Here is a 72,089-nt window from a genome sequence, read left to right as displayed (position 1 = left end):
ATCTTGGGTAAGACGCCTAGTCAACAAAAAATCTACATCATAACATTCATTTAGTTCTTTAAAAAGCAATTTTAATGAACTTATATTTTCTCGCCAGCCTGTAATACATGGCTGTTGTTTTCCTGATTTATTGTATATTTTTAATTTATACAAAAACTTATCAGCTTTATTCAAAAATTCCCAATGGCACGAATCTTTAGAAAGAGGCCTTCTCAAAACTTTTGGTTCACTTTGGGTAATACTATTAAATGTATCAAAAAGATCATCAAAAATTTTAATAAAATTTGCTGTATGTATTGAATCACTGCTCATTTTATTTAATCCAACAAGTGTCATAATTCCTGAACTCACAGTATGACTTAAAGTCTGTGTTGCTAAACAAACACGCATGGGAGAAAAAGGAGGAAGTTCCAAATGAATTTTATTCAGTTTTGGAGCCAACCTTGGCTTTTTATCTTTATCTAAATTATAGAATGTAACTATATGTTGCCAAGAATATTTTTCTTGATCACAAGAAAAATTATATTTTTTTAAATTGTTTCTCACTGACTTTATCAAATGTGGAGTGTCATGGAAAAAATAAATATTTTCTTCTTCAAATGTTATAAATGGTTTTAAACGAGTAACTCCAAATAATTTTCGCATAGAAATATTATTGGTACCTTGGTCACAAATTACAACTTTTGGTTTGATTTCTACTTCATTTAATTTTTTTATTGTTGACGCCATTATATCTTTAAGTCTATGACCTGACACTGGTCCATTTGAAAAAAAGTGTCCAATTACCTGTTTCCAAGGCATTATTAAACTTTTTATCATGACTACCAGAGCTTGATTACAAAACTTATTATTTTTTAAATCCACTAAACCATCATTTCCAAAATCTTCAAACCCATGAAACTTATCATTTTGAGAATTATAGGATATAAATGATTTAATTGACATTTCATCTATTATTATAGAAACCAGTTTGTGTTTGGGCTCAGCATCAATAAATTTGGTTTTTAGTATCTCAAGTACATTTTCATTTAAGCCACAAGATACATCTAATAGTTGAAGCCATTTTCTTAATGATCTGATGGTTGGAAGACAAAGGAATTTTCTCATAAATGTGTAAGCTTTTGGAGAGTTATAGTAGAGACTGAGTGCAAATGATTTTTCCATTTCTTTAAACCTCCAACCTTTTCTTTTAAGATGACTAAGTCTCAGTTGCATTTGTACAATTGAATTACTTTTAAATTTAGTTAATATTTGTTCTCTATTCCCACTGCTATATTTTTTAACTTTATTTCGAAGTATGGAAATTGTTTGTTTTTGTTTATAAATTAATTGCTGACATTTTCTTAATTTCAATTTCATAGATTTTAAGTTTTTTGAACAAGATTCTTGTTTATGATTGTGATGTACAGGTAATTTATAATTATAGCCTATAGAATAACCAAAACATAGTAAGTGGGCGATTTAATAATATAAATTTTCCTATGACAAAGAACATGTAACAATGATACAATATTAAACCATGCATTCATACAATTGAGTTTTATTAATTATCTAGCACATAAACATATTGTATTTTAATCACATTTGAATTATTTATTATTTTTCATGCATTAAATAGGTATATCAATAACAATACATACAATATTAATAATATTATCTACGTTGTGTACATGAATATATTTAATTTTTTAATTTTTTTTAAGCTTCAATAACAAACATTTTTAGACTAAATTTGATCAATGGTTAAACAAGAAAAAGAATGTATATACATTACATTTAGGTATGGGTTTTACAACATTATTATTATTATTTACAATGGATTGCTTGTGTTTATATTAAGGAAAAATGTACCGACAATCGGGCGACAAACATGTTATAAGAAAAATTTATTTCCAAATTATTGTACAATACAAAAAAAACACATTAAGCATATTACCTATATCAACATTATAAAACACAGTTATAAATAAAGACCAAATTTACAACTTGTTTCTGTGGGATTAAGAATACACAATTCAAATTTGTCATGGCAAGAAGAATCCGGTAGGTGTCCAATTATAAAATTAATACTTTTACAGTTATAAATACACAGAACAAAATAAGCTAATCTCACAAATCAATAAAAACTTACATTCTTTGAAATCATTTTCAGTAATTGTAGGTAGTGGTCGAAAAGATTTTTTTAAATCTTTACATTCTACAAAAAGTTTTCTTGAACATGATGATTGACTTAATTTTTTTGGTATAACTGAGCTGAATATATCTTTTAAAAAATACTTTGTTAGTATAATTATAATATTAATAAACAAATGTATTAAATTATACCTACTACCTTTATTATTACTTAATGTTTGTATTATTTCTGGACTTAAAACTTTAGGTAATGATGGCATTATCGATGGCATGGATAGATTATGTAATAAGCTAAAAGTTATTAGAAAATATAATTTTAATAAGAATTTTTTGTTATTAATTAGTAATTAGTACATTGTCATATGGCAGCTAGTGTAATAATTTATTTAATTTTAATATTTTTGTGTAAACTCAAATAATAATCACTTACGTTTTATTCCCAATGCCTTTCCAAATAATATAATCAGATTCATGAAAATGATCTGAACAAATTGTCCTATTTTTGTTCAAAAATGTTGGACCTTTTTTATTTAAAACATCTGTAATGCATTCATTTTGGCACCAATCAGCCCATTTTCGACACCTATATTATGTTTTAATTAATTACAAAAATATTGATTAATTTGACTAATATCCAATTTGTCTACCTATGATATTAACATACATTTTTTCATTAGAAGGAAATCTGTGGAATACCAAATGTGGGAAATCCTTTCCATTATTTCGACAGTACTTGACGGAACACAACTTTTTTGACGTCATTTGAAAAATATATATTTATTATTTAATAATATATACCTAATACACTAACAGAATGCAAGTTAGCAAAAAAAATGATGACTGGTGTATCTACTATCTAGAACCTATCTACTGAGCTGAGACAGAAACCTGAACGACACATTTTTTAAGAGGATGATAACATAATATGCTTTAAGCTTTAGCAATTGTAGCAAGGTGTGTTGTGGTATATATTTAAACTAGATTTAAAGATAATCTGGATGACGGGGCATTAGGTGACAGGTGTCAATTAATGTAAATTAATATAAACTATTATTATTTAGGCGGGAAATACTATTTTACTTTAAGGCGCAAATATAGGCAATAATACTGAAATTGAGGGCTTCTTTGGTCTCCATTGATTAGGTTTGAGTTTCCCGTATTATCATTTACAGTATTTGCTGGTAGTACAGATACTGCTGGCGGAGTTGCGTGTCGTTAATCGCTATCGGATCGTTATCGTAAAACCATTGTTGGGATTTTACAATTACAATTTACTTGATAATAATTTGTATTATATCAATATATCTATACTAATGCCTACTAAATAACTAATAATATAAGCATTTTCACAAAATTTTATGGTGTTTAGGAAATGCCAACACAAATATTCAGTGAAAATTTCATTTATCTACGGTTATTTTTGTTAGAGTTACACTAAAAACCAAAATTGATTTTTTCGAAAACTGGTTTTGCGTAAAAATTCCCGTTTTTCTTTAATTTTTTGTTTGTTTTTCCCGTCGCTTTTGAAAACTGTTGGGAAATACTAATTTTGACCTCCCGAATGCACTAACTAGATTCACTTTCCTATCAGAAACGGTATTATTATTGAAAATCGGAGTACTTTTACTGCAAGAAACCGTGATGACAGACACAAAAAAAAACACATCATTGTAAAATCAATTCATTCATCAAATCGTTTACGGAGTACTGTTTCAAATGACTTTATTTAATTTCTCATAATTAACTCGTACTTAAAAGTGCTAACAAACCGAAAAAATGAAAAAGTTTTTCCTACAAAACATAGAAAAGAGATTGACAAATTCAAATTAGTATTCAAAATTAAAATTGGAAATCTAGAAGTACGTTAATTTTTCGCCAGCTTATAGGTCTTAATGCATGAAAAATCCTATCGTTTAGAGCCGCCATTGATATCTACACGGCGGACCATTGTAGAAATTATATACTTATAGTTTCCAAATATTATAAAGATAAGATTAAGATATTAAGCGGTCGTACTATCAACATTTTGACGATTTATACTTTTGATAAAAACTTACCTATATTATATAAAAATTATATTAATGTACAAAAACACAATACATTTTTGGAGAGTAAGAGAAGTCGCCTCCTCGTGGTACCCTCTGGGTATAAATAGCGTTATAAAACTAATTAACACAAAAAAATAAATTTAAATATGACAAATGTATTATTATGTTGGATACTAAGATAGTTAGATATAAATAATTTCAAGTAAGTGTTTCCCAAAGTGTGTACTATAAAAATTTGGTCGGAAAGTGCTATTAAATATTCTTGGGCGAAAAGGGAAAGTAGTTTTAAAATATTTGGGCAAAAAGAGACGTATGCAAAAAGCGAAGGGGTCTTGCCCGTAAATTCCGCCCGAAAAAATATACAGGTACAAAAATAGTTCCGCCCGGAAAAATAAATATTTTTTAACTAAGCGTTCCGTGACTGTAACCTAACCGTACTTTTCGCGAAGCGGCGCGTGTTATAACTTATAGTATTGGGAAGTCACAAAATGTTCGAACATGAACAAAAAATAAATAGTATGGAAGTGATATTTTGACTCGTATTTATTATTACAATTATTACTATTTTAACAATTTTTAACAATTTTATATGCTATACAATATTTACGACTTAAAATAGTATGTGCTAATTATTGATGATGATTTTATTTTGACTCGTGTTTATTATTATAATTTTTACTATTTTACGATTTTTAATACTTTTATATATATTGTGCTAATTATTGATTATGATTAAATTTGACTATAATATTATGATTGTCATATTTACTTTTATAATTATTACTATTCTTACGATTATACATGATTTATGTTGTAATTAATGACTTAATATGTGAAATATATATTTATTTAAATACCCACTTCTAAATTATAATGTTTAATCTATGTTATGTCAGTAATAATATGATTATTTATTAAGGTAACCTTTAAGGTTCCTAAGACACATTAAGAAATTTGTTTATTAACAGTAATACATTTTTTCGGGAGGAATTTAGATGTACCTTATTTTACCTGTAGTTCATTTTGGGCGGAATTTACCATTTTCGGGCGAAATTTACATGCGCCCCATTTCAATGCAACAAATAAAAATAACAATTAATTAATAATACTTTAGGTTTGCAAGTATTTTTTAAATTATGTCCAAATTACTTATGGCCAGGGCTCGTAAGTTCATGCATTTGCATGTTTTTTTTGCTACACAGAAAAATATGCTAACTGAGATACAAATCCGTTTCATAACAATAGTAATAATAATATGAAGTTTAAAAGTGCATGTTTTTGCATATTTTGGGTGTAAAGGCATATTTGGCATTTAATCGTTTTTAGAGTTTATACTGTTTATAGCGCATATTATTTCATAAAATAAATTGTTTAGAAAAATATTTGAAATGTTTCTTGTTTCTTATTTACTTTCCCGTTTACTGAATGATAGTGTTTTGATTTATTTTTATTTTCGTGTGACTACTTACTTTTCTAGTATTTCCCTATTTAGATTTTATGCGTTTTACTTAGTACCGCGGAAACAATTTTATAGCTACTACTACCATCCTCCGCCGTGTTTAGTCCCTCGTCGAAACGATACCTGTACAGTGTACAAGCATGTACACTTGTACAATGTTTCTTACCAATCCGCATCTACAATTTTGTACACTGGTACAGTATAGTTTTCTTGCACACGCCAGTCGCCTATGAGTTGTTTTACTGTACGAGTCGTGAAAATGTCAAATAACTAATATTTCATTCCAAATATTTTCATTGTAGGTGCAGGATAATGGTGTACCAAAATTAAACAAAAAATGACTACCTAATTAAAATTAATAAAGATGACGAATCCATATGATTATCAGATTATATGAACTTCACAAGTATTCATTTTATTCATTTTGATTGTTAAATATATAAAAATTAAAAGGAATAAAATACTTTTAAAATTAATGGATATATTCTTATTATTTTAAAAGTTGCTCATAAATATTTTACATAATGCATATTTTGAGTGCATAATTTAAAAATATAAGGGCATTTAAATGCATATTTTGCCAATTTTTAGTACATGAATGCATGCTTATTTGTACTTTTTTAGTGCATGAACTTACGAACCCTGCTTATGGCACATAGCTATATTGAATTTTGGTATCAAAATGTGATATAAATAACTAATAAGATAGATTGCGAGCGCAGCGATCGACTTTTTAATACGCATGGCTAAATAATAAGGATCGATCGCATTTTACGTAATTATGGGCTGCACAGTGCACAAGTACTATTATATGAAAGATAATATAGAAAGGAATCTCAGATGGTAGTGATTTTTAGATCTATTTAGCCATGGCATTAATAATTTTGTATTGTTTTGTTAATCGATAAATCGAAGTGATAATATTATGCACTGCCCGTGGCGGTCAATGGCCATGGCACCTGCGAATCAAAGTTGTGATCACACCTATATATTTAGCCATGGTACATTGGTACCTAATATATGGTTGGTTGAAGTTTCTACACAGTGGTCTACTGGCCTCTCGTGAGTGAAGCAGAACCACGCTAACAAAAATCCTAGGTACACGACTGTAGTCTGTAACAACTGTTAACAAACTAACTATATGTATTACAAATTCTAAGCGGAACGATATGCTAACCTGGTTTTACAATTTTGTTGTTTTATTTTGTCCGTCATAACCTTTTTAACGGAGTGTTTCTATGTGTAATCAAAAATATGGGTAGATATGCTTTGTAACTTGTAAGTAATTATATTTTTTGATTCTTATCTTCTATGGACCTATATTACAAGTATGTACTGTAGGTAATTTGTAGGTATAGGCTAGTTTAAGACTACAAACTTACAAACAAGTTGTATTACATTAGTTTGACCATTTGAGTAGGTACCTATATCGTGTTTTTATTGTATTACATTATTTTTACTACTACTTACGTATTTTGTATATTATGTACATTAATGTGGTATGAATACAATTTAAATATCAAAACTATATCTCATTTATCTGATTTAAGTAGATATAACTTGTATTATGAATTACCTATAATATTAAACAAATTAGATTTGTATTATTCATAAAATCCCGGAAAGCTAGTTTTTCACTATGATAATTTTTATTTTCCATTTTCTACTCTTTCTTCGCAAAGCATTAAAATATTATGATCTTTTTAAAAACTAGTATAAGTTATCAATATAAATATAAATATATTTAATACATTTTTCTGAAAATGATTGTAAACTTAATTTGTAACACTATTTTCGAAGAAAAAACATTAGCGCAACGTTTCCAGAATATAAGAGACGCATGCAGTCTAAAAAAATAATTAGAAAATGAACCTAATTAAAATCTGATAAATACAATGTACTATTTAAAGTAATTTAGTTTTGACCTGAAACCCCGGCCTTTTTTATAGAAACAGAACAAACGATATCATTACACACAACAATACAACTTAAACCGATTTACTGATAAGTCCTAAGTAATGTGGTCCGTTATTGAAAAGAGCACCTAACTTTAAGTAATATATTTTTGAAAAAAATCTATGGACCAGATTAACCAACGTTCACCGATTAAGCTCATCATCAGAACGCTTAACCGTGTTAAATTCGGATATTTAATTATAGATTCTCTAGTATCAAGGATAACTTTTAAAAGACGACGAACATCAACACGTGATTTTCAGAAGCTACCAAGTCTTAAACTTAAATAGTAAATTATGCTCAATTTGTCACGACTCGTGAGAAATTAGCTAAAAAGCTGACAAAGAAGTAGATTCACGAACTCTGCATACAATTGATTTGACAATGTCATCTGTAAAATTTGTGTAATAACTGATTCCGAATAATCAGTATAACTTTAATTTTTTAGACATATACTCAATACTGAACATAATATTTTTAGCGTTCAGCTAAAACTGGAAACCCGTGTTAAATCCAATAGTAAGGCGCAAGGGCAAATGGTATCGCTTACCTTATAGTATGGCAAGACATCAGCCACGCCAAAATGTCCTAGATCCTATTAATTATTATGCTGAAGCAGTTTCTATAACACGTGCTACAATATAATATTATATAGGTATTATATTCAATAAATAAAAATTTGCCTTATTATTTTTTTTTCAATTTATATGTATAATTTATAAATACTTTTTATTATATTAATGTATTATAGACATTTCACATGTATAGTATAGGACATAGGGCATAGGTACCCGTACCTAGAGATACTTACAAGTACTATAACTATACATTATAATATATTATAATAGTAATTATAATCATAACGGTTTACTCCGTAATTGCAGCCGTAATAATGAAAATCATCTATTTGGTCAACAACTAGGCCTACATTATTTTGAGTCGTGACTAGCATATGAGCAACCCACAAGTAAATCTTTAAATCCTTCTTCATAAACACAAACTTCATAAACTATTAATTCGTACAAAATCCAGCCTAATTCAAATAGAAAGCATCATATATCGTTTTATTTGAAAATATATTAAGTTAGCATAATATATATAAAATATACGTATTCATTTGCCTAGTATGGAGTCATAGAAGTATAGGTAGGTAAACTATGTTCATAAACTCATAAATCGTTATAAGATAAATACTCAACAATAAAAAAATATTAATCGATACTGAATACACAAATTGTAGATGGGAAACATATTGTGTTAAACAGGTTGGTACTTATATAATAATTAAATACAAGACGTACATGTACCTACATTCAAGTCATGAATAATATTATATTACCTTCTGCAGATATATATTATTTTATTATTTATTTAATATTTTATTTTCGTCATATTTTTTGTTCGAACTGAGAATGTTTGTAAAGCCACATCGGACATCGCATTACACTTTGAAAATTTAAGACAAAAATAATAATATTACTATTTTCTATTTGAGCTTTCAATAATTCCGGTTTGTATAAAAAATATATTTTTTTGTCATGACGCTATTATTCACACAACCTATTATACCTCTAAGTTAAAATATTATTACTTAATACTATTTTAGTATACCTATTTGTACAAACATGATTTTACCATTAAATCGCTTACACCGGCGTATTTAAATAACATAATAACCACGCTCGTGTATAAATGCATATTGTGTCGAAACATAACTGCCGCATCTGACATGAGATGGTATAACAAAATATTTGAAGCATTAAATATACAATAATCTTCGGCCATGAACTAGTNTAAAACGAACCAAAATTAAGGAAAAATTGATATTTTTACGTAACAGCGGTTTTCGAATAATTCGATTTTGTCTTTTGGCATAACTCTACAAAAATAACCGCAGATACATGAAATATTCACCTAATGGTTATATTGGCATTATACCTGTACACAAAAATATTTTAAACTATTTATAGGCATAAGAAAATTTAGATTGTTATTAGTTTTTTTATAATTATTGTCGATAAAAAATGTATCTCTCGGCCAAAATACTTGGAAATTTAATTCAAGATTCCTCATCGATCCCCTCAGAATCTAAAAGTAACTGAATTTTAACTAAGATACTTTTATTATCTAGTTAAATTGTTAACTTTTACAAGTTAAAAAAAAGAAGAGTAACTTTTATCTTAAAACTTAACTTTAAGATTTTCTATATTAATACTTAACTTAAAGAGGTAAAAAAATAGTTGAATTGCCCAGCCTTGCTTTTTCTAGTATATAAGTATACTATTGTCTTCCATATACACAATACCCAACGACATTCATACTTATTTTAAGACATTATATAGTTTATTGTTTATACCACTAGCTTATTAACACTATTCAGTATTCTACTATACGTATTAAATAATATTGGATGTAATATAATTTTTGGAAAAAATTAGAATAATAAAACACTTGTATTTGTATAGTTACATAAATATATTATAAAGTACTTAATACTTATACAGAGTTTACTTAGAAATAGAGGCTGACACATCGCTGCCGTTCAGAATTGTTTTTCGTATGCATACTTTGATATATCATAGAATCACAATTTGACACATCCATTACAGTGACTTACCAGTTACCAAGGACTCAGTTCGAGGTACACTTGAGACTTGAAACAGAAAAATGAATTTCCCGGTTTTTACATTTTTATTATTAAAAAATTTGATCGAATTTACATTGCAAAGTCACTTATCCGTGTAACGGTACACCACCAACTAAAACAGTCCTTTTCAGGACTACACAATAACAACCAATCACAGCACGCCATATTAGAAATCACGGTAACCAGAGCTTTACTACTAAATATGAGTGATTTCAAAGTGGTTAACGACTTAACAAAATACAGCCATGGATAGGGGGGATTAGGACACATCTAATGAAACCCTCCCCATGGCTGTAACCAAAAAACCCAATGAATAAATCACAAATCCGTACCGACAGAAAACACAAGCATTACGGCGGCACACACGCTGGTTTACTAGTCGGTACGGCGCACGGGTTATATACCGGTCGTTTTCCGACCACAATCATCTTCAGTCTTCAATCAACATTACCTCTTCTACCAGAACACACCAGTATCTCAGTACGAAGAAAAGAAGACAAGAAGGCCATCGAAGCGAACGACGATTAACTGCAACCGGCGGCTGGAAGCCACATCGACGGAGACGCCGAACGATCATTCCTCGTACGGACTGTGCGCACCCCACACGGGCACCGCCACATTCTCACCGTACGGAACGAAACCGCAGTCAGTAACTGCCAGAAGGAGCAGCGACGGAGAGCGACGAGCATCCGTAGTCTAACGGCAGCACCGACGACCGGAGCCAGACCAGGGAGACGACGCGGACCAATACCGCTGCCGGCGAGCCAGACCAAGACACCGGACGAGCCGACAACGGAACATGCAGTTACGTCCCCGACCTCCCTCGGCCGCTTTTGAGAGCCTGCCTACCCGGGTCTGATTCACCGTAGCAGTCGCTTCATAGCTAGACACTACCCGTGGTCGACCTCCCATCCCTCGCTATATGCCATACAACCATTCTTACAGCCCATATTGTAAATAGGACGGAGCTTATTGCCCGTCGTGACGAAACGCCCTACCGGCAGCTCGCTATTCAGCCCGGCTGTCGTGACGTCGTGTTAGCGAATCGACCCCCCCCCCCCCCACTACCATATTAACTGTACATATATATTTACATAGAAATAAACAGAAGAAGTGATACCGATAACTTAAGTGTTATTATTTCACTCCTCACGAAACAAGCCAGAAGGCTACTGTTTCATCCGTAAAATGATTTGCCTATATTGACTATATTGAGGTGTGATAACTCAAAATGCATTATCACGGCATTATAATATTAATCAATATTATTCACACATTTTCAGGACACGTGACTTTCGGTTCCGTCATACTAGAAATTCAAAACTATAACTATAATATATTTTTTTGTTATAGTATTATGTATTTATAGTATAGTTTAGTTTACATCTACAATTGTACTAATAACATAATAATTCATTATAATATTATGTACTCTTTTGTAATTTAAATATCTATTTGAATATGGATAGTTTATTGGAATTATTATTGATTTATTGAAGTTAATAATTACTCTCGAGAATTTGCATGCATGGAATGAATCGTGGTTTCAATGAACATAATTAAAGAAGAATTAACCCTGACATATAAATGGCATTAAGGTATCGTAATACAAATTTCATTTATATTACCTACCTACGTAACATATTATTTTGGTTTATTATATTTATTTGTATAATATATATGTTTAAAGTGTTGAAACAATATTTTAAAAATAGTTTCTACATTACTTGAGAGTGAGTTGTTTTCGGATTTACCTATTCAATATAAAATGTAAATTAAAAAATTTCAATTGTTTTTCATAAATACAACTTATACAAGCTTACAAACATGGGACAAGTGCGATGCATAAATTATTATACTCCTCAAGACCACATCACAGGTTAGGTTATATAGTGAATTAAGGATTAAATTCAAGATATATGTATAATATAGTTGTAGACTTGAGGTATTATTTTATATTCAGGAATGTTACGGCTTGCACCTGCTTGCATTGCCTATTATAATAATCTGTATTCGGAAAAATAAATAAATTAAAAACGAAGATCGAAGAGGGTTTCAGTCAGGTACCTACTACCTGTAAAATATACACTTGCCACATTATATATTTATAAATAGTTACGTTCATCTTCGTGTCCTGTCATTTTTTCGGGTAGGTACCTGTTTACATACGTAGGTTTTTATCGATTATATTTTTATGACTAGTATTTCCACTTAAGAACCCTCTTTATTCGTTCTCGGTTAATTATGACCACTGGTAGCTATATAAATGTGTGATAAGTATACACATATAATATATTATATTATACATTTTGAAGATGTAATGAATTAAAATATAAGATTGGTAAGTATAAATGCATAGTATAATATTGTACCTGATTGAAAGAAGGCTTTTATGATAACCTTTACCAAATACCATCCTCCCTCTGCCCACCGTTAAACTATATAATGTATACACATTATAAACGTATATTATTCTATGTATTAAAGCTGTTAAACTGGCTGAGGTACCTAACATAACTACTCGTAAATATATTATAACATTTTTATGGGTATATTATTATTATACCTATTATAAATTAAAGGCGCGAATGCATGTGGCATGCAATATGTATGTACACAGGATGATGATTCACCAAGCATGCTCACCCCCTTTATACTTCAATAATGGGTATTTTATTCAAATTATGATTTTAGGAATTTTTTAGTGTTCTTGAATACGATATTTTCAAATACTTATTTTTGTTTTGTATAATTTAAGGTGACGTGCTGCAATACAAACTTTTGTATTCTTCGATTCTTTTCAAATAACAACTACCTTTTTTACTGTCAATTGTTAAGCCTATGGTTTTTAGAATATGCCAATACATTAAAACCAAAATTCGAACCATTAGTTTTTAAGTTATTAAATTTGATGTTCTACATATTATAATGATTTTAAGTAAAAATTTTCCGTTCAAGTTTTGATTTATATACATAAAAATTATACCTACTTAAGAAGTAACTAACTACTTACATATTTGTAAACTGTATGTTACTGTTGTTATTTAGATGGTATAAAAAAGCATGTAACTTAAAACATGGTATTGTATAAGTACCTATATAAAAATTCCTATAGGTAATCAGAATCTAAAAAAAAATCATTATGATAAAAAGAAACCTTTTGGATGAGCATGCAGTTGTGAATATAATAATTGGTTTTTGTTTTTTATTAAAAATTAAAATGTTTCAGCATATTGTACATGCTATTACAAGTTTGTTAACAGTTTTAATTTAATGACAAATTACGAAATTCTAGTATTTTTTGTTAGTTATGTAGTGATATGAACTATGAAGTATACATGCAAATGTTAGTTAATATTTATTTTTAGTGGTAAATTAAATTAAATTTGGTCTTCATCTTCGTGCAGAAGACCACCTACGGAGTTGTATTATTATTAACACATAGTCTTAATCAATAGTTAATATTCAATGAACATGCATCAGGATATTACGAATGATTGTGCATTACATTATAGTCATAAGGGAAGTAACACAAGTATGTTGTGCGAATATAAACTGTTTAATTATAACATAACCGTAGATATATAAGTGCAATGTAATGACAGAGAGAACAACAGTCTTATAACAAGCGTTAGACGCGAACTTTATGATTGTCAAAACGTGTGTGTTTTATTTAAAATATACTTAATTAATTAGCAAGTTGTTATTTATGTTAAGTTACCTTTACTTTCTACAAAAACTCGTAGTAAGCCTACCTGGCTTATAACATAATTGGTGGTAGCGGTGCTCTTCAAACGCATAATATACTGTATGCTATCTGCAGTAGTAATACAATAAGTATAATTATTGAAGCGAACATTCAGGAGGTGAACACATTTTTCGTATACCACACGGACAAAGAGGTTCAAGTCAGGTGTGGCTTGTGTTAAGCCTGGTTCAAATCAGGAGTTGATGGACAAAAAATTAACGAGGTTTTAGACGCCGATTTTTAGTTTTTGTTCCCAGGTTGTAGAAGAGTGCGCCATCGGATGTCTTGAGATTTGCGCAGAAAGTTTTTAAATTGTATTTTTATCCAGTCTTGGAGAAGAGGAATTCTTGTGTCATTATGAATTTGCTTATTTCTCATAAATCATGGGGCTTTGAGACATATTCTAAGAAATTTGTTTTGAAGAATTTGGATTTTTTTGATTTTTGTAGGGGAAGCTGCCGCCCATGTTGGGCAATATAATAATTAGTAACATTTATAAGGTTTAACTGTTCAATACAATATTTCTCATAAGTCATAATTATTTTGTGCTAGAATTAAAAAAAAAATGTTACCGTAAAACTACATGATTGTTTTAAACGTTTGAAGTTCAAATATTGACGACATATTTTATATTTAATCGTACCTATAATAACTATTTTCCTGTAAACAATTTTTGTTATTAATCAATAAATATTAATTGTATAAACTATTGAAACATTCTACTCAGGGCCGTCCTAACGATTTTTGAGGCTAGGGGCAGATTAAAACTGAGGGGCTTAAAATGGCATTATCGCCAAATGTCTCTTCACAATAGGGCAAGGGCCCAAATACACAATAAACTAAAAATATAGTACTTTGTACCTACGACAATATAAATAAGTTAATTAATTAATTACACAATACATCATTTACTTAAACTAGTTAAACTTAATATAGGTAATTAATAATTATACTGATAAAATAAATCGATAAATAAAGTAAAACAATATTATAAAAATGTATTATATATAAAATTAACCATTCTACTTTTTAAATCAACAAATGTGTCAATGATATCGTTGTATTTTAGTTGGACAGAAATTTGTTTCTATAGATACCTAACCATTAAGTTTGTTAGGTTGATGTATTTTTCTTGGGACAAGAGTGCTTTTTAAATTTTTTTTTCAATTTCAGCTTTAAAAATTTAATTTTAATAATTTGGAAATTATGTTTTATATTTTAGTTGCTACCTTAATTATAATAATATTATCCATTAATCTACTGCTCGATACCTGTTTAAGGGAGGTTATATAGGTCATATGGTGTATTATATCAAAAAAAATGGCTTTACAGAAAATGTGCACACCTTATTATTATAAGTCGAATTTTGATAATTTATTTTTTGTTCGAAAAATGAGAACTTGCTTAGGTAGGGTCAAAGATTAACTAACCATAAGTATATAACTTTTGCGGGCGTAACGCGATTGCAGACTTTTTACCTTTCAATATCTGAGAAAAAAACAACATGATTGCGCACCTTAAATATTTTTTTTTTGAGCAAACACAAATAACGATGACAATAATAATAATTAATAATATAATTCGTATGGTAAAAAAAAATATTTAAGATGCGCAATCGTGTTGTTTTTTTCTCAAATATTAAAAGGTAAAAAGTCCGCAATCGTGTTGCACTGAACTTTTGCATTTCTTTTTAAACTCGGTCACCGCGCTCAGAATCGTTTTTTTTTTTGTTTATATAATTATTTATCATTGAATTTAAATTTGATACATCCATTACAGTGATCTACTCAATGGCAATATACGCAGTACTGTTGAAATCTAATTTTTAACAGAGCTATTTAATTGGTTATTTTTAATTTGTTTTTTGTTTGTAATTTTAAACGCATTAGGTACCTACTATATACAATATAAACTATAGACATTATATTATACTGTACATGGCACAACGATGGTAAAATAGTTTGCAATTTTAAACCAAATAATTGTTTGATGTTCTTTCAATAATAAAATAAGAAATGAAGTTGTCTTCTATTGCAGCAGATAACTTGTTCTCCACAGTACTTAGTACTAGTTAATTTTTAATAATTTTATGAATTTAAATAATGCAATATAGGTAGGACATTTAGTGCCTACCTAGTACCTAATCATTTACTACAATAAGTGTACAAAAGATAGATACAGTAGAAAATGTATTCTGGCATCCTTTAAAGTTTAAAGTGTTTACTTATTTAATCTAAATTCTATAAAGTAGATGTATGAATTTCTAAAAGTATTAAAAATATCAATATTAATCATGCTCATAACCTAATGTTCTAATGTTCAAGGTATATTTACAACAACTATTATCTATTAGTATTTATTTTGTCACGCCCAAACGCTATATAAATGTTCATTATTATTCACCATATTAATTAATGTTTTGAACAAATCGAATGTTTTCTATAATTTTCTACAATCAATGAATAATGCATACGCAGCTGCAAATTACGATAATCAGACATATAACAATGGATCCAAGAGTCCAGTATAATGACGATTGTGAACCCAGAGTCTGTGTAATGTTTATACATATAAGCGTCATAGATACTACAGCCTGCAGATAGTTATAGTTGTTATAATCTACCTTTGGCTCACAAAGAAATAAAATCTTTATCATAAGCAAATACCAATAATAATTGTATTTATTTTTTAGAAGTATATTATTATGAATTTAAACACTACTCGTATTTTGATTAAGTTTATAAACATTAGAATAAAAACAGTACAAAATTCTAGGTAACTTAATGTATACTTATTTATTTGTCATTTGTCTGATATTATCTTACTCGTGGTTTTTCAATTGAACTTTAAATATTTGATACTTGATAGTTGCTACTTAGGTATGCCAAATAAAATACCTATACATTTCAATATTTTCTATAAAGTTTTAAACTATGATTTGTAAGGGAAACGAGAAATGAGTAGATATTTTAATGACGTATATTTATACTTTTAGTGAATCATATTGTGTTATGTTATAACTTTAACTAGGTATACATATATGCCAATGGGCAATGGCATACCATTGGCCAATCCGAATTTTGTTTGCTCTTTGGTTTATTGTTATAGCCAATACCAATGAGCCTGAAATTTAAATCCCCCATTAGTCACCCAAAAACATTTTACTCATTAAAATAGTTGCACTTCAGTTGAATACCTTAAACGTTAAGGCTTAAAGGATGTCTGCGCTAAACTTTTTTTTCAGGCCCAAGACGTTGTCACTTAAATAAGTACAATCCCATCCACCACAACCACTTTGTTGTCCAATGTGGTGTGCATGTAGAGGACTATAATACATATTTATGTATTTTATAATATCCAAAATATTATATCTATGTAAAATTATAAATATTATTTGTCATTAATATTTGTACACGAACACGAGTGTCTCTAACACGTCAGTGTAGTGTGGTCGCAGTGACGTAGTGGTATAACTTAAAATTAATTGTAGGTACGATTCAATAATAAGTTGTTGTCAAAAATATTCGAGTTCACTAAGCTCATAACATTGACACAACTAATAAACCAGCAATCGTAGACTATTCTTTGTCGATGCCGGGTACAAAATGTTGTAGTAGAACAGATTTTTTTAACCACTGATGACATAATATATTATAGATAGACGAAAACAATCGTTTTTTGGTTGAAACTATAAAATCAATTATTATTTTGAAAACGCATTTTAAAAAACTTTTCTTGTAAGAGTCTTATAAAAATGTATTAAAAAAAACTAAGTTACTCGATGCAATTAGTTCAACACAAAATCATACAAAAAATAATGGATGAAATTTACCGGCCATCATAATCAAAATAAATTTATTTTATATTTTTGTAATTGTTGGGTACATATTAAAATTGTATTTTTATTTCGAAACTATTCATCACACATTTAATTTGTTTTTTTTATATTATTACATAGAATTAGGCATTAGGTAACCAAAGTGTTCCTTATTTTTATTTTATTTTTATGGTCAAGCTTAAGAGAACGTTATACTCGTAGAAGTCTCTCCGTCTTACTACTTTCTAGTTAGGTTAGGTAAGTTCAATTTTTCATGTGATGCGTTATAGTAAGACGGAGGCAAATGTGTGAGTGTAACGTCCTCTGAATAGTTGTATTTGTACACTTGTCAATATTGTCACTTGTACATTTGTACATTGTACAATAGTATAACATAGTCGTGTTTGCTGTGTGTGGTGTGTCTAATCGTATAAATTAATTAAACAAAATCGATATAATATAAAAAGAACGTTACACATTATGATATAACATGATAAATGTTCAGCTCATTATATTTGTCTTACATTATACGTATAGGTACGGTATACAAATAATAAAATTATAAATCCGAAAATTCTGAAGATAAAAACTAATTAAAGTATCGGTTATATCACAATTTATTTACTTCATTTCTGCCATAATTCATAATTCATTATCGTAGTAATTACTAATTTATATTATAATATATATTTTATTTATTTTATTTTTATAATTTTTTAAGATATTATTTGTATTTTGTAAGCGGAGTTTTTTATGGTAATAATTAAAAGCATAACACATTAACAGAGTTTCTCAAGTGCTTGGTGCTTATTACTTAATACTATTATTAATTAATAATATTATAATATTATCTCAGTCAAAGTCAAAGTGTCAAAGGATTGTCAAACATTTAGTTATTACGCATTGTATTAAATCAAGGGTGGCCAAATTTTTTTTTTTACCAAGGGCCCAAGAGTTTAAACTTTTACCTTTAATTTAATACAATATTTTAGTTTTGGCACATCTTAATATAGGTAAACTAATACATTTTTCGGACTTCTTTTAGACTCTTATTTAGACGATAAGAAATAAGAAATATTCGTTTATATTACATTTTACAAACGTTACATTTTTAGAAATTTGTTTTCAATTTTGATTTAATTTTTATACTTTGGAGGGCCTATTACTTAATGATCGTACTTGATCACCACTGCATTAAATACAAAAAAATAATAACTTCCTAGTTGACTTTTCTATTGGTGCGTTTGTAATTAGTAATTACTAACATAAACTTAGCCAAACGACGCGCGACGGTCATACAAGAAATAATATTATTTTCACTTTTCACCATTCACCAAAATTGTAATTGTTGTTAATTGTTATCGTTATTCTTCAATAAATTTCATGTCTGCCTGCCATCATTACCATTAAAATTAAAAACAATATTATTTATTTAACTATTAAAAAATTATTAAGATTTACGGGAATTGTATTTTAAATTTCAGTAAGCATGTATCTGTGTGTATTTATTATAATATGGCTAAACATAATATTAAGGTAGGTACCTCAAATCCAAAATTGTATATATGTCTGTCCGTCTTCAGAAGTTGAGTGTAAAATAGCAACAAAGGAATACTTCGTACCTATGTATCCGGATTACGACTCTCTGCAGGTTCAGTTTGGGGTAAAGGATTATTTATATGTTTTACAAAGAAGAATATTTTATATGCATCGGAAATTCGTCCGAAATATTGTAATATTTGAATATTTAAATTTTTTATCAAGATAATAAGCGTATTTTAATTTAATTTATTTATCTTATTTCTAACCATTAATAACTAATTAAAATAAATATATATATGATCTAACAGACCAGTGCACAGGACATTTTTTCTTTGTAAAACGTATAATAATATGTTCCTTCACCCTAAATTGAACTAGTGAATCATAATCGTAGAAATATACGGATAAAAGTATAAAACAATTGTTGGTGTCACGGCCCCATTGGCCCTAATGATAAGTTTCCTCTATACTGTGGATACTGGTGTAATCTAAGCATAGTTCAAATTATAGGTAAATAAGCAATGTATAAAAAATATTTTGTTACCTACATATTATTCATTAGATAAATATACGGAAAAAAGGAACAAAACAAGAACAGTGGAGCGAAAACCCGGCTTTACGGCTCGTCAAAAATTATTAGTTAAATGTGTATAAAATATAAATTAATAAATACTTAATAAATTTACAAGTTTGGAAAAATACCATAGATTGAGCTCATGAACTAGCCTTCTCACCCTGAGGACTGGGTCGGGCAAGACTTTTTTTGGATAAAAATCGTACCCATCCGTTTTCGACCTATTCACATTTCAGTAAAACCAAAAAGTTTATATTTACTATATTATATATATTTAGTTAGGTTAGGTTAGGTTAGAAATGTATTAAAACCTATACAATTGTTGTCATTGATTATTTGATTTTTCGATTAATAATAATTAGATATATACAAAGATACATTTTCTATATTATATTATTATGTATAAAATTAAGTATATAGGTATAAATGTAAACAAAATATGAGCATGTTTATAATAACTTCATTTTTCCAACGCATTTTTGACACTATTATATTATAGTCTGTAGTAGGTATACCAAAGTAGGTACCTACAGCATACAGGCATACAAACAATGGTCACACGGTAATGTACATTTGTAAAAAGATTACAATTTTATATTTTTAAAAAACAGGTTAACTTGCTCTACTGTATAGACATATTATTATACCACTATATAGTAGTTTTCGAGTGTACTCGTCATTGAGTAGGCCTCTGTAATAGACGTAATTGGATTCAATGATAATTCATTGAACACGAAATAAGATTTATGAGAATTTTATATTCTATAATATATTTATATTAGATAGGTACTATAAGTTACTTTTTTCTATTAGTAATAAGAAGGTTAAAACTATTACATTAATTTTTGGAAAACCGTAATATTATAATTTATAATATTTAAACATTATTAACTACTAATTAGTAATTATAGTACACTCTTGAAATATAATGTTTACATACTGTTAAATTATCCCACTTTTTTTTAATATTACCTGCTAATTAGTTTTAGATTCTAAGCGTAGCCAGCAAATGAATGTATTGATTTTTCATTGATGTGTGTGTTTTTTTTTGCCTGTCATCAACATTTTAAATAGTAAAAATACTCAGATTCTCGACATCAGCCTCTTTTCTGATAGGAAATTGAATCTAGTTGGTACTTTTGAGTTTTTCAGAGGTCGAAATTGAAAATTCCAAGTAGTTTTTAAAAAACAAAAAAGGGAAAAAATGCCATTTTAAATCAATTTAATTTTATTGGTTTAACTCAAAAGCTAATAACCGTAGACACTTTAAATGTTCATAAAATGTTTATATTAGCATTTTCCAATAATGGTAACATTTTCAAACTATTTTGACTCTCTTTGAGCTATTTATATCCATACTCGATGTTTTCAATTTGCTTACATTTATTTTTAACTATTAAATTTGAATTTGATTATTTATAAGCGTGTCGAAGGACTATTATGACACAACATCTCCGCTCAGAATCATTTTTCGTATGGAATGATTTATCATTGAATTCATATGTAATACACATCGATCACAATTTACAACGACATGCTTAACAACTACTGTATACTGCAGAGAGATATCCGCTTGTTAGCCTTTTTACATATTATTATTTCATGATTTATTTCAAACTACACACCTTTCTTATATACAATATATTGTGTTATATGTGTGATCTAAAATGTATGTTTTTAAACAAATTTGTACTTTAAAATACAATAAAAGTAATAATTTAATAAACTATATTATATCTGTATTATTTTATGTAAATAAGTAAATAATATATTTTAGATAACTTTAATCTTGTAATTAAATACAGTTTTTGAAGTAATATGTAACTTGCACTTATATATACTGTTTTAGATTAACTTGTAGCTGGTTACAATTTATGTTTTATTGTGAAACTTGCCCAACCCAGTTTATAGTATAATATCAGAAGTACAGTCGTCTACACTCTACGTGACTACGTATTTGTTTAATATGCAACGTAAAATGTAAATGCCATTGGGCATTGGCCGATATAAATTACCATATTATTTGGATTAAGTACTATATATTGTCTATTTATACATCATACATAGTCACATGGACACATGGTACATAATATTGTATTGTATATTTTGTTTCTATGGGACTATGAATGTATTTAAAATATTATACATGTATGCATAATATTATGCTGATAAATAAGTAATAACAATTGTTTGGGAACCCATCTGTATTTTTTAAATACTTAATTGTATATGGTTATATATCGCCATCGCTGCATGTACTCACAAAAGCAGCACAAGACTACGGAAAATTCGTAATTATATTGACCAAAAAACATGCCTTTGTACTTCAATTAGTACTACAGGTCTATTTAAGTTGGCATGGGCAAATAATATTATCTTACAAACATGATTTTGGTACCAAAATATACTTAAGATTCATGGCTTGAATAAAAAATCTGGAAACATATATAGCTGGTTATGCCAATTTTGGTAATTTAAAAAAAAAATTACAATTTTGTACATACTTCAAATGCAAATAAAATCAGTTTGAAAATAAATTTCAAAAATGTATTTCAAGATTTTTAGTACAATTCTTAATGTTTATTTTAGCACCAAATCCGTGTTTCTACGACTAACGAAGCTTGAGTACACTGTACACAGTATACTATTGGAAATATAAAAACATGTTTTACGGTAGACTATTTTTCTTCTGCGACCGGTTACAAATCTTAAAATTAAAATACCAACATATTTTTTTCTATAAAATATTCAAAGATCCGTGGTCTTTTACATTCGACTAGATTCATATGTTTTATAGTACTCTGATAACACATTCATTATACAAATGGTGAGAGAATATTGTCATTATAAGCTATTGTTTATATTACCAAAGTCTAAATCAGTAAAAACTAAGAACAAAAATAAAATAAAAAATAATATGAGAAAATTGATATAGTATTAAAACAAACAATTATTTTGTGATGATAAGAGAAGAAATAATTACAAATTGTAAATGTATTAACTCTTAAGTATATACCTTGTACTTAGCTCTTAATCATACGACTATAATACGACTATAATACTTACGCGCATTTATCAAAAAATATATGTATCGTAATGCGTTGTTGCATTACTTGCATAAAAGTCTCGAATTCTGAAAGGCTGAAATCGTACGATTTCAAATTCTTAGACAATACTTTGAGTGATTAGTAAAAGTGTAAAACGCAGAGCACAATAAGTAATAAACTAACAACAGTATTGAATAAATAGCCTGCACCAAGAAATTCCGAATTTTCAATAGTAATATTAATGGTAATCATCATCAATGCATTACATAATTATTAAAGACACCTTGCGTGTAAATGTTGTACAACTGTCCCGCCCAACTGTTAGGTAGGTACGACAGTTACGTTATCAAACGCTAAGTAATTGCCCAAATAAATTTGTGTGCCTATTATAATACACTTATACGCCTACAGTAAAATCGTACAATACGTCAATTTTCGCATAATATAGGATAGACCGAATGATGTATGCTTTCTTAATATTTCCAACTCCACACCGTATAGTCCGAATTTGGAGCCCTCGGACATTATCGACCAGTTCACGTTGCGATTTGCAACTGCTAGTGTATGAACGCGTCCTTATATTATTATTATAGTACCTATAGATAAGGTTCATGTCATATAATGATTTCGGTGCCCGTGAAATTTAATAAAAGGTATTATTATAATAGGATACGACTCATGCGACCAAGTCTAATATTCTACAACGGGTAGTAGGAAATACCTAAAGTGCAGTTGACTCAACAGTTAACGGATATAGAATATTAGAATAGATATGAATAAAATAATAACATATTGTACAACCACAATTTACCAGCAGCGGGATGCCGGGATCTATGGGAATTAAGAATGAAAAAAAGGCATTTGAGACAAAACAAACATTTATAATACCTACTCATAAAATATAAACCAAATAATCTGTTTCTAAAAAATGATAGGTAAACTGCATGGATAAATTAACTGTAGTATTACATTTTTTAATATAATAATATAATATGTACATGTCTTTTAGGTACCTATCTAAGTATTAACTAATAAGCGAAAAAAATACTAGAACCTTGGTATAGCGTATAGAGACTATACCATAGACCAAGGATGGGCAACTCAAAGTTACTAGATGGCCAATTTTTGGAAAATTAAAAACTAGCATGCGAGAGCATAGAAAGCAAAAAAAGGGGTCATTCAAAATATACATTTTAATTAGCATTTATTTTGTTTATAATGTAATTTCAAAATGTAGCACGGGCTAGACAAAAAAGGCTCGGGGCCGCCAGTTGCCCACGCCTGCTATAGACTATAGAGTATACACTTTATAGGGGAGGATACAGATACTCGGAGATACTCATGTTTATGTTGTAATCCCCTATTGGTTTTTGCAATAGGAATCAACGACCAAATAAAAATAAATACTCACATCTTAAACAAACTTTAATTTTTTTTTCATATTGAATAAAACCATAATAATACCTAGAACTTAAGCAAAATTAATTAAAATAGTATTTTAAACGACTAAAATAAATAGTGTACCTTTTAAGTTCAGAACTAAATTGGCATACTACGGCCATATTATTAATACGTTTGAAAATTCGAAAAAGAGGATTACAATCATCACGAAGACACGAAATTATGAAAATTATTCTAAATTACTACAAATACATTAATATTATTAATATATATGTAGCTAATAATGTTAAACAGGTGCTAATGACCCATCCTTCTAGTTCGCGAGTCGTAACACTCGTAACAGTTGGCGTAATATTTTGGTATATTACTATACAAATTATAAAATAATACATATTTATAGCGGTGATCTTCAAAAATGTAATCACTAAAATTGACAAAAAACACACCTTCACCTACTTTGGGTTTTAAAATTTTATAACTATACTTAATTTATACAGCTTATTACTATATTACGCCTACCTTAAGCCAGGTTAACAAATTGTTATAGAATATTATTGGTAGGTGGATTAGTAGGTACAAATCGATTGATACAAATACCTACAATAAACGTAAAAATATCGAACCGCGGATCCGAGCAAGTCGATCCCGACTTGCAGCCGCAGGTCGGACTGCTCCACGGTCGCCTTATAACAAAAATAATAATAAAATACCCAATAATGCTACCGTTTGCCGGCATAGCCGCTGACGCCGCCGCCCGGTCGCCACAGCACCACCGCCGCCGACGACGTCGTTGCGGTGTATCGGAGTCCTTGTTCAAGCGTATGCGCGTGCGCGCGCGTCCGTGTTTGTGTCGTTTGTGATCGCGATGCGTGTGCGTGCGTGTGAGCGTGCGTGCGTGCGCGCATTCTTTGATTCTTTCCCGAACGTTCGCCGGACAAAACCCTACCACAGGAGGTGGTAAACGCGTATTTGCCCGCACGGTCCTTATCACGGCATCGGTCCTTATCACGCCGCTTTCGACTTTTCGTCTGTTCAATTCGGCTCGCAGTTGTCCCTTTGGGCGATTACGAACGCGCGTCCGTGCAAATCGTCGTCGTCGCCGTCGTTACCGCTGCCGCCGCGTATTGCAATTTTGGCCATTCGTTTCAGCCTACGACAATCGCGGTTATTTTTAATATAATTACCATACCGTCTGCGTCTCCCGCGTCGATATACATACATACCAAACACGCTCGTTTTCGTCGCCGTCCGTATACCGTCCGCCGTCCGGCGAGTAGATAGTCCGTATACCGTCTTCTGGTCCTCTCCGCGAAATTCCAATGTCCGACTTCACGCGCACTAGTGCTCGGCAACGCGGACGGTGTTCTTCTGCCGCATACCCGACACAGTGAGATGCCATATATGGTGTTCGAAAAATCTCGATTGCGTTTGAAAAGGAAACACTATGATGCGTTCCACAAAGCGTACGTGCCGCACAGCTGACTTCGGCCTTTGATATTGTTGTGTCCAACGACAACTGATTGTATCGACATTGCTCGAGCGTGTGTCCAGATTCGATCAGCTTTGAAGACGGCCAAACCGGAGGTGAGTCTATCGCTTGTTACGCGTTTATTTATTTGTCTCTTGCCGGTACCCTTATGTCCATCGCTCAATTGTCTGTAGTGTATCTATGCGTATCTACAGTGTGTTTAGTACGGACAGGTTGCTCTGATTGTGCCCAACTCGAATAGGTAGTTCTACACCCACCTTTTAGCAACTATTTGTTTCACGTTTTACCTTAACATTTATATCTACATATTATGCTTAGCTAATTTGTGTTTTGATTTTCTTAAGTATACCTACTTATTACACAATTAGGGTTCTAAAAAGGATTTTTTATGCCTAAAATATCTTAAGTACCAAAACACTTAACACACACCTGTTAAAACAAACACCTGTCAAAACAAACACCTGTCAATACACATATTTAAGATAATTGTTCAAAATGTTTTATTTCTATCATCCATTGATCAAAACATTTTTAATTTTATCATCATATTATCTATTCTATTTCATTTGTATTAATGTTTTTTAATCCATTTAGGAATGAAAGAGATGGAGTTTATAAAAGAAGAAGATAGGTTGCGGAGATTGCAAATCCTTGAGAAGAAGATACGTGATCCAAGAAATGTTTCAAATGTTGATTCTCTGTTGGTAAGAATACCCATTACGTTTTGATTTTATGTAAAAAATTAATTTTTTGTAGGTAGCGGTACCCAATTTATCATTTAAATAAAGATTGTTATAAATCATAGATGGTACTATATTATAATATTTTCATTAGGTACTATTCGAGGTACTATTTAAACTTTTAGAGGTATTTAATAAATTAGAATTAGGTACCCAAGTAGTTTTAACATTAAGTATAACATTTTTATTGCCTACACAAAATTTTAAGTATTTGAACATCCATAATGGTAGGCTTATAAAACTATGATTTTGGTACACAGCTAACTACCTATGTTTCTTAACAAATAATTTAAATTGTAAGCAACCATCAATTAATTTCAAGCTATTAATATAATATACATTCACCTGGAGTATTTAATTTCTCTATAGTTTATCTATAATAATTTGCTAGATATTATAAGAAATAATTTGAGAATAAATAAAACAATTTAGGAATTGGTAACTATCATTAATAATTTCTTGGGCGTCATATAGGGAACTTTTTATGTTCATATTTTTTTTTTAAACATTTTTGTATGTTTATAACTTCATTAATATTTTGATACACATTTTTATTTTTTATTCTGTCAAATGTCTTTTACTTTGATTTTAAATATTCAACTATAGTTTTCTATTTGAAGCATTTTAGTGATTGCGAAATTATTTTGATATGTTATATAAATGTATAATAAACAAATGATAATGGATTGTTATTTATTAAATTTTATAAAATACTTGAGATGTTGGAATGTAAAAAACCTACTTATATAAATACCTAAGTACTTAATTACAATTTAGACATTTGAGATTATGATTCTGATAGTAGTGCCTAGGTTAGGCAGATATAAGCCACTGTAATTGATAGTGTTTAATTTGAATTCAATGATAAAGTTATAAGTAGGCAGTAACTTAAAACAAATCTAAATACTTTGAAAATGTCATTAAATACCTATAGTAAAATAATATATTTGTGAAAGTTTCGATCCCCACAAATATTTTGAATTCCAACAAAATAACTAAAATGATTATTTTTTGTTCTTGTCAAAATTTGAACTTCAAATGCCTATTAAAAAAAATTGTGTTTATATTTATTTTTAGATTTTTGAATTTCTGTAAGACACTTAAAAATATCTGTGTGCTTCTTAACAATTACATTTTTGGTGGTTTTTATATTTATAACAAGATCTACATTTTATTGGTACTTGCAAGAAAAATCCCTAATTTCTTATTTAGCTGCTTTATTATACTAGTTATATTGCCAAGTATATTACTTTATTAGGTACCTGTATTAATCATTTACATTTTACAAACAAATATTTTATATTATGGACAGTATTTAATCAAAATTAATTTTTATCATGAAATATTTCAAATTTTTTAAAGTTCTACCTATTTATTTTACTTGCATATTTTCTTTTGACATTTTAATTAATGAATAAGAATTATTTATACATAAATATATTGTTTTATTATCATATAGACTGATAATGGACTGAATACAGTACTTTGTACGTATAAAAAATATTGCTTAAAACCAATGACCATTAATATTATATTAAATTCTCATGAATCATTTTGTGTAAATAAATTAATAAAATATGCTTTTTGGTAACATGTGGAATTAGATAATGTAATAAACATAGAAATAAAATATTTATTCATATTAGTGATTACTATATAGACTATAGAGTGATATATATACATAAATCACCGTATGCCTATGTATATATATTTAATATATACTTTTACTCAAATCTGTGTATTTAATTATGTAACATTGACCTTATAATATATCGGTTCTTGGATTATAATTAAGTCACTAAACATAATGACTTTTCAGACAGTCATTCATCACACAAATTTATATTATATTGATATCTTCTCACCTATGACATTAATGGAATTTACTAAGATTAATTGTAATGATGAAATTAAATTTAAATTGTATCTAAATATACTTACACAAAATAATATAAAGTAAATATAGAAATATCTGGGAAAATATATTATACCTGTGTTTTTGTTTTTTAAAAGTTGAGACTCAGAAAAAATTGCTTACAATGTTTTCATTCATTGTACATTATATTAATTATCCTAATAATTAAATAGTTATCATACAGTATAACTATTGTACATCGGTTAAAGAATCGAATTATTATTTTGTTTTATGTTTATTTACATACAACAATATATGTTAGGTTATATAGCCCAGTTATATAATGTTAATTATTTTTCAGTACCTTAATTTTTATTTTTGAGAAAACAATATGATTTTTTGTTACTTAACATGAAAAGTATTGTTTACTAAAATAATATTATTTAAGTAAAGAACAACTAACTCTTAAACTAATCGTGTTTCTAAAATCATAGGTTTAAATTAACGAATTAAATTAATATTTAAGAGGATACATCACCTCCTTGTTTTTATAAGTTGTTTCTTTTAAAGATATTTCATTCAGAAAAAACTAAATACTCAGATTATTCATTTCTTGTTCAGATTTTTAGAACTTTTTTTAGAAATTATGGGAAGGTGGATAATTTTCTAAGTCCATGCTTGAGGACCTTGTAAATGGAGAAGGCGTAGTAAATGATCATTGATATATGTAACTGTGTGTAATTGTAAAACAAATAACAGTGCAGCTCCTCCACATGTCAATATCACGCTGCCTACACGAATATTATTATTTATTAATTTTTATTTTATTAAAAGTAACATTTCTTTTACCCATTTAATTAACTTATTTATCATTTATCTAATAAAATATTTTTGAATTCATCACATAATTTTATATTAAATTTTTTTTTCAATATTTTTATCATATTAAAATACCTAATATTCAAAATGGAATATTTGTTATCACGTTAATTCTACCACAAATTGAAATATGTTTTCAGAAGTCTTATGACTAGGACCCTAGATATTTGGTACAAATAGCATAAGATAGATCTATTGTGGTTGAAAAGACAGACAGGATCAAATCTGCCTAAGAAACCAAATTTTCTCATTGCATTTCTGTTTTTTTTTTTTAAAGTGTAAAATGTTGTTTCTTGGTTCATGGCCATGTGAAACAGTTTTTTTTTTGTAATCACCTATTTATGTAACAACTATCAATTGGACTACTTTTACAATTAATTTGAATAAGTGTATTTATTATTTAAATATTTGAGATAAACGATTCTTATTTTTCTCAAATTACTTTAAAGTTGTCTAATTAAACTCCTAAAAAAGTGGGTGCCTTGTAAGAGAGCTGTTGTGTACTAAAGATTAAATTATTGGCAAATTGATATGAAACTGCTTTGGTGATTTCTCAGTGTGTGACAAGTAAATAAAAATTAGTGTATGCGATTCTAGTCCTTACCTTTTATCTCCTTCTGATCGAATTAATTTTTCTTTTTTAATCAGTGCATAATGTACATTTTATTACACATGTACATTCTAAGAGTTTATATAAACAAAAATAGATTTATACTAATCAAAACCAAAGTATTATTGCTTAATTTATACAGGAAATGATTTCCTGTGTTAAAGCATTTTTAATAATAATAATAACCTATTAATAATATTTAAAAAAAACCTACATTTTGAAAATGTAAGGAAAAAATTATTTGATCTAAAAAAAAAAAAAAAATGACGAGCTTAAGACTGTGTCAACACATATTTTTCTTTCTTTGACCTACGCACAATAGCAAATTTTACGTTCACAATAATGATTATAGTCGTTATAATTTCTAAAAGTAGAGTAGGTTATTAAAAGTAAGATTTTTATCTAGGGTTATGAGACAGGCTTTTTATCATACTTTAATTTTAAAGCGAGTTATGAGTATTTTAAGATTGTAAATTGTTTGTACATCTTCAGTGTATTTACTAGTTTTATAAATGATTTGTTAGTATCTGAAATAAAAACATTATTTAAATACAGTGAAACCTTTAAATACCTTATACTGAAGTTTTACTTCTATTATAGGGTTCATTTTTAAAAAGTTTGTAGATTAATTCTAAAAAATGTCCGCTATTCAGAGGTGTTTTTTTGGGAAAGTTTCACTGTAGGTAGTTTGTATTTGATAGTTATTGGTTATTTATTTATTTTTATCGATCAAGTGTATACATCTTAATATTTTCATAACAAATAAACATTAAAAATACACTTGTATTAATAATAAAAATTGAATACATTAAAATGCCTCATCCTTTGATTTAATATTTTTTATTTTAATTCCAGGATACTGTACAAGCATTAGTAGCTGATTGTGAAAACCCAGCTGTTAAACGAATGAAAAATGTCGAAGCATTTATGCATAGATGTAAGTAATACATTTAGATAAATATACACGTTATATATAATTACTGATATAAAATATAATCAGATTGAAAACCTGAGGACAATTTTAATGAATATTTTTCCATTAGATATCATCATTTGTAGTAAATCGAAAATATGTAGGTACTTACATATTATTTATGGGGGCTGAGAAATATATTTTTTTTAATATGTAAATATTGTGATACCTAATTTTTATTGTGAAAAAGCCCAATATAATAATATGTTATATGCAACCAGGTATTTTTAAAGTGACATTCTAGAATTATTTTCTTGTTTATACAAATTGGTATATATACAGTATATACAGTATAGAAAATGCTCTTCAATTTGGTTTTATGATCTAATTTTATTATTTTATCATTTCATTGATGCGTTTAACAAACGATAGTTATTTAATTACCTATATTATATTTGTATTTAAATAATTTAAACTTAATATAATTACAAATTAGTACAAAATAATTAAGTTTCACTCTCTTGTAAATTATGCTTAATATTTAAACTTTTGTCCCCCTGTACCAAAAAACTGTTTAAAACTAATCAGAAGAGATTATTTTAAATTAGATGCATTATTACTTCTCATGGTTTATTAAATACTCTTAATTTATAAATATATTAATTGTTTTTGGTATTTATAATCTTGAAATTGATCTTTAACTCAATTAATACCTGTGTTTTATAGATGATAAATTTGCATCTGAAATTTGTCAATTACGTATGAAACCTGATGATTTCAATCTTATTAAAGTTATTGGAAGAGGAGCTTTTGGTGAAGTTCAATTGGTAAGTAACATGTCAAATCATTTAATTGTCTATTCTTATAGCAATTGATGTGGATTTTGTATAATATATTGATCAATACATAAGCTACTTAAAAGTAACATTCAATAAAAGTACCATTTTCTCAGAAAAAATTCTTGGATTAAGTATTGTAAAATTTAACTCTTTTTCCTATTACAAACCATAGTATACTATTTTAAAAGTCAAGTCATTGTAGAACTCAATAACCTCTTAATATTCCTTCATTCTAGCCATCAAATCCAAAACAACTGTTTTTCCAGTTCCAGAAAATCTATTCTAGTTTCACCACATGTTGTTGTTCCTTAACCCTTGACATATTTTACCAGTATTATAACTTGTGAGTATATTATTTCAATTATATAGGTAGTAGGAAATTAAAAAAAAAAATTATGAGGAACAATGTACATATTATAGCAGCGGTCGCCAACCGATGGTTCGCAGAAAAATAGCTAGAAATCAGCTAGAAATAAGTAAAGCTCTACGACTTGCTGTGACTACATTGAAGTCAAAATTGCACGAAATTCTTCAAAACAAACAGGAACAAATATCACATTAAAAATGAATTAAAACTTTCAATATAAATTATTGTTCATAATCCCATTACATTTTTTTTAGTATTTGGAAAATACAAGTCAGTCAAGACTGAACACTCTTTGTATTTTCTAAACAAGAGCATGCCATAACAACCTGTACAAATTTTCACCTATTTGTGTATTTTAATTTAAAAAAAACTCATTGCTTGAGCATGTTTATATTCATTTCTGCTAATTCAATAATAAGTAAATTTGCTCTAATGCTCTAATGCTCTCTAATTTGTAGTAAGGATCTGATATGTAGATTTGTTATGTTCCATGTGTATAACACATAGACAAAACATGTGGAGTACATGACATCCTCTTAAAGTGAGAAATATATTATTATACATTTCTGATAAATAAATTGGATTTTGATCTATTCCCTTGACTTTCCTCTCAACAAATATTGGTAATGAATTAATGATAAACTTAAAACCTAACTATTCTATTTAAATTATACTGTTTAATGATTTTAAATGTATGTGTATTTTATTTTTTTTACAAACTTGATATTTATATCATTCTTATTACTTAGTAAGCATAGATTAGATGTAATTTTATCTTCAATGTAATTTTGTAATACACTATTAAAAATGATATTTAAGTTACTCACAAATAAATAAATAGAAAAATGACATAATTTAAATTTAAATTGTTACTATCTATTAAAATTATTTGTTTTAAATAAAACACTATACTTATGAAATTAAATGTGATTATATTTTTATTTTATAGGTGCGTCATAAATCAAATAACAAAGTGTACGCCATGAAACTGTTAAGTAAATTTGAAATGGTATGTTTTTATTTTCTAAGATCTCATAATAACTATTTATAATATAAAACATATCACATTACTTTAATTTGTATATACATTTATAATAAAGATAAAGCGATCAGACTCAGCATTTTTCTGGGAAGAACGTGATATCATGGCACATGCAAATTCAGAATGGATTGTTCAACTTCACTTTGCTTTTCAAGATCATAAATATCTATATATGGTTATGGATTATATGCCAGGTATACAATTATAAAATATTTATTTTTTTTTTATAACTTATTCAAATACAATTATTATTATACACAAGTATGAATTTTTTTAAATTAATATTTATTTTTAGGTGGTGATCTTGTTAATTTAATGTCTAATTATGATGTTCCTGAAAAATGGGCAAAGTTTTATTGTGCTGAAGTAGTATTAGCATTGGATGCAATTCACTCAATGGGCTTTGTGCATAGGTACTTACTGTTTTAATTATGAATAAAACAAATCAATTAACTATACATATCTTTTTTTTAGGGACGTCAAACCGGATAATATGCTATTAGATAAATATGGTCATTTAAAATTAGCTGACTTTGGAACATGTATGAGAATGGGATCGGTAATTAATATGCAATAAATGAATGTATTTATTTATTCTGTTATTTATAATTCTTTTGTAAATATTAGGATGGGATGGTTAGATCTGACACGGCTGTTGGTACACCTGATTACATTTCACCAGAAGTATTAGAATCTCAAGGAGGAACCGGAACAGGAGATCATGGTGTTTATGGTAGAGAGTGCGATTGGTGGTCTGTTGGTGTTTTTGTGTATGAGATGCTCATTGGGGATACGCCATTCTATGCAGATTCACTTGTTGGAACATATAGCAAAATAATGGATCATAAAAATTCTCTAAATTTTCCTTCTGATATTGAAATATCCCAAAATGCTAAATCTTTGATTTATGCATTCCTCACTAATAGGTACATTATATAACACTAAAATTGTGTATAATATTATTTATTTACCATCATATATCTTTCAGAAAAAAACGTCTTGGAAGAAATGGAATCAGTGAAATCAAAGACCATCCTTTCTTTCAAAATGATCAATGGACTTTTGATAATTTAAGAGATTGTAAGAGATTATTAAAATCAATATGCTTCTTGTTAAATCTATAACATAAGTTAAAAATTTAGGCGTGCCTCCTGTTGTGCCAGAGCTAAATGGCGATGATGACACAAGTAATTTTGACGATGTTGAAAAAGATGATGGTCCTGAGGAAAATTTCCCAGTTCCTAAAGCATTTGCTGGAAATCATTTACCATTTGTCGGATTCACTTATTCTAGAGATTATCAGTCAGTTAATTTTACTATAATAACATTTATTCAAAACTATTAAAGTGATTTTGATTGAATTATATTTTTATACTTTATTTATTTTCAGATTATTGGGAAGTAATGTAACAAATGGAGAATGTATACCTGATACTGTAAGTTTAAGTTGAACCATGCAATAAAACTTTTAAATATGCACGAAAAATAAAAAATATGCATAAAAAAGATTAGCAAAACAAAATTTATTTTTTAAACATCTAATTAATACAATATATTTTAAAAAAATTATCGAACCCAACTCTAAATACTTATCTACTTTTCTTAATTTTTTTTATTTTTTTCTAAGGTAGTTTTTAATCTAAGAAAAAAATATGAATCAATTTATATTAAACATGTATTCTAAAATAAATTAACTTACCTACCTAAATGTGAATTGCATTGTAAACAATCATTTTAGCTTTATTTAAAATTAAATTGGTATGCACTAAAAGATGAAATATGCTATTCAAATTGTAAAACTAGAGCTTAAAATAGAAAAATGCCAAAATATGCAAAAGAAGAGCTAAAAAAGTTTCATTTTTCAAATTATTTTGTCATGAAACAAATTGTGTGATCACTTAGAATAAATATACAAATGCATATAAATCCGCTCTCTAGTTGTTAAAATTAAATAGATTAATATTGATCAATTGGAAAATAAAAATAATCTGATTAATAATATGAATATATTATTATGAATTTCATAAGTTATCACACATTAATTAGGTGGTTATATGTAAAAGTTGAAACTGAAGTCATTAAAATATATTTATAACCTAAATGCATTATGCAATTAATGGATTATTTAGAAATCAAATGATTAATCCGAAATCTGATAAATTTCTTAAAATTGATAAGATTTTATTGTTAATAATCTGTTGTATCAAATCATAATCACACAGGCCTACAATACCTACTAGTAATACATTTTTAAATTGTCTTTATGATAAACTTTCTTAACAAAAATTATAATATACTATTAAAACATTTAAATAATTTTATTTGTCTGAGCCTTTATATAGATTTATTTAATATAAACTGTTTTTAGAATCAAGTTTGCACTGATCTAAAATATTTTAAAATAGTAAATCTTAAAGAACTTAATCTTAATCGTATTACTGTTAGGATGCAGATTTTTTTATAAAAAGTTTCTTCTTAGACGTTCAGTTTTTACTGTAAATAATATTTAAATAAATAAAGTTCTTGGTTTTACAAATAATTTTTTTATATTTTTATTTAACATCAACATTATCATGGATTATAAATACTATAGATACTTGGTACTAAATAAGCTTCTTGGTACAAAATCTGAATTTACTAGTGATTCTAGATATGAACGCTTGGATTGCTAGGAAATTCAGCTTGGCATTTTTTGTATCACAGTTAGCGATCCATAGTATTTTTAATCAATGGTGTTATGTATTAGTGTAATGGTAGTTGTTGTTGTACATTTTGTTTAAACTAAACTTTAATGTATCTCAGTAGTGGTGATGGAATAGAAATGGAATAGTGTTACAAACCACTTTTCTCTACTTTAACAACTAATCATTACCGAAACCACTACATTTAATATACATAAATATATTGTATATTTATATTATAATACTATGTTATGCACTACTCAATAACTTACCTTTGTAGTTTTTGTAAATGCTTGATTTTAATATTAACATTTCTATTTTATTATTTTTCATGTGCGGTGCTATAAAAAGGTGGATTGCGTAAGTAAATTTATTTTAATTTGAACTATTATGCTTGGATTAATTTATTATATTTTTGATCCTACATTTTTTTAGAATTTAATATTAGCTTTACAAAATTATTTTATAGTATTTAAAATTTAAATTCTGCTTTATTAAAATGTATAATCTTGATATTTATGAATTTTACTCTTGCAACTATGCTATAAACTTGTTTATACAGACAATTAATTGTATTTAATTTAATTTTTACAGAAAGAAACTACTCATATTGTTGTTCTTAAAAGAGAATTGGATAACGAACGAAAAGAATTGTTAGTTGTACGCGACCAAAATAATAAGCTATTGGTGCAGTTACAAGATGGAGCTGATCGAGAATTACTTCTCAAACAAAAATCATCGGCCTTAAATACTTCTATTACTAATCTCCATAAGGACTTAAGAGATGTAAATACATTTAAATTCATTTACACAAGCATGAGTCTATAAGATGACTGTATTTCTCAAAACAGTCAAAACATACACTCATTTTTTTTATTTTCAATTTATTTATGAGTTAAATAATGTTTTATAATATTTTCAGGCACAAAGAAAAGCCGACAATGAATGTGAAATGCGTAGAAAGACAGAAGCATTATTACAAGAACTGAAAAGAAAACTTGATGAGGAACAAAATAAAAGAACAAAAGAGATGAACAATAACCAGCAACATAATGATAAAATAAATTCCCTTGAAAAGCAGGTAAATTTATCATCATTATTTGTGTTTTTTTTTTGTTTAATAGTGATTTATGTTCTTAGATTTTAGAGTTGCATGAAAAATTAAAAGTGGAAACGGATACTTGCACTAAACTTCGTAAGCAAGCGGCGGAGTTGGGAGTTGCCAAAGCAGCTAATGAGCGTATGGCAGTCGAACTCCAAACAATGCTAACTACTTTGCAACTAAACCGGGATACATTGCATGAAGAATTAGCAACTTTACAAGGACAATTGTCTCAAGAAAAAAGTTCTCTGCGAGACTTACAATTAGAACTGGAAGGTGAACTATTAAAAACAATTCATTATTAATATGAGATAATGAGAAATTAATAATTATTTTTTTAATATAATCATAAGGGAGAAAGGTTATTATCTGTCATTAATATAATATAGATTTACATTCGAACATTTTGCAAAACTAAAGTAACATATTTACCTATATTCTATATAATGAAAATGATTGTATATTGTTATAATTTATAAGTATTAATTAATTAACTAAATTGGCCAACATTATACATTTAATTTGGTGCTTAAGTTTTTTTTAAGAAGGCGAGAATGTTTGTTATTTTATATCTAGGCCAATTATTCTGTATAGATGTCTTATAAGTTTTTATTTTCATTTTTAACTGGCATCACAATTAGAGTATAATATACTCCACAATTTGGATGGATACAAATATACATTTGAGTTCTTAATTGCATATTTTAATTTATGTAAGATGAAGTGTCCAATTCTCAATCTGTAGATGATAATCGGAGAAGTTTTGTCATATTGTGAATTTTGTAGTTTTTGGAATAATTAAGTTTATTTAGAATCGTGCAGTAAGTTATAAGATTTAACCAGTGACTTAATTCTTTAATTCTCCGATTTTACCCAGTTAAGTTTTGACATTGTAATAGATAAATCTGTTTGTCTATCAACTAGATGAATGATTGTTAATTAAATACTAATGTTAACTAATATTTTAAGTAATCACTTATGCTATTGAAGTTATGAATGGCTGAAAGTTTGTTCATTTACATAAGTATTTAATTAAAATAAAAATTGCAACACATTTTCATCAAGTAATTTTGTGTCAAAGTACTTGGGTTTAATACTTGATGTATCTGTATGAATTAATTATGTAGTTGGTTTTTAGTTTTAAAAAATGAACAAACTTTTTTTTTAAGGTCGTTTGCAAGCCTGTCAAGCTGATCTTGTACGCTCTAAATTGAGAGAACAGAAATTAAGTGAAGACAATAGACAACTTGGAGAAAGGACATCAATATTGGAAAAGGAATGTGCATCTTTAGTGTTGGAATTAAAAACTGCTCAAAATAGATACCAACAAGAAGTGAGAGCTCACGAAGAAACAGAAAAAAGCCGATTAGTAAATAATGAGCAGGCTAATCTTGAAATAGTTAAAGGTATGTGTTTAAAAAAAAAATAATTCAATTCAATGAAAACTATTCAATTTTTTGTTTGAAAATTCTATTGAATTCATGTTTGATATAGTAAAGTATGTCTAATTCAATGAAAGGTTTCTTAGGTACTATTTTGTATTTTTATAAGAGTGAAATTTTTTAAAAATTGAATAAATTGTCAATTAAAGACAAATTCATAATAAATTATAATAAAATAGATGTATTGATTTTTTGTTATTTAAAGTACTTAATGAAAAAAATAGTGAAGAAATCATAAAAATATATTATTATCTGTTAATTAACTCATATGTTTATAAACAATTTAAAAAGAAAATCAAACATATAAATATTTTACTTACAATTTTTTTAGTACCAAGAAGAAAATTGTTAAGATAATTTTATTTTTTAAATACTTAAATTTTTATTAATATTAGCCAAATCTATTTTTTTTTTCATGCTATAGTTAAAATGGATTATATATTTAAAGGTAAAAAATTGTGCATGTAAATATATTAGCGAGTAGATATTTTTAAAAATTATATTATATTATTATTATATATTGTTAATATTTTTTTTGTCAGCACTCCAAACTAAACTAAGTGAAGAAAAGAGTGCCAGACAAAAGGCCGACTCCCTTACTCAAGAAAAGGAACGACAGATATCAATGCTATCTGTTGATTACCGCCAAATACAACAGAGACTTCAAAAACTTGAAGGTGAACATCGACAAGAAGTAGAAAAAGTAAGCTATTTAATTGATGAATTATGTCTGTATTATTTTTATATAATTTGTTGGTAATTTTAGAGTAAAGCATTACATGCTCAAATCGAACAAGAATTAACTAAGAAATCTGCTTTGCAATCTGAGTTGGGTGTACATATATCTGAAGCAACACAATTACGTGCTAGAGAAGCACAACTCTTACGAGAAGTCACTTTATTAAGAGAAAATAAACGTGCTATTGAAGAAGAACTGCATAAGTTAAAGACTGAACACTCAGTTACTGATTTACAGATGAAAGAACTACAAGACCAATTAGAAGCAGAACAATACTTTTCAGTAAGTATTTGTATATGTTCAGTGTATAATAAAATGTGACTAACATCAATATCATGTTCAATATTTTACAGACATTGTACAAGACTCAGGCCGCTGAACTTCGTGAAGAAGTAGAGGATAGAGGAAAAGGCGCTGCCGAGTTGGAAGAAGAACGTGGTTCACTAGCTCATCAATTACAAATAGCATTAGCTAGAGCTGATAGTGAAGCACTTGCTAGATCCATTGCTGAGGAAACTATTATAGATCTTGATAAAGAAAAGACAATGAGAGAGTTAGAACTGAGGGACAGTCAAAATCGACATCGCAATGATTTGGAATCAAAAGAATTTACACTTAATAATGTAAGCTATAAAAAAATATAATTTATAATAAATTTACTATTTAAATTAACTTATTTTTTATTGTTAGTTGAGAGAAGTAGAAAATGAATTGAAGAAAAAAATGGATCAATTGATTAAAGATAATGAAGAGTTGAAAAACCAGTTAACTATAATTCAAGAAGGTAAGATATTGTATTGTTTAATGTTATGTATTTGATATTGATTTAATATTTATTACCATGTATCAATTATCATCTATTGTTCTATATAATATTAAATCATAAACATACACAATAATTTGTAGAAAGTAAAAAGAATTTCATCGAGGAACTTGAAAAACTTCGAAAACAACTTAAACAAGAACAGCTGTTGAAAGCTCAAGCTGTAAATAAACTTGCCGAAATCATGAACCGTAAAGACAATACAACTAAAGGAAAGAGTAAAGTTTCATCTGCTGATTTACGTAGAAAAGAGAAAGAATGTCGAAAATTACAACAAGAATTGACACAAGTATGTATCAATTTAGAAAAATTAGTAAAATCTATAATATTTTTTACTTTACTTAAGTTTTAATGATTGCATAAATTAATCTAAATTAAATATTGTTGCTCAAAATACCAAGAAGAATTTTGAGGTTTTTATTACATAACAATTACTGGTTACAAGTAGAAATACAATTATAAAAATATAATTAAGTATTTTAATGTAAACTTTCTCAATAATTGAGCCTTGTATATTTTTCATTTATCTAATGTATTGAACATATAAATAAAGCATTACACACATTCCAGTACCTGCTGGGAATTTCACAATCCATATGTTAATGTATTTTGTATTTCTCCCTCGTCTGATAAATTTTGAATTTGAAACCCGTTTTTATCTCATATTAAAACTAGGAAGACTCCAAAATTGTACAAATGTTGGTGTATCTAACAAAGTTGAACTGTTATGAATATTGAAATTTAAGAATTCTGAAGGCAATCTAATGTTTTATGCTTGCTGTATAATTTACTAAAATTCTAAAGTTGACTCTTGTGCTGTTGAACCAAATGTTCTGACATTTCATAAGTACCTTTATGAATTTATCACCATTTTTTTAAATTCATTGTATTGTACATTATTTTTATATGTGAATATATTACTATTCAATTATCAATTGATATTTATATTGGTCCAATAAATGTAAATGCTAAATATAATATATAAATGTATATGTATAGGTATACAGTATACATCTATTTATAAAATTGATTATATTTATCAGGAACGAGAGAAATACAATCAAGAAGTTACAAAGTGGCAGAAAGAACTTCAAGAACTTCAATCACAAGTGGTAGACGAGAATGCTAGTAAATTAAGACTTCAAATGGAACTTGATTCTAAAGATTCAGAAATCGAACAACTTCAAGGAAAATTAACCAACTTGGGCAGCGAGACTGCATCACTTAGTAGTGCTGACAATGATGACACTGACATATATACTCAAGGTTTGTATTAAAAATGATTTTATTAACTTTTCATTTTAAAAAAACAATTGCTCAAGCTTGAATAAACTTTGTAGAATCCAGATTAGAAGGCTGGTTATCAGTTCCAAATAAACAAAATATAAGACGACATGGCTGGAAGAAGCAGTATGTTGTAGTATCATCAAAGAAAATATTTTTCTATAATTCTGAAAGTGACAAACAAAATACTGATCCTATATTAATTATAAATTTGAAGTAAGCTCTCATAGTTTACAAACTTATTTTAATATATGTTCTTATTGGTTATGAAATTTTATCTTCTAGTAAAGTGTTTCACGTACGGTCTGTAACTCAAGGCGATGTTATTCGAGCAGATGCTAAAGACATACCTAGAATATTCCAAGTATGTATAATCTTTTAATGCAATATATTTTATACAAACCTTATTTACATTTATTTTTGAAAATCACCATTATAAGAATACAAACACTGGCAATAAGCCGGATAATAATACATGACTTTACATTAAATTAAGTCTATTATAATGTGTAAAATTAATTGTTGCAAAGAAATGTTGTATTTGTTTCATCCCTAAGCTTCCAGATTATTGTAAAGTTTGTTTCGATTTTGTGTAAAACAATACTTGAGTCATTTTAAAAATAGATTGTGGAAATGAAAATAAATATGTAACAACGTTTAAACCTATGTGCTTAAGTGGTATCATTTTTAATAATAATAATGATAATGGTAATAATAATAATAAAATTGGGTTTTCTATAAACAGGCCACCAAGTAGTAAAGGTTACAATAATGATAACCATACTTAAGTCTATTTATATAGGGATATTACTTAGGGTTATATATGCGTTTAGGGAACACTGTAGTTGTGATAGACTATAGGTCGATAACATGACCAACAACAATATTTGGATGGTACTTCTTCAGACCAGTATTACTAGTTGAATGGCCAGTCTTTAGTCAGCAGCGATAATTAAAAATGGAATAAGGAGTGGGGGCACAGATCAACTTTTATAGTTATTGGTATAACTGAAATTAAATTTTTACCTTATACCGGTTAACATTAACCTTCTCATAGTACTTGGGATATCAGACACTAGTAATTTCTCTCCCTTGAATCTAAATTTAATGGGCTATTTAGTTAAGCAACGGATAGATTTAGCGAAAATATTTTTGTTATTAATTTCACTGTCATTGACCTCTTCCAACTCGTTAGGCACTGGTATGTATTGGCCTGGATTTAAATGCCCCAAAATCATACAAATATGCTCTAAAAATTAGCCTTAAATGACCTTAAATAATGCATTTCACCACAAAAATGACCTTAAAATGCCCATATTTTTTTTTACAATCTGGAGTTAATAAATAAGATATAATTATTATTTTATTATAAAAAACTGACATTTGAAAAATTGACTTGGTGCTGCTACAATCTTCAGATAATATTTTGAATAGGCTAAATTTGTCTAGTATATTGAACAAATATTCATTAAAACCAACAAAATGACCTGAAAATGAAAAAATGTCAAAATATGTAAAACAAAAAAAAAAATTCAAAATAAATTTTTTTGCTTTGAAACACTGGTTACAATTATGTTATGTACTTGTAAAGCATTGTCTAAGATCCACCAAAAAAATATGCGCTTTGCATTAAAATCTGGTCCCTAGTTATAAGCATATTAAAGGGATTCGATACTGATAGTTTTTAAAGAGTACAATATGTGTGGTAACAGTGTAGTATTTCATTATACATACAATATAAACATTGTTTCCTCCGTTCCATTTTATTAACTGTTTAAATATTAAAGTTGTATTTTTTATTTTGTTTTTAGCTTTTGTATGCAGGCGAAGGTGAGGCTAGAAGACCTAATGAATCTGGTCCAGAACATCTATCAAGAAGTACAAGTGTTACAAGCACAGTGGATGAAAAGCCCGGTACTATTACACTAAAAGGGCATGAATTCGTTCAAATATCGTTCCACATGCCTACTAATTGTGAAGTGTGCCCTAAACCACTGTCTAATGTTTTTAGACCTCCACCAGCCCTAGAGTGTAGAAGTATGTTGAACCACTTAAAAATATGTCAGCATCAATATCGATAGCATGTGACTATATACATTTTATTTTTGTGATAGGCTGCAGAATTAAAGTTCACAAAGAACATCTGGAGCGCAAAGAAGACGCAATTGCACCATGTAAGCTACACAATGATCCGACATCTGCTAAGGAGCTGTTAATACTAGCACCCAGTCGAGATGATCAAAAATTGTGGGTACAGAGACTGAGTAAAAAAATCCAAAAGTGTGGATACAAAGCCAACACTAATCTAGATGGTTCAAAAATATCCCCAAGGTTTATATCATTGTTAAATCATATTTGTTACCAAAAAAAAGTGATTGTAATATAGTCCTATTTAATTACTTTACAGGGAATCAACTCGATCCACGTTAAAACTTTATTCGGGGAGTTCTGTACACCAAAGATCTGCAACATTACCATCAAACATTTCTAAATAAATGTACCGATTTAAAACACATAGTTACAGATGGTAAAAAGTCTATGCAGCAATTAGCAGTGAGTGTTTTATATTTCTAACAGTCGCTGTTGCTGTTATTCAAACAGTAACAGAAAATTTAATTTTGAGGAAATGCTTTTTATTTTATTTGTAAAGGTTATTTTTAATATTTCTTCTTAATATTATCCATGCATATTTACAAACGAATACTAACATTTAAACTGTCTTATTAGAATTCAATCTCCAATCAAGCACCATGTACAATTAAAAGAAAAAGGGATTGATGGATCACAAGGTATTATGTACATATATATATAAACGTATATACATAAATAATTACAACGAAAATGTTTTATAAAATCACAGTTAGGTTTATTGAACACCAATTAGTTCACGATTTAACAACCATTTTTAAAAGGTTTGTTTCCATCAAATGTTTTTAATTGATTTTCGTAGATTGTAAGTGTATTATTATTTTCAATGTGTTACTTGCAATGACTGATTATGTATATTATATAAAAACCTCTGTATTTTACGTTTAATAATTTCGATTGCTGAGAAAATTTGTTGTTTAGTTATACTTATTAAGAATCAGAATTTGTATTATGTAATAACACATATACATAATTATTGCATACTCTTGAATTTTAGTTTTTTTTTTTTCCATTGATAAAATTTAATTTCTACATCGTTGGCTTTCTATAAATTAGTTTTTATATTAACGATCCCTGGGCTCGTTGTTCTCTAATTATTATTTTTTAATGGTGTTTCTCATAAAGTTTAAATCTAAAAATATAACTGTTAAAATAACGTAAAGTAAACGTTTTATATGTATCATGTAGCAATAAGCGTTCAATTTTTAATTTGTTTCTAAATACAAAGACGCATGACAGACTGCTAAATGTTTTTTTTAATTTTTTTTTAAACATTTCAAACAATCGATTTTCTCAGAACCAAATCATTGTTTGTATGTGATTGCCAAAGTTTTTATTTAGGAATTCCTTTTTTTTTCTTAAACTTTTTGTCGTTTGTCACTATTATGTCATATGTTACCCATTGCGTGAAGTATCTTAAGTATTATTATATGTAATGTGTATTATGTAATTTATTTTATTGGCATATTTAACAATATTTATTTTGTTGTCATTTTATTTTTAATGATTGTGTATTTTAATATATAATATTTATACTGAAATAATAAAAAAAAAATACCATAAAGATCAACTTAAATCCAACAATACTAAATATTATGTTACACATAATTGTGGGCCATACTGATTTCCCTTGTTAGCTGTAATGGGGATACTGATTAAAATCACAAATCCCCTTGTAATAATACCTCCATACCTAATCTTTGCAATTAGGTAGCTCTCAAACAATTAGTTATAAAATGTTTATAAGTATTTAATCTATTAATTTTATCAGTTTTATCTATTTAATTATTTTTAATGTAATTTACTGATGAAAAGTTTGTATTTACATATCTAGTTTGCAAATAATTGTATTACTTGAAACTAATGTAATGCTAAACTCTGGTTGATATCCCGAATTAATATTTTAACACTTATTATTTTATTGTTCTTTTTCTAAAATGTTGTGTTTATTGGCTTTTCTTTCATAATGGAAATAAGAGTAAATTGAAGCAATAAATTATTGTAATGTAATGTAACGTAATATGTTTTATATTTGAATATATAGTTTTTTGTATTTTTATTAAACAACGAAATGGTAAATTAATTGCTCAATCAAATACTACACTAAATTATTTATGTAATTTGAAATTAAATTTTACTGGTCCAAAGAGTTATGATAAACTCCTTGGATGCCTTTTATGGGAATCGTAATACACGCAAAAAAAACAACATTTTTAATTTTTTGCAAAACCACTTGTATAATGTTATATTCCACTACTTGCTATAATTTGACCAAACTTTTTAATGTTATGATATAAAAAATGTTTGATTATAAAAATCAGCTTTAAGTAAAACTAATATTTTCTTCTAACAAGTCTGAAAATAATGTATAATATTATTTCTATTTATCAATTAAATCCTAATACCTAATATATTGCACACTGTTCCTAAACTATTCTATACATAGTACAAACACACACAAAATCATAAAGCTTTATTTTTAATATTAAATTTCTTATCGTACCAACTTTATCATATTTTACACAAATAATAACCATCAACTAAATTTAGGACTTTTTACCCCAGTAACTCATATTTAAATATTTTGCCTCTTTCTACCTACCTACCTACTAGCCCTCCACCTAAAAACCTAATTGAAATTAATATACAAAGTAACCTCCCCTAATGGACTCATCCAAATAGCGAATATCTTTTTGGGAACAAACTACAAACCTAACCGCTGAATATTGGACACCTCCATGTAGCGGACACAATTTCAGTAACCGAAAGTGTCCGGTATTTAGAGGTTTCATTGTATACTGTATTACTTTTTCTCAAAAGATTCATTAACTTAAAAACTAACTTACCATAAGTATCCAAATCAAATAATCATAAGTAAACTTATTTATTATAACTTAAGTACAATTAAATACAAAATAAGCTTAAAACAACTGTTACTAGGAGCAAATATCCCAATAATATATTTTGCATTGCTATTCTTTTGATAAAATAGAAAAATTAAAGTTATTCCTCTAAAATCAAGTGGTATATATTAATTGTTATAACAATAAGCTCAATAAATATTTTTATCATTAGCTTAAAAAAATAGTTAGAAAGCAATTAAAAACAAATTTTAATAAATTATTATTGTAGCATGTAGGCATTTATGTTTATTATTATTATTATTATTATTATTACAAATGATAAGTGTTAATACAATGATGCAGCCCTTTTACCTAAAAAGAAAAAAAATATGCATTTGATTATTTATTTTTATTTTTTGGTGCGTGTGAAATTGAAATAATTTTACCAATTGGTTGATTTGTTTTAATTTAGTTTACATATAACTTTGAGATTTGCTGCTTACTTTGAAACAGTGACAAAATAACTTTATTTTATGTGTACAACATTAATTGATTTATATTTAACTTTGTCATATTATAAATGTCAAATAAAATATTTATATATATTTTACCTACAATTTCATTTGTGTAGTAGTTATATTATTAGTATTGCAATTGTTAAACCTGATATACATTTAGCAGAAATGACATTGAAATATAACATATTATAATGAAACGGAGGCATTCTTACGATAATTTTTGAGTACCCCCATTAAAAGAATGTGTACCAATGGCTATGGAATACATTGTTTACTCTGTGATTGTATTATTAAACATTTTACTCAATTTTTTTTTAGTCTAAATTGTATTATTATATAAAAAAATTTTTCGTAGTATTTAAATTTTAGCATCTTAAGTGGAAGACTTATATTGTATTCTAACGATTGAAATGCAATTTTAACATAACATTATTTTACAATACTGTTATTTGCATATGATGCGCTTTTAGTAGTATTTATAAGTATTTTAAGATCTTCATTTGTTGTGTTTACATAAGTTAACTACATATATTAGACATTGATTGTTATGTAAATTTAAACTATTACACAATTTGTAACAATAATAAGTATATATAGCATATGTAATGTGCTTGCGCATAATATATATTAATAATAATTATAAAATAATCATAATTATAACAATAGTTTATGGACAATGGAACAAAAAGCAAACTTAATGTTTATGTAATAGTATTATTATCGAGATGAACTTAAAATAAACATTTTTTGCTTCAATGTATAATTTTTTTTTTTTAAACCACTGTGCACATATTATAATCTTAAAGTTAACTAAATTTGAAAAAAGTAAATTAATCGCTTTGGACAGTAAATTAAATAGAATGTTATGACCTAAATAAATAAAAAAGTAAAATGATGTGTTATATTAACGTGTTAAATTCTAATTAAACTTTGAGCCTGGTTTAGTGAAAAATAAAGCTTTTGAGACGCCTAAACATACAAGAATATTTGCAAAATCAAGGTTAATCCAATAAACTGTGCAAAAAGTATGGCTAAGTATTCCAAAACGTATTTATCCGACGTGGTGTCTTGACCACCTGTTGTTGAGTTTGAATTTTCAGTTTTAACGCATCTCTTTTCTGAAAAATCACGTCAACGCATTATTAATATATCATATTAATGTTATCATGATGACTGCATTATTGTTTAAACAAATTAATAATAATGATATTAATTTTACTCGTGGGTGGTTGAAAAGTTGTTGATTTTATATTTGAATTTAAATACCGAGGAAAAAATATGTTTCAATATCAATATAATATTAAAATTGATAGGACAATTAGTTAAGTATAATTTCTCAAAATATTTAGTTAACTATTCTGATGACAAATTATAAAAGTCTTGTATAAATATTAACTTAAGTGTGTTGACACTTGCGCAATAATTAAATTTATAGGTAGGCCGTATAAAGCATTTCGACAATCAATTTAAATTAAATAATAAACTACAAATAATACGTACAACATTACATGTAATGGTGCGTTTGTCACCATTTGTCAATATTACCTACGTTTGGACATCAAAAAACAATGCATGTCGTTGGTTATAATATAGTATTATATATCTAAAAATTGTATCAAATATAAAACGAATTTACATTAGCCAGTTTGTTGTATTGGTTTTTGAGTTGTTCCAAATGCTTCACTCTCTGTCCGAAACCTTGTTGCTCTGATTGATTTGCTAATTTGCTGGGTGAACGTTTTGTCATGTTTAGATTGTCTTCGAGAAGAGCTCTTTTTCTATTTAAGTCTTCATAACGATTCTTGTACACTTCCAGTTGACTTTTCACACTGTCTGTTTGCTCAAGAAGCTTTTGCTTTTTCTCTTTTTTCCTGTAAAAAAAATGACAACAGTAAGTATGTATACCTAGTATTGTAAAGCTTTTGAGCGGGTGCTAAATATTTGGATCGCATATGTTTAAATATATTTTATAGAGCCTAAAATGTGATATTAGGAACAGCATCAGATAAATAAGGTAAATTAATGATTTTAATTTAAGGCGATTTGGTCAAAAGTGGGTCGCTGTTTAAAAAAACCATTTTATTTTTTAGGTAACCTATTCAAACAGGTTAAACGTTATTTGAATTCCATTTAGATTTATTTTCTTTTTAATTAGGTACCTAGTATTTAAAGTCACAGTTTTTCAAAAATAACCAAATATATTTGATTAATGATTATAATTTTATAAACATTTTTTTTCTGGCAATGTTATCTTTTAATCGTTAATCGTTTTCTGTTACGTTATTCGATATTATTAATTATAATCATTTATCGTTTTCTGTTTCGCTATCCGTTTTCGATCGTTTATCGTTTACGTCAGGGGCGTCATTTCAGTTTTTTTTCTGTGTGTGCAAACTTTTAAGCTGGTGAATTTTGACAATTCACCAGGCCATTAAAAAAAAAAATATTCAAATATGTAATGTAGGTAACCTATGCAAACCTATGTAAATATTCCTTCATTCTCTTTTATAATTCTAATTGAAACTTATAACGACTAATGCAACTTTTAAATAGCTAGCAATTCAAAGAATTAAAAGCTTATAAGCAATTAAGCAACCAGCTAGGGCCATTTCACTATTATTTGAAAAAAGACAAATAAGGTATAATCAATAAACCCGTTAAACCAAAATTATACAAAAACTTGAAAAAAAAAATATTTTATTTATATTACCTATATATGAAATCATAACGTATAAGTTAATTATGACATGGAAGTAATAATGGCGGGCCAATTGTTAACATTTTTTAAGTTACCTAGTTATGCCGTTGCACACTCTGCTCCTCCCACCTTATTTATATGCTACCGGTTATCGATTTCTATCGTTTTTTGAATCGAGTTATACTCGTAGGTAACGTTATAAAAACGTTTTGAAGCCATGTAATTTAAAATTCAAATATAGGTGGTATTTTTATATCCCGCTAATAGTCATTTGCATAAAATATATAAAACGATCTTTAAATTTAACTATTTAAGTCTATAACCAAAACACCACGTAATATAATCAAATAAGTTACCTACCTGGCAACCTTGGCCTTCAGCTGTCCGATCTTGAGCAGTTCTTCATCGATCTGCCTTTCGTCGACGGCCAGCATGCGGCCGAACTCCAAGTTCCTGATCTGCTGCGCCGTGATCTGTTCGGTGACAGCGCAGAAGTCGTCCAGCACGACCGCCCGACACTTCTTGTCCGACTGGTCTGCGTCTAGCGCCGTGCACACGGCCGTCGCGCAGCACAGGCTGGCCTGCAGGGAATCCTTCTGTTCGTCAAGCTCTCGTGCGGCCGTCTCAAGCGTCCGATTGTACTCGGACACGGACCTGATAGCGCGCCAGAGCTTTAGCAGTTCGTCAGTCCGCGACCGATAGCCGTCAGCACCACGAGCCTCTGCGTCCCGCCGGAGCCGTCGGAAGATCGTTTGGGCGGCGTCGGCGTCGCCGTCGGCTTCGATGTCTTCCAGCCAACCGTCATCGTCGTCGGTCTCGATGTCATCGGGCCAGCAATCGCCGTGGCTACGTAGCGAGACGGTGTCGGCCGCCACGTCCAAGCACAGCGACTGGAACTCGTGATCGCCAGCGGTGGCGGTCAACTCTTGCGGTTCGGATCCGTCCGCGCCGTCGGAGAACCGGAAGAACCGTCTCTTGCGTTCCTCGTACTGGCCGTGGGCCCGTTCCACGTCCGCCCGGAGAGCGTCCACGGTGCCGTCCACGCCGGCCCGCATCCGCTCCAGGCCATCCAGCAGCTCCTCCTTGGACTCGTCCAGCTTGTCCAGCTCTCGCATGTAACGCATCAGGCCGTCCACGTATTCCCGCCTGTGCGACCGTTCCCGGACGATGGCTGATTGCAGCGTCCGCACTCCCGCGTGCAGCACGCGCCCGGTGCATACGGTGTCGGTGCACATGAGTTTCAGCTGTTCGCCGTTGACGGGATCGAGAAAACTGTAATACGCAAGAGACCGCCTCAATTATTAAGTCGCGGAGTAGTCCGTTTGCCGGAGGTTGCCTTTTTTTACCCTGAAATTACCGTGAGTTGTTTGAGCCCAATTTTTTAGCCAATTTGAATACTGGGGTAAGATAGTAAGATCGAATTAGGTACATACTCATTAGTGTCGAATATTGGCCTCGGGACAGAAAAAAAGTAATGTTCGAATTGCACACCTTCCGATCATCATAAATATTACAGTATATTATTTTCACTGCCTACCATTTATATATTATAACATACTATAAAATACATCCGGTATAGTAATTTGTTATGTTTAAATAATGCGATTTTTATGGGACATTGAATCATTAAGTACTCTAATAGAAGTGTTGGGTAACGAGTGTTATGTATTTTCGTTAGAATAGTTACCGAGTACCGAAAATGTTCGATGATAAACTAATTTGATAAATAATTGCTGGAATATTAAAAATATTAATAAATACAAATATTTGAAAAAAAGAACGTTTTCTATGAATTGGCGACAAAGACCCACAAGGTTTTTATGTTTTTTTACGTATTGATTATAAACTAATTTACGAGAGGTAACACTATCACAGACGATATTATTACCTTCAAATTTGATCATATATAGGTCAATTCATACTAATAGCTAAGTGCTAACAAGTAACAACATTGGTTCTACTCAATGCAAATTGTCTATGTTGTACCTACCTATGTTTGAAAGACGAAGACAACACTTGCGGGCACCTGTAGGGTCATATTTGTAATTGTGCCGAAAAAAAAACTTTTTATGAAAGTAAAGTTGATTGAATAATACGTGAACATACAAAAATTACTAAAAATTGCTTGACAGTCAAATTTGGAATTCCAAAATAAAGCTGTTCAGTTGATATTTATTTGAAGCTAATCGAAGACTGCAGAATGTTTTAAATAATTTAATGTAATTAAAGTATAATTTAATACGTAAATAATATGCTTGATGTTCGTATAGAACAGTGAAATTTGTTTATTTAGGTTATTACGGGTAATTATTAATTTCAAATTTTTAAAAATCCTAAACTAGAAAAAAAACAGTGTTCGAAGACGAACTGACGACAGAAATCTTTGATGCGATTTTACGACTTTTAAAAAACTAAATAATTTTATGAGATTTTACCTGACTTCGTAATTTTCTTTCCGTGTGATGAGCATACGTTTAAATCGCGTGATGTCTCTTAACAGCTCCTTCGACAAACTCAGTTTCTTCCTTTTGTTCGTCTAAACAAAAATCCAAGTAAATATAAATGTTTCTAAGTTTACAAAAATAAATTAAACTATTGTTTTCCCTCTACTCTTTCGTCTTACTGTACAAATTGAATTGGCATCGGATTGCTCGAATGCAATAGGACACAATGGTTTGGACATCTTGGAAGTGTTTATGGCTCTTGGCTGTAAAATATAATTTTCATATCAATACATTTTTTTTTTAAATTTATGACACATTTTTGGAATAATTATAACAATGCAACTGAGAGTATGCAACTCCCAAAGTAGGTGCCCACGAAAATCTGAGTACAATTTTAACACCAAGTACCAAACATGTTCTCATGATACTTTTGTAAACGTAGAATAATAAAACATATTTAAAATAATTTATTCCGAGAGAAATTATAGAATCAATACATTTCTTTGGAAGTTTGGTCCCCATTTTCAATTTGTATAGCCAATAAGGATTTAACATTTAAAATGAGATTCCACGTACGTAAGTTCTGTAACCAAAAAATCTAAAAATTATACAAACACGGTTTTTTTATACTTAGTTATTTTATATAAAAACTGAAATTTTTACTCAAAATAAATTTGTAATTTAAAAATGAATAACTGTAGTAGGACTCGAATTTTTCAAGAAATATTAATTATATTATCATTATATTGACCTAATATATTGTTTTCAAAATAATTTGGCTCTTTTTGTGCTATTTGAAAGACATTTAAAATTATCGACTCTTTTTAGACTTGCATAAAAAAAAATGTTCGTTTGCACATAAAATAGGTTGACAATTCAATATAAAACAAAAATAAAACAAATATCGAAAATACATTTTCGCCAATATATTTCATATAAGAGCGATTAATGTTAAGATTTGAATGAAATGTTGAAAAAATATTATAATATTTTACCGAGGGAGATGTCGGGCATTTCAAATTTCGAAAGGTCGGCGCAGTAATAATATCATTTTTCACATCAAGCTTACAATCAATGCTACTATTTATACTAGTATATTAGGTTTATCATATAGTATTGTTATTATATATGTATACCGCCCTATTTCAGGATTAAGTGCGAATATTTTATTATAGCTTTTGTATTATGTAATTGCAGACATTTAACTAATAAAATGAAAAATTACACTTAAATACTCGCATTATGGGTAGACTGTATAAATTAGAATTACAGACTTTCAAATGTATTATCATATTATGGGTACTGGGTAAAATACTAGAATGATTTTAGTTAAAAGTAAAAACATTTGAGTCACTTGTTAATACAATTAAACAGGTATTTGGTAATTACAACACATTTTCGAAGGCTTCAATGGTCAATATTATATCGGTGCTTATTTTATCTGGTATATTTTTTGGTAATCTTGGATTTCTAAACTCGTATATTTTCCTTTTTTTACCCATTTTTACTTTTTATAAAAACAATATGTCAATGAAGTACCACATTATTAAATGCTATAAAATACTTTGCTGTCACTAATTTTCATATTAGATGTTATATTATCTATTTATAATATTGGTCTATATAATATGGCCGATCTGCGTTAATGTGTTCTTTTGCCAAAGATTGTAGTCGTCGCTGTTTCACAGAACGACAGACGCAAATCATAATAATATTATACCATAATTTATAACAAAGGTATGGGTCGAATAATAATAATATACCGACGAGATGACGATCCGAGAAAAATAGGCTTCGACACGACGTGCACCGAAGTATTTACACATTGTTTACAGCTGGCAGTCGACGACGCCGATATTGTTATGAAACATCAGAATAACAATAATAATAATTTAGAATAATATTATGTTAGGTTGCGTGCGATGTCGTCTTCCACCAATAGGCAATAGATATTTAGTTATTGGATTTTTAACGTTTGACCGGGGCCGTAGTGGCAAGAGGGTATTTTCCGGGAGCGCAATTTCATCGAGTGGCATTCTCAATTCAAATAATATGATAATTTACAAAAATAAAAATCCGTCGTTTATTTTTAGTGTAATCGCTACACGCTTCTCGTCACGCAATCGCGTATTGGAAACCACGATGGGGTATTTATTTATAGATACTGCCCCCGACCGTTGGAAACCGTATCTTGACATATCATGTTATGTAAATAGTATGTCATTATATACGTCTACTTATTGTTATGTTGATATCACATGACTATTAACAATATAGTTACATATTCAAACAAAAAAAAACGATGTCTATTTATGAAAATAGTTGGCCAAAATTCAATATTTTGAATTTGAAAATACTCAAATAAATATATTAAGAAATAAAAATCTTTAGCATACTATCCACGTCGTAAAAATATGTAAAACTTATAGACGTTACAAATAAATAACACGATTAAAACCTTTTCACTTTAATATACATACAAATTGAATTATGTTTTTTTGTTTTATAGACTTTTATTACGATACCAACACCACCACTTGAACATTATCTAATGATTCCAAAAAAAACAATATAGATCATTAGTTGATCATACTCGCTCTTTTCTTTGTAGTAACTCTTGAAGTCTAAACAGCCTTATTTATAACTTTATAAGTAATATTTTACTAAACTATATTTATTTTTTATTATTATAATTTTAATGGCTTTAATTCCACAAAATATCACATGTAATGAAATCCACGAATATATGTGTATATATTTGAATAAATAAAAATACAAAATAGATATTAGATAACTTATAGCAAAATATTAATTATTTTACATTGACTTATATTTCAGTTAAATAACGATCTTAATTAAATAAATAGATAACGATACAATATCAATATTTCATATTTTTTTCTATATTCCAGAAAGTTAAAATTATTGATTGAAGTTAAATTTTAAAAATTACCATTAATAATAAATCATGAGATAAAAATGTTTATATTTAATAAAGTAATAGTATACATTTATTACTCAGTGCATTTTTTTTAAAAATTTTTATTATTATTTAATTATAATACTTAATAAAGCATTTTTTTTAGTTAATAATTAAATAAAGATATACTCGTCTTGTGCCACAATCAACAGTTTTTTTTTTTTAATAATGAGCATTTTATGGAAAAATTAGATGAGGGGTTTTCTGCCAACAAATTTGGTTTTTTTGACAGGGGCGAGGTCTTGCTACGGCAGTGCATTTGATTACAGCTACTGCACGATTTAATAATTCGATTAAATATACTTTCTACTATTATTCGTACTAATTTCTCATTTTTAAATAAAAATAAAATTACGGTTTAACACACATCATAACCAGCCCATATTTTCAGCGATCCTCCGAGATTTTCTCGGTAGCTCGCCGACACAATCAGGGCCGTCCTCGTCTTACAAACGATATTAACTTTTATATAAGAGAAAAATGTGAATTGACATACTATCCAACTTAAAAGTATTAAGGACGATTATCTATAGGGCTCCTCGTGAGCTTTTATCGATATTTTAATTCAATTTTAAAACGAATTATCAGCATTTTTAAACTGTACAATTTTACAATATTTTAAACATATTATACCTACTTAATTAACTTAGAATTTTAAAATGAAAATATTAACAAAATACTGTCAGATGCTCTTGGCATAACATTTTTATCTTAAATTTTGATAACTCACTCTAGTATCAAGAGGATGTCACACCCGAATGTGTTGTCTCCGTCTTACAATCAATGTATACAACATAGAAAAAACTGTTTTGCGCGGGACAACTTTTCTCGCACCATATTTGTTGTAGAACTACCAAATTTTCACAACACGTAAAGGAGAAGTCTATCTGTGCAACAGCGTGCTTTTTTTTAATTTCACTATCCAATCATTTTTTATAAGCAAATGAAAAAAAAAACAAAAAAATAAAATGTTTAGAAGCAAAAAACTTTTTATTGTGTTTATGTTATCTAAAATATGGGCACGCTGTTGCATAGATAATTTTCTACTCTATATGTTGAGAAATTTCGGAGCCACCGCTACAAACACAGAAAGTTAAAAGTTGTCCCGCGCAAAACAGTTTTTGCTATGCTGTACATTTGTAAGACGGAGACAACACGTGCGGGTGTGACGTCCTCTTAAAGCGATACAACCACACACGAAATCGGTTTGCAAGGCCTCTTTCACAACCTCGCGTACAGTGCGCTCGCGTTCATCGTTTATTTACATAATTTAAGTCCTCGTACTCGCCGGTGGTTTGATGTCGCCAAACTCAAATAACGTCGATCGAGAAACGCACGAGCGGGGCCGCGAAAGAGTGGGCAAGACGGCCGACACAACACGTGCGTCGTACTCACCTCGTTTCAGGTACAATATCCGAGACGTAGGTTTATCTCCGTTCTTCGCTTTCGATCGATTTGGTTTTTAAGAGCGGAAAAAATGCCGTCGCACCGCGAACACTTCACAGCCGGCCCGTGCTGTTTTCGATGTCGGCGTGAGAATATGCGATCACAATATTATTTTCACCGTTCCGACTTGTAGGTTAAGCGACCGAAGTGCCTAGGAAGAATAAACACGTGAGAAATACAACGCCGGCGGACCATACGTACGCGCCCGATCGGCAATAATAATCGTCCATCGGCTTATCGGCCCGTATTTTATATAAATTGTATTATCGTCGCCGTGTGCGATAGGTGGTGGGACCTACGTAGGTTAGGTAGGTACTCGACAGAGTGTAATGATATTATTATTATGTTGTCGTGGGTAGGTACCACGATTAAGGATAGTGTGGTTGCCCGACGACCCGTGATAAGATCGTTGTGGCGACCAGATTAAAATATGACGGGCGAGAGCAGTTGCAATATTGACCACTGTCGCTTGCGAAATATTATGTGTACCGATACAATATTATAATATTGTAGAAGCAGAGGATTGACAGTGCGCCAACTCGGTACCCATTTGAGCTTATCGCCACTGTTTGCTATTACATACAAGCGCTGGTGGTGGATTTTCCAGCTGTTTTTAATAGTGATTTCAGTAGACACGTTTTCATGATTCGTTGGCAACCATACTATCTTAAATCGTGGTAGGTACTAAATATAGGTGATGTAATACATCATTATCGCAATATTACATGCAACATTCCAACATGCATACGTAGTCTATAGGCCAGAATGCAAATTTGATAGTCAGGGTAGGCTGTTAAGTGTTAATTACTCTTAAAAAAAAAAAAATACACGGTTTTATGATTGCATTATACGCGCCGTGTTTGGAAATAACGAGGTCGTAATGTGCATCACATACACATTTTAGTGAACCTCACTCACTTAATATATCAAAAAGAACGTGATCGAAATTCATTTTTGAACTCAAATTAAATTACTTATCATATTATTATGTTATCGCATCTAAATGCTGGTACAGACAATCATTTCATATTTTATAATTTAAAAAAAAATGTCCATAAAATTATGAAAGTGAGTTCAATGTGGATGGTTAAATTTATCATTTATTTTAACCATTGTCTCGTATGATATGATTTATATTGAAAAATGAAAATTCATTATATTATATGGTACATGTATAGACGTATAGTAGTTGACGTCCACCATGAAAGTATTTTTTCACCACTCAGGTTTAGTTGATGCCCGCCACTTATATCTCCCGTACTGGCGTATTTGTAAGTTTATTTTAATATGTTCTAACCATTTGCTATACAATTTTTACAGCAGACAATAAAGGTAAAAAAATTATAGGAGTGCGTTAGGTATATATGTGAAATCCACTTATTGGGTATTTTTAGAACAATATTTTGTAAAATCTTAGTAGAAAATTGTGGTGAAATTAATGATACAGATTTAGGTATAACAGCGGTACCTTAAATAATATTATGTAGTATCTACTTCAATTATTCAGTAGTCGTCATCATTGAAACGTTCTGTTGATAATACAACATGAATTTCCGACAAATGTATCCATCGGCAATCATTTTTTTTTCAAAACATAAATATTATTCATAAACTCGGACTTGTGAGAGTGGACACGATATGATTTTAGACGTGCAAAGGGATCGGTGCTAATGTTATTTAAGATCATGTCGAGAAGGCAAGAACAATAATTATTGATACAAAATTCTAAGGTAAAGTTACCAACTATTGTTCCCTAATTGACCTCATTAACTAATATCGGTGAACTTTTGAAATTGACTGAGAAAAGCTACTGTATTAGATTGGAATAACTAATTAAATGAATAGCAATAATTCATAATAACTTTTTAACGTTTTGTTTTGATAAGAGAGGGCTAAAAATAAAAAATACTGTACGCCCCATTCAAAACTTAAAGTAAATCAATCCTTGAAATGCAGGTCTGTGTATGCCTATGACTTTTGAGTATAATAATTATACTATATACAGACATACTAATCATTAATTAATAACCGTTCACATTTAATTAAAAAAAATATATCAGTTATAATAATATTAATGTATTCTAATATTTATTGCATTGCAATTGGTATGAGGGTGTGACAATAGTCGTGACTCTATGGTTGTGTTACCTGGTAGTACCATACTTCATAATTGTATAGATTTGCAAGGCTGGGCATTAACGAGTTGATAAGTATAAAGTTAAGTTACTTTTCACTAAGTTAGTTAACGAGTAACTTTTCTTTAGAAGTAACTTCTAACGTAACGAGTTACATTTTTCCCATGTTTTTCAGTAATTTACGAGTTAATTAATTTTAAGTTAATTTTTTTCCTAAACCATAGATTTAAAAATTCAATTTTTTTAAAAAATTAATTTTATAAAAAAAAATCTAAAATATTAAATATATTAATTAGTAAATAATAATTTATAATAATAGTTATTACATTGCATATTCACAGAGAATATTATATAACTATATTATAACTAGAAATGTTATAGGAGTAACAGCGTAATTAATTAAAAAGAAAAATATAACAGTTTACTCAGTATCCCATACACGTTTGTAATGTTTGTAAACTCATTTAGTCAATACCTCGCCGTTAATTGTTGGTACCTACCTACATAAAAGTATGTACAAACATGGGTGACAAAGATCGGCTATAATAGAATTCTGTTCTTAGTGCATTTATAGAAAGAAATCACTTGCAACGAAAATAAAAGATATCAACATTTTAGAAAGTTTCAATGCTTTTTTAGAAGTATTCTTTAAACAAAAAGGCGTAAAAATATACAAATTTTAAGAAAATTAAATACCTTGAAATACACTAAATATGTAGGAAGCAAAAATATAAAAACCAATATGAGATACCCTCAGTAATGTTGTTGACCTTTCTCTATTGTAATATAATATGTGCTTATTGGGACCTTATGACAGTTACTTTGAGTTGTACATTTATATTCAAGTTTTTTTCAAAAATGTGCTTAAATTGCATATATTAAACCCCTTAATATTTTTTACTATATACCTAGTATTCATTTTTGGAAAAAGTTTTTAAAAATTAAGTGGTTAGCTGTATTATTTTGTGATTTTTTGTTAAAGTATGTTTGTTTTAATGTAACATAAATATCGCTTGTTAACATTTTATAAAAAACAAAATTTTTTTTTTAAAAATATCTTGTTCAGTGAGTTGTTTAATTTAGAAAGCATGTTTTTCGAACTGCAAACATGAAATAATATAACATAATACATTCTAATTTAACATAATGTACGAGATATGATGAAAAAATTAAAATATTAAATTTTGATTATAAATTAGAATAGGTGACTCAAACACCAAACAGTTAAACTTATTTATAGCTAAATCCATAACTGATCACTAAGGATGAATATATACATTTATTGTATATTTACAAAAAAATCTAAATTAATATGGAGTAAGGTAGAAATTTGTTTTATTACTTAAAGAATTCAAATTCAAAATTCAATATTACATATTATATATTTGCATATTTGTTCGATTTTTACTTGCTGGGCCGTATTTTATTTTCATCATTCTTGAATATTTATTTCGTTATATTACGTCAAATATTCCGTGTAATATTAGTTACTTTATAACATGTATGAATCTTATTTTTAGTTTAACCAACAACTATAGTTTATAATCTTTATGTTTAAAAAATATTTACTGTTCCATATTTTTGATTAATAAAATAAAGCTTAGGAAATACATAATTAATTAATTTATATTGATGCATATTTTAAATAAATATGAAGCAAATTTAAGTATTTTTATACTTTATACCACACAATATTAAGTGCATGCATACTTTTTGATTTTTTTAGATCAGAAAAATCCGCTGCCTATATGTTCGAGATTAGGTACTAGGTATAAATTTCAATTCTTACACAATGGCGTGCGCTGAAGTGCATGATAATTATAATTTTGTACAACTCCATAATTTTATATTTAGTTTTATCGACATTAAATTGATTAATTATTTTACTACTCTTTCGTGCAACTACCTATAACCTATGTCCTATATTAAGTACACTGCACTCGATATTTACCTACGGCGTACTTATATTAATTCACAATTCAGCCGAAATTTATGACGCGTTATTTTAACTGATGCTACTTATAATTTTTTATTGCAATGTAATCATTGTATTATGTATTTTTGAATTTTAACGCATTGAACTTTGCTAGGCAATAACAATTATTGAATTATGATGAATCTTGGACTCGTAAATGGTAAATCATCATCTATTTAAATTTATTTAATTAAAAAAATTCTTTTAGACCTCAGTGTTTTTCTTCAACCTATTTATAGTTTTATAAACATAGAATGTGCAGGTAATAAATATAAATGCGTAAATATTAATTATATATTTTTATTACTATATCTATCTTTTATTGCTTAATGTAATTATTCAATTATAGAAGTGTTTACTTTAATGCGATACGTAGCAGTGGGTACATTTTACCTGTTACTGTTCCTCTTAAAATATTTTAATTATCATTAAACTGGCGTCAACTATACGTAGGTACTGCAAGTGTACAACTCTAAATAAAAAACTATATAATTGATACAAAGAGCTCTTCACTTTTATTTCAACAGTATTGGAATTTCTGTTTCAGTAAGAACTATATACTATATAGAAGCACAATCAAATAACTCACTTCAAATAATAAAATCTACTTGATTGATTTACCTATTTTTGTTATGTACCACCGGGGCTCTATTAGTTGGAATATAATTTGTTAAGTTGAGTATCTTGTCAAGATTGTTAAGTTAGGAGTTAATAATTAGTGCATTTACCTTACTCGCTAAGTATTAAGTTAAAATGGAACAAAACTAGTGACTGTTAGGTAAATTTAAAAAAATAGTTACTTTTTTTAATTGGTATATGGATTACACATACATAGACCTTATACTACTAGACAAAAAATGAAACGCTTAATAACATGAAGGGTACTTTTTGATTACTCGATTACTTGCATGAAAGATAGCGTGGGGTAGCAGGATAAAATATATAGATAATTGAATATTTAGATAGCCTACACGTGACTGCTAGATGTTGTTATGCCACTCGTAATGCTGTTGTTATACACAGTTCTTGTCTGTGTAGTGTATGGTAGAATAAAGTCTATGATTACATAAAAAATATTTTTTGCCTATTTATACATATCTACTACACAAAGCACATAATATACACCATTTCAAATATTTTCAAACCCATCAAAAAAAGCTAAGTTATTTCAACAGTCAATTAAACTATAGTTAAGTTCTCAAGTTAATTAAAAAGTTTAGCTAACCAGTTAAAATGTTTAAAAAAATAAGATCTCAGATGACAATATCATTACGATCAGTTAAAAATGTTTATGTGTAAAAAAGCAAAATATCACATTTGCAGAATACGAGCCGAATCAGTGGCGGCGTCAGGAATTTTATCTCGGGGGGCCCATTTATGGCCTTTGAAAATTTGGTAGGCCCAAAAAAGTCCCAATCCGTGGTTTTTTTCCCATCCATAGGCTCAGTATAGGGTAGGGGACTTACACACTATTTATTGTAAAGATTGTGTTGAAAATACTAAGTTTCCACATAATTATTGGTTTTCGTTTTAATTGATAATAAATATCATATAGGTATAATATTTAATATTTACACACTTAAACATTAGATATCATTTTCAATAAACTTACATTAAAAATGTGTACTTTATTATAAATTAAAAGAATTTTTTTTTCTCTTGTGGTTGGGTGGTCAAGGGGTGGCCAAGACAAATGTAGCAGGGCCGTGGCCCGCCCAGGCCCCCCTGGCGCCGCCACTCAGCCGAATGAATTTACCTTCGTTGGCTGATAAATAGCTAAACTTTTTGTTAGATAATAACTGAACAACAAAATAGTCGGTCTTTTCTGCAGTATTTTAATAAGTACCTACTGTTTATATTGGCAACTATAAGTCTGAATTTTATAGGATATACAGTATACAAGCATTAAATATATATAGTTAAATATAGTATAATATATTAATAGTATTTAAAGGGTACTTACTTACCTACTCAAATATATTATATAGCTTGAACCTACACCAACTACCAATCATGGTCATCGGTGATAATATTTCGAAAAACAAAAGATTTATAATGACGAAAAACCCACGACCCCAACCTTGCAGAATCGAACTTGTAGGTACTAACTATTATTATTGTATTTGGTAATAGAATATCGTTTATACGACGTGGCTCACATAAATGCTGTTTATTATTGTACATATTATTTACTGACAGCTCGGCCAGTTAATATTCAAGCTAAGCGATGAATCTGCTGGTTTTAAGTGTATATTTAAATCTTTTATTTTGCGTCTGTCATCACCAATTGCACCAGTAAAAATCTACAGAAATTAACAGTTAACCATTAAAAAACATTCAATAGGATCTGTGGTTGGTACTTTGAAGGGTTAAAAGTTAAGTAAAAAACAAAGAGTGCTTTTCAAATAATCTGCACAACCAGGAATATTTTAGTATCATCGGTGGAACCACATATATTTTTACTCAGTTGAATGAGGTAAATTTCCCCGGTGAGATTAACCGATTAAAATATATCTCTAGTGAAATTTTACGTAGCGAATATATACTCTTTATTATATAGTCTTATTTACAAATTTCAATTTTAATTTATTCGGCTCAGTTAATGTAAAAGATTAATATACCACCTACATTTTAAAGTATATGTATTATGTATATTGTATCAGTTATTGTCGACAAAATAAATTTTGCTTTTTCCTTGTAAGTAATACGAAATGAAAAAACTGTAGAGATTTTCACAAAATACATCTTATATATTATTATATATCGGTTGCTACATACAAAGTCTTACAACACACTTGGAATAGTTTCATAATATTTTTGCTCTTTTTAAACTATTTATAAATCACAAATCCACTTACGGTATGTCAGTATATTGACATATAATTTAATAACAATAATATATGATATGCAATTTGCTGTGTTTTTAACAAAAATTAGTTCAACATAGGTACCCATATTAGTAATAGAAAAATAAATTACTAATAGTTAGACAAAAAAAACTATAAAACATGATTAGAAATAGAAGCTGACACACCGTTTCCGTTCAGAATCATTTGTCATATGCAATGATTTATCATTGAATTCAAATTTATTACGTTCATTACAGTGACATAATATCTAGTATGACGAGGTAAATGAGGAACTTACTATATATAGCGCTCGACTTTCCTGGTCCTTTACCACTTTACCGGATAATTATTGTATATAATATATCTTTTTTTTGTGTCTGTCGTCTCCCTCTGGAGCAGTAAAAATATTTTGGTTTGGTTTTTAGTTATTTTCTTGTAATTTAATATACAATTTGTAGGTACTTGAAATTTTGAACACGATAACATTTTCAAATGTAATGTTTTTAATTTCGGCAAAAATTAATTACTCTCATCGTGTTTCAAATAGTATAATATAAATTGCCTACTTTATCAGCAATATAATAGTATCCTTTTCATAAAATATACGTAGTAATATAAGACAATGATTTATAATTGAATTCAAATTTAAAACATACATCACATACTATACAGTGATGTATACTCGTCAATGACAAGAAGTTCATATTGTCAGTCGTTCATGGATCATCCCTTAAATGATGCAGGTTGATCAACCGTATTAAAGTAGTTCACTAGTTCATGCAATAAATAAGCAATGATGAAACGATATTACAATATTATTAATATAAGTAGTACGCATAGAAAAACAAATAGTTGAAAATAAATCACATAAAAATTTAATTTATTCAATTCAGTCAACGTTGTTTTTAAATTAAACATAACTATATTTAGATACAAGATTTTAAATATTTACAAAAAACCTACACACATTTCACTGCAGCGATTTATTTAATTTATAACACGAATATAGAACAAATTAGTGTTTGGAAGTTGGCATAAGCATGTAGGTAATTATAAATGAAGTGAGTACCTACACGTCTTTACAGATGATCTTTATTCGTTGTAATTTGTAACTGCATATTACTATACATTAATTATATCTGAACAATTTTAAACACCATACAAATGTTTTTTGAACTTAACTACTTGAGCATATACACTAACTATGTAGAGTACCCAATACCCATTGCCCGTTGTATGACCATATGAGTAACTATATTGGCCTTTGAGTTATGGGAGACAGATTCCTGACATAATTGATTGCAAAATAAGGTACAAGGACAGTCACCCCCATAAAGCTGTTATGGTAAAAACTAAAAGTACGAATACCGGTGAAACCTAGGACACACAAAATAATTTGGTCAAACCCCTAATTATGTTTATAGTTCGGGCTTTCACAATCGAGATTTGTTAAATCTTATAGGATAAACAACCAATGTCAGTGAAACTAAACGTACTGAAAGCTCAACATTTTTACCAATAACTTGCAATTATTGCAATGTGATAAGTTTTCTCTTGCTTTATACTCGTTTTTAACTACAAAGTACCTATGTACTAAAAACAAAAATTATCATTATTATATATCGTGACAAGAAATTTATATTGTCATTTCGAACCCAATTCAAATTTACTTGAAATAATTAAAATTACAATAAAACTCGATAACTCGAACTTAATTATATCTCAAACTTTTTCCTATTCCGCTTGAGTTTTGACTTAACGTGAATTTACGTTAGTAATTTTACAACTTGTAATGAGTGATGTGAATGATTTTTTAGTTCATTGAATTTATTGGTAAATTAGATTCTATTTTAGTCTGCTATTATGGAGTTGCTAAGTTATAATATTTGACTCAACCCGTCCCATCTCTGTAATGGAATTTAATAATCAATTAAAAGAAAAAATACAAATGTTTACATTTTTTATCCTATTTTAAATAACCATCAGAACACTAGTGTATTAACACGAACAAATTTGTTTTGATATAATCGAGTTTAAAGATCTTACAAAACGTTAAACTTTCATAACGGAAAAACTGTATTCGTCATTTTAAATTTTAGATACCAGATAAATGATAATACGGTCGTGTATCGTAATAGACGACATTTTTATTATAAAAAAACATGTATAACTCAAGATCGACAATTTTTGAGTTACCACACTAATGTTCTGATGACTCAATATGTATTAAAAGCTTAACTGTCATTGATATGTCTTAATGATGTATTGTTTATTGCACAATAGGTAATATTTATAATAAAGGGATCAGAAATATTTTAGAAATTAATATGGGTGTGGTGAGCCCTGCAAGGTCGTTCCGCTAAGGCGTTAACCTATCGACATTTTTCTTTATTTAACCAGTCACATAGCTCGTATGTGAGAATTTCCCTCACAAGGTTCTTAAATTGAGAGCCGCGGGTTCGTTAATAATATTATATTTTCTTAAAACTCCAAGTTCCTAATTATCACGATTTTATAAATATAATATACATAAAAAAATAGACACTTGATTTTTTGATCAGGTAAACATAATATTGCATTCCAAAGTCGACTACTTCGTGTCTTGTGAACAAAAACGATATCGATTGGGTGACTATAAAACAAATCCGGAGTTCAACTTCGCGTGTGTTGGAGTAACAGAGTAACAACATTACTGTACAATGTATGGCTCAGTGATGATTATAATATTATTGTTGTGGCTTTGTGAGGCGCGGTCGTCAATCTACAGAAACGCTCTGAGTGTGCTGTGTCGGCCGACGTCGCTAGCTCCCGGATGGGTGACCACCGGGGTTTTTTAGCAACACATCCTTGCCACACATACACAAACACGTGTACCCCCCTACCAACATAAAAACCTATTAAACCTATACAAAAACCCCTACCGTAGTACCATCCCACACCCAATGGTCATGTTGTCAGGGGGTTCCCCCTAATAAAAATAAATAAATAAAATATTATTGTTTTTCTAGTAGTCAAATATATTTTCAATTATTATTCACTTTATTTATTCTAAATTATACTAATAATTTGCTCATCCTAAATAATTTTTTTATGTTGGTTTATAAGTATATTGTATATACTACCCAATGATCGAATCACTCTAAGCATGAGTTATGGTGTTCAAATTGTATATTGTGTGAGTCACGACGGGTTAAACAATAATTAAGCTGTCGTCAAAAATTCGACTTAACCAGCAATCTCCTATTATCACAGTATAGGACTGGTCCTACTTGGTCGGACTGAGTGGCGAGTACCCACTACTCTAAACACCCGCAATATTATGCATCAAAGCATATATTTTCATTTATCAGTTTCGAGTTTTCAACCTATATCACAGACACGGACATGGATAGTGTTTAAATCCGGTGACCAGGTATACTACAGAAGAGGGGGAACAAATAAAACTGTTAACAGAATGTAATTAATAATTATTAAACGAACAATATTCGTTACGATACCTATAGTGCTTATCTAACAGTGTTCATTAAAGTTAGTTTTTTGTAATTATTTTTAAATTTAAAATATCTTAATTGTAATCTGTAATTACTAATTAAGTAATAAATAATAATATAGTTCATAACACTGAAATGTTTGATCAATAGAAAAACGTAAGCTTTCTTCAGGAAAATTGTCTGTATACATGTTCAACCCTGGCCATGTTCTGGATCTCCAACATTTTCAAATTTCCAATTCAATTAATTCCATAGATCCGAACAATTTGTTCATTAGATAATAATGTATACTTTGGAAAATTAAACCTAGTTTAAAACCAATAGGTACCTAGTCAAAATTAGGAACTATATTACCATTGAAATAACACGACTGACCCCCTGTGTGCATACAATTAATAATTTTGGCTATTATCATTTATTTGGCTGATTGTAAAAAAATGATCAGCTTTATTCTGCACTCTGCATCTGCAATTCTTGAAGTCTGGGCACTCTTTTATGGTGGCAATGACACAATAATATTATTGTGCTTGTTATTTATTACTTTATAATGCTTATCTATTATAATTGTCATCGTACTAAACGGAACCGTTTTCGAATCGTTTTAAACAGGGTCCGTACTATGTTTTTTATTCGGTAAAATACTATAATAATAAATAATAATAGTAATGCAGACACGCGCTCGTTTTAAGTGTCCGCAAGTGAGATGAATGCGGGCTTGTGCTCAGCAGCTGCAATGATTATTATATTAATATTTTATTTAAACCGTTTTGCTGCCGTTGTTCAAGTGAGTAGTCTAGTGAGTCTACACTACTCTACAGTGTATAGTGTAGACGATGATAATAATAATAATAATAATATTATTATTATTATTATTATTATTATTATTATAGCTATGACGCATGTACCAAGAACATTATTATTTATTATGAATGAGACACACTCACACAACAAAACAAATGGTAAATAATGGATGTTATTTAGATGTTATTGATACCAACGCATGTCCTATATAGATGTGCCCATGTCATCCACATCTAATGTTCGTGTACGAAAACAAATAAACAAATATGAAATAAGCTATTTGAACATGAGATAATAATATAAGATATAAGTTTTATATATCAGCATAATATACTGTTATTCGCTATTTATAGAATATTACATATAGGGTAATTCACCAATCATGCTCACCGTCATCAAGCGTAAATGTTTTTAACAATCTGGAGGTTTAGAATTCTGAATTATAAATTAATATGTATTAATTTATATGAATTATGAAGTTAAGTTATAGAGTTGGATTCAGGAGTTTTTGTGTGGGACTAAGCCCCTCTAAGCTCCCATCAACACCCAATTTACATCTATCCTCACCACCTTATTTTCTTTTAGTTATTCATTTATTTAAATTTTGATTTGAACCTCAAATTTCAGAACTTGTACCAAAAAATTTCTAGTAATTTCTCAAAAAAAAAATATTTTTTTACCATATTAACTGTAACAACATTTTTTATCAACATAATTGATTAATGATGATTAATAATTGATTAATTGATGAATTAATAATGAATAACCGCTACTTCAATTAAATTATATAAGGATTTTCTAGACAATATGATAGAATTGTTAATTAAATAATAATATTTAACTATGTTAGCTCTTTTTCAACTATTCACAGACATTTGACATTTTTACTTTTTTAATTTTTAGATGTTTAATATTTTTATTTTTTATAATTTACACTCCAAATACTAAAAATAAAAAATAGAATATATTAAATACTTTATACATTTTGTACGGGTTGTTGGTGTGCTTTATTTTTTTTTTTTTGACCGATTTGATTGAAATAGTTGTGAAAATAAAACCTGAACCGACAATATTTTCTGAATTAACCGAATTATGTCAACTGGATTAGAATCACCAGTTCAGTAGTTCGCCTATATTATACACTTTATAGTAAACCGCTTAATAGTGAGTTTAATATAATAAGGATCGTTAATTTCTAATCGATTACTACGAAAAAAATGCTGTCTTACCAGTATGTTATATAATTCATTAATACATTATGTATTATCGTATGAATTAAATATTTAATGTAAATCGAATTTTATAGTATACGCCATAGGCTATGATTTAAATGGTTTGCTTAAAACGCTTCCGCCAAAAATCGAGATGACCCATTTTTTGACAAAACTTTCGTTACAATTTTTAACACATTTAAGTACAAATTTGTTTTAATATGCAAAATATCTCTTTATGGAGGTAAAGTAATTGCTGACTGAATATCAACAAGTGTTGGTAATTCACAATGTTTAATTTATTGGCAACAATATTGCAGTCGGCCTTTAAATTTGATTTCTTGGTACAGGAAAATCCCAGTTGCGGTGTCCATTATAATAATAAATAATAATAATATTTACTTTCACTTCTGAAGTCCGGCAGTCCGACATGAATGCGTGATACCTGTTGCAGTGTCATTAATGACTCAGTTTCCTAGACTGGTGTTGTAGCACGATTTTAAATATTATTTTTATACTCGTGATTAATAACTATTACCAAGTATATTTTATTCTTGTATTTAGCAGTGCGAGTTTGTCACTGCTGCAGAGTGTTTTATAGTAATACGAAATATTTCAGTCGGATGATGACCTTTAACTAGCATTAGGTGGACATCGGTCAGTCGACACGTTTCGTTGATCGACAACAAATCGGTAAATATCAAAAGAATGTATTTGTCGATTTAACGATGACGTAGGTATACCAGTGTAATACTGAGTTTCCTATGAGCATACTAATGAGTACACATTCTGGGCTAATTTAAAATTTTTTTAGACGTATTGTTTTATTAACAACCAAAATTCAATAGTGCAGTTTTTTCAACCTTTTTCTATTTAAAAATTATATGACGGCAATACATTTTAATTAAACCAAATTCGGAAAAATTTAAACTCCTTTATTTTTGTCATATTTTATCATTTTTAGTTATCATTTTTCTTAAATAAAACTAATGTAACATTTCTCTAAATTAATAACACAAAAAGTTTAATAATCGAAGTCGCTTGAAAATAATAGGGTTATTTAAATTTAAAATAATAATATGTAATAACATTAAAAAAAAATATAAGTTGTATTGCATATGCATTATGCACACACCAGTAAGTTCAACATTTTGAAAATTGGCAAAGAATAATGTGAATCATGTATATTAGTATCATTAATGTTCCTGAAAAATATTCTCATTTCAATCAACATGAAAGGTCGTCCGGACGAAATTGTATTTCGTGTTACTATTTAACTAAAATATTCTATTTTTTCCCAATCAAGAATACGCATGGGTCACATACGACTTACACACTCACATATAGTCATAATATCTAATACAGGTCTTTAGCTTTGGTGCAATCGGTTATATCCTACACTATACGGCACAACGACGAGATTCGCAATTTTACTTTTTAGTTGTGAAATCACTACATTTAAATACACTGTTTTAATTAAATGACATCATATACCCATACATACCGTTGTTCATGATACTTTACCTAATTTCTATAATATTGTTATGTTTTGTATACGTAATAAGTTGAAATAACATTTATTTACGTGCATTAGTTTTTTAACAATGAAGATAAAATGGATGTTACAATATAGCATTGACTATATTTTGGATTTTAATTAGGTTGTACAAAATACTTTATATACCTATACTTGTAATTTCATGAATCGTGACAATATTATTAATATTCGTTTTTAGATTGCTATTTTGATAACATTTTTGGTTTCAAGACTTGACATAAATAATGCACAAGGTTCATCACATTCATAACTATACGTATAATATATCGAAGTCTCCTTACTACAAATTATATTGTACTAAATAGTAAATACATTTCTATATGGAATTGTTGGTCACGATATATTTTTTTTGCACGAAAATGTTTTAAAACAACAATAAAACAAACTAGTTAAATAAACAAACACTCATAAAATTCTTTTCATATTTATAATAATATATAATATGCCCCACTATACGTATTCATCTCAGCGCCTTGGCGAGCGATGCAATGTTGGAACAAAGTACCATCGTGTTTTAAATTATTTTTTATGTGAGGATTATAATGAGCTACTTGCCAATACAATCACAGTTTATGATTTTTTTTTTTCAATTTAGTGGATGTTTCGTGCTAATATTTACATATTGTTATGTACACGAACGTGTTCGAGATGTCTTATCTGTTATATTAAACGCCGCGGTTTGTTATAAAAATATAAAACTGTTACGTCCCTCAGCCCTCTAGAAAGTTTGATGACTTTAATACTCATAATTTATAAAGCCTTTCTTGTCGATCTATAAAGTACTCGTTCAAATGAACCTACGTGGTTTCAGACATTAATCTGTTCGGCATATTGTATATATATATATATGACTATATGAGCGATAGAGCGGTCGATATACTACGATTTAAAAGTCGTTCCCCCTTTGTTAGAAACTTAGAACTTGTTAGTTGTTATGGCAATAACCCGTTTCCGCCATCATTTATTTCCAGCAATATTAAAAGAGGTTTGACTCTCGTAAATTATTTTTTAATATTATAAACATTCTCATACAAAATTATTTTAAATTAAGACTTTATTATTTAAAATTTGAATATACTTTAAAAATAATTATTCTTCTTAATTTAAATACTACATAGGTACAGCATATATAAATATTAATACCGATTAGTGATTATTTATTACGCACTTATGTAAGTGTATGGTAATGCGAAATATCCTTAAAAAATATAGAATACAAATGTAATAATTTTACTAAAGCAGGGCGTAACGATAGTTTTAAATGTTGGTGAAACGAATAAACGATACATATATGCACGTTGTTACCAGTGAAGTAGCTTGAGGGGCCTTAGGACTTAAGCTCCTCCCCAGAAATATCAAACTTACTATACTCTGTAGTACCCTAGCCCTAGCAATAAAATATTATACCCCTCCCCGCTGAAAAAAATCCAGGTTACGGTACTGCTTGTTACTATACATTTAGTAGATACAGTTACATCTATGCATTTTCCGGATTAATCTGTTATCGAGAAATAATATATTTTTCACACGAAAGCTATAAAGCTGAATAACCGAGCTCTACACTTTCTAATGAGTAACTTCTTCGTTTAGCATTTAGCGTCTATTCCCCAGAATAATATAACTAACTGACCAACGCTATATGGAATTATACGATTCTACAACAATAGCAAATAGTTATTTATTTTGAAATTATTTAAAAATTGAATGTGAAACTAACATTTTTTATAACTTTCATAATATGCTCAACACATTTCATACAGTAATACACTGTAATTGTACTATTTATAATGAGTATGTTTATTATTAATATTAGAG

The 72,089-nt window shown here is 28.6% G+C and overlaps 2 protein-coding genes across 4 annotated transcripts; one reads left to right on the top strand and one right to left on the bottom strand.

Moving 5' to 3' along the window:
• The first annotated feature begins 25,278 nt into the window (after positions 1-25,278).
• LOC111040717 (rho-associated protein kinase 2) lies at positions 25,279-45,340 on the top strand. Of its 3 annotated transcripts, XM_022324720.1 has the most exons (30): positions 25,279-25,956; positions 26,456-26,565; positions 30,801-30,882; positions 31,585-31,685; positions 33,014-33,073; positions 33,165-33,300; positions 33,402-33,519; positions 33,581-33,665; positions 33,734-34,032; positions 34,095-34,186; positions 34,249-34,408; positions 34,497-34,542; positions 36,139-36,147; positions 36,382-36,573; positions 36,710-36,868; positions 36,928-37,165; positions 38,059-38,295; positions 38,756-38,779; positions 38,874-39,034; positions 39,098-39,352; positions 39,424-39,693; positions 39,761-39,854; positions 39,977-40,182; positions 40,937-41,159; positions 41,234-41,393; positions 41,463-41,541; positions 42,989-43,214; positions 43,292-43,508; positions 43,585-43,730; positions 43,905-45,340. In XM_022324720.1, exons 2-29 carry the CDS (start codon positions 26,458-26,460, stop codon positions 43,670-43,672), a joined length of 4,125 nt encoding a protein of 1,374 aa, XP_022180412.1. In that variant the 5' UTR covers positions 25,279-25,956; positions 26,456-26,457; the 3' UTR covers positions 43,673-43,730; positions 43,905-45,340. The 3 variants fall into 3 exon arrangements, with proteins under 3 accessions (XP_022180412.1, XP_022180413.1, XP_022180414.1); XM_022324721.1 differs by lacking the exon at positions 36,139-36,147; XM_022324722.1 differs by lacking the exon at positions 38,756-38,779 and having other exon boundaries at positions 25,283-25,956.
• A 1,460-nt stretch (positions 45,341-46,800) lies between these two features.
• Positions 46,801-56,593, bottom strand: LOC111040735. The gene is made up of 6 exons (XM_022324743.1): positions 56,204-56,593; positions 52,008-52,091; positions 51,820-51,920; positions 49,745-50,656; positions 48,323-48,557; positions 46,801-47,804 (listed from the first exon to the last, which is right to left on the bottom strand). Exons 2-6 carry the CDS (start codon positions 52,065-52,067, stop codon positions 47,718-47,720), a joined length of 1,395 nt encoding a protein of 464 aa, XP_022180435.1. The 5' UTR covers positions 52,068-52,091; positions 56,204-56,593; the 3' UTR covers positions 46,801-47,717.
• Positions 56,594-72,089: the final 15,496 nt, after the last annotated feature.

Source organism: Myzus persicae, unplaced genomic scaffold (genome assembly GCF_001856785.1).
Source record: "Myzus persicae strain clone G006 unplaced genomic scaffold, MPER_G0061.0, whole genome shotgun sequence".
Taxonomy (NCBI): Eukaryota; Metazoa; Arthropoda; class Insecta; order Hemiptera; family Aphididae; genus Myzus; species Myzus persicae.
Note: the sequence above shows the minus strand (reverse complement) of the source record. Positions and strands in the feature narration are given on the sequence as shown.

Excerpts from the sequence above, each read along its gene's own strand:
- LOC111040717 (XM_022324720.1), top strand. The coding sequence starts at position 26,458 with ATGAAAGAGATGGAGTTTATAAAAGAAGAAGATAGGTTGCGGAGATTG. Across the intron at positions 26,566-30,800 it reads CAAATGTTGATTCTCTGTTG|GATACTGTACAAGCATTAGT; the intron begins GTAAGAATACCC and ends TTTTAATTCCAG. Across the intron at positions 36,869-36,927 it reads TAAATTCCCTTGAAAAGCAG|ATTTTAGAGTTGCATGAAAA; the intron begins GTAAATTTATCA and ends TTATGTTCTTAG.
- LOC111040735 (XM_022324743.1), bottom strand. The coding sequence starts at position 52,067 with ATGTCCAAACCATTGTGTCCTATTGCATTCGAGCAATCCGATGCCAAT. Across the intron at positions 51,921-52,007 it reads ATGCCAATTCAATTTGTACA|ACGAACAAAAGGAAGAAACT; the intron begins GTAAGACGAAAG and ends ATTTTTGTTTAG. Across the intron at positions 48,558-49,744 it reads CTGAAGGCCAAGGTTGCCAG|GAAAAAAGAGAAAAAGCAAA; the intron begins GTAGGTAACTTA and ends TTTTTTTTACAG.